This window comes from Lolium perenne, chromosome 5 (assembly GCF_019359855.2).
Source record: "Lolium perenne isolate Kyuss_39 chromosome 5, Kyuss_2.0, whole genome shotgun sequence".
NCBI lineage: Eukaryota > Viridiplantae > Streptophyta > Magnoliopsida > Poales > Poaceae > Lolium > Lolium perenne.
Genome location: NC_067248.2, coordinates 233,387,522 through 233,459,610, shown reverse-complemented (window position 1 = coordinate 233,459,610; position 72,089 = coordinate 233,387,522). Strand labels below are relative to the sequence as shown.

Here is a 72,089-nt window from a genome sequence, read left to right as displayed (position 1 = left end):
GACCAGCAAGTTAGGCTGGAACAGCTGCGCCTTGCAGACGAACATGGGACTGAAGATCATCTTCATCTGAGCGTAGTTGGTGATCGGGGTGCCGACGTACTGACGGTGCTTCGGGTACTGCTGCAATCGACAAGGAACACCTGTTAGTGCGGACGACATTGACATGTATATACTTTCAGATCTATGTAGGAGCTCAACGAGGATTCGTACCAGGATGTACTCGTCCGCCGCCCCTTCATCACCACCGTAGAAGCAGCAACCATCTTCGCTCCAGTCCAGAATGCGATCGGATTTTATCTTCATGATGACGCTCCACTTCGTCCTCCAGTTTCTGATGTGGTTGTACAGCTGAAGAGTGGTGACATGTACACGGACGAATGCAAGAACATCCGCGGCTACCTTCTTCATCTGCTGCTCCTTGAATCCCATGTTGAAGCAGACGCCGCTACGGACGAGCTGAACTAACCGGTTCAGCACAAACTCTGATAGCTCAGGTTTCCAAACCATGGCTAGTTTGCTTGCTATCAGAGATGGCTGAGCATTCACAGTTGGCGCAGACAGATCAGGGGAGCCCAAAGATATGATCACCTACATGACAAATACTAGCGGATCAATGAACTACCACATGGACATCCTTAAGCACTAGAAGATCTATGAACTACCAGTACCACATCAAAGAACAACGAGGTAGGTAAGATCGGCCTTACAGTCAAAGGAGCCACACGCAACACCGAGGTAGGGGAAGTAGGGGACCCTGGCGAAGATGCAGGCAGCACCACCGTCCCCGTGGTAGATGACATAGGCATCCCAAATGGGCCTGCCGAAGATAGTACCCGGGGTTTACTGAAGGCCCAATATCCGAAGAATAAGAAGATTCGGGAGCCCAAGATGTATTAAGGAAAGTTAGAATTGTAATAGGAAGTGTTATTTGTAAATCTGGCGGGATGAGTTAGAAACCGTCCCGGACTCTGTAACTTGTACAAAACGAAATCCTCGGCTCCACCTCCTATATAAAGGGGGAGTCGAGGGACGAAGAGGCAATCGAATCATTGTTACAAACCCTAGTTTTCATAATCGTCGAGTACTTTTCGGTTGAAACCTTCGAGATCTACTTGCCCTCTACTTCCAACTAAACCCTAGCCTACAATCCTTAGGCATTGACAAGTTGATACTTTGTCAATTGGCGCCGTCTGTGGGAACTAGAGGCGTAAGGATCTGATCTCGATGGCACGTTCAAGATCTTCGACATCGTCAACCGCAAGCAACGCAATGGATCGAGGTAAACAGATCGCTGCTGGTCCTGTCGATTTTGTTCCTCACCCACCCTCCCGTTTGGATGCATATGCGTATCTGGCGGAGCCCATGGAGATGACGTTCGGAAGGTTTCACTTTCGCGTCGAGAAGGAGGGATCGTATCGTGTCGAGATTCCGATTTCGTCGGGATCGTCGGCGGTCGACTCCGATTTTTCAAGCTATACATCGTCAACCGAGTCAGGAGAAGAAGAAACTTCGTCGACAAGCTACGTCAGCACCAGAGCAAGAGAGAAACTCACCAAGATCTTCAACGACATGTCGTTTGAGTCATCTGCGGACTCATATATAAGCGATGGCTCAAGCGATGTCGATAGTTACGACTTCATCGACAAATCTATCACAGTGGGCAAGGTCTTCATCAATCTCAACGATGATGTCACCAAACCCAACATAGATCTGAGTACAAATTATCATCAGATTTATGCCATTGAAGATCAAGAGGAAACATCTGAGGCTTTCGACGATCTGGGAAATCCATACGTCGATCCCTCCAATCTGCGACAAGGCCTAGGCAATAAATACGTCGGGCCGCAGCCGCGAGACAGAGTTCAGCTTTCACAAGCAGCGTGGGACAGAGCCACGAGAGCTATGAACGGTTCAGAACCAATGGCCACCACAGCCACACCAGAGGAATTGCAAGCATATCAATATAGGCTCGCACGAGCTGCGAGAGAATTGGAAAAACAGACAGCTGAGTTAAACAGAAGAAAGGAGGCAGCTTCTGCATCTAGCAGGAGGAGGGCAGATCTCAGTCGACAATCTAGAACTTCGGGTGATAGTCACAGGGAGGCGCGGAACAGAGCAAGATCAAGGTTGCAACATATACCCGAAGCAGAAAGAGAGCACCTGGTCCAAAACCTCGACATGTCCTTTATGTCGATAGATACAAGAGGAAACATCATCCCTAAGACACCAGAGGCTGGGTATATGGCGACACATGCTTTTATCCTCGCATCTAAACCACCTCCAGGTGATCCAAGGGAAACACTGTACAATATGGCGGTAGCAGGAGTTGGAGCTATGGGGACAGCGTTTGTATCAACGCCTCCCGAAGGAGCGGCAAGGCAAAATAGTCCACGACCAGCAGCAACAGCGGCAGCACCTGAAGGACCAAGTGGAGCAAGAGACACAGCAGCACAAGCAAGGGTCGACAGAGCGCGGCAAAGCAGAAGGGATCATCGGCAATCTCCGGAGCTTAACGACGAAGATATGTGCGGCTTACCATGCTTCACGAGGAGAGTCCGAAAAACTCGAGTCCCCTCAGGATTCAAGTTACCCGATAATTTCAAGAAGTTCGACGGCCTTCAAGATCCAGAGGATTGGCTAGTTGACTATCTCGAGACAGTGAAGCTCACAGGAGGAACCAGAGCAACAGCTATGCAAAGCATCCAGGTGCATTTGAGTGGAGCCGCACGATCTTGGATAAAGAAACTCACTCCAGGATCCATCGACAGCTGGGAAAGTTTCGAGGATGTGTTCGTTAAGAACTTCAGATCCACGTGCAAAAAACCTGCGTCGTTAGAGGAGTTGAGAGCATGTCGACAAAAGCCAGATGAGCCAATGAGAAAGTACATCCAAAGGTGGAATATCATCAAAAACTCGGCAGAAAATATATCTGACGAGAGAGCAATAGACGCGTTTGTCGCAGGAATTAGGCGTGGAGATTTTGTCGAGGACTTGGGAAGGACCAATCCAAAGACAGTATCCGCGTTAATGGAGATAGCAAACAGATGGGCAGATGGAGAAGACGCTGTCCACAACAAACGGCACAGGTCACCAGAGGAGGACCGTGGTCGAAGCTATCAACCGAGGCGACGATTTCCTCGGCAGTATCCGAACTATGACGCTCCAGGGCAAATTTCGGCAGGCTTTCGGGCAAACACAGGAGGAAGCAACAGAGATGATTATCAGAGAAGCAATGAACAGCGAGGTGATAACAGGGATGATTCACGCAACAGGCAAAATAGCGGGCCTAGGTTCCCAAGGCCTTTCGTGTCCCCTGAAGAGATGATGAATGGACCGTGTCAGATGCACTTTTTCCTCGACAGCAACGGTAAAAGACAGTCAGGGCACCTGCAGAAAGACTGTCGAAATTTTCAGGCAATGTTGCGGTATGCAGAGAACGCTAACGCGCGGGCAACACAGAGAAATCCTCGAGAACCCAGAAGCGAGATTCACTTGCCACCTCCTCCCGCGATTACAGACGACAATCGGCATCAGCTCAGAATAGCGGCAGCACCTCCACCACCACCTTATGTTGATCCTAACTCCAACGGAGCAGTGTCGATGATCCAGAAGGGAAGGCCGTCCAATAGAGCTCAGAAAGTAATCTCACGACAGGTGTTTATGGCAGAAAAAATGCCTCCACCAACAGTTGAGTACCTTAATTGGTCAGGACAAGATATTGGCTTCACCATAGCAGATCATCCGCGACAAGTTCCTCGACTGTGGCAAAACAAGACTCATTCACGCCTACGATTATCGCGGGATTTGATGTCTCTCGAGTGTTCATAGACGGCGGCAGCAGCCTAAACCTTATGTATGCAGATACATTGAGGAAGATGAACATATCCTTAGCAAACTTGAAACCAACAGACACAAGGTTCCACGGCATCACACCGGAGAAACCAAGTTATCCATTGGGGAAGATCAATCTCGACGTTCAGTTTGGGACCCGAGAAAATTATAGAATCGAGAGGCTCGAATTTGAAGTCGTGGATTTTCCGTCGCAGTACCACGCTCTGTTGGGACGACCAGCATATGCTAGATTTATGGCGGTGCCACACTATACATACCTGTTATGGAGGTTGCCTGGACCAAAGGGACCAATCACAGTCAAAGGAAGCTTTGCCTTAGCCGATAAGTGTGACAAGGATTTTCACCGGCTGTCAGAAACTTTTGGGATGCAAGCTGAGTATCTGGCGTCAAAAAGCATGACTGATTACGACGTATTGCCAGACGTTGGAAGGCCAAACAAAGAATCAACTTTCAATACCGAGAAAAATTCAAAGGAGGTGCAGATTCACCCAACAGACCCGAAAAAGACGACATCTATCGCAAACGACATGGATATCGCATAGGAAAGCGCACTCGTCGAGTTCCTCCGTGAGAACTGGAAAATCTTCGCATGGTGTCCAGCTGACATGCCAGGAGTACCCAGGGAACTTGCCGAGCACCATCTAAACTTGGATCCAATAGCGAGACCAATCAAACAACCTTTGCGGCGTTTTTCAGAACCAAACCGCAAAGCTATGCTGTCAGAAATCAATCGACTACGAGAAGCTGGTTTTATCAAAGAGATATTCACAGAAGCCACATGGGTAGCAAATCCTGTGTTGGTGCCGAAGAAAAACACTAAGGTCCTTCGCATGTGCGTCGACTTTACGTGTCTCAATAAACATTGTCCAAAGGATCACTTTCCCCTCCCGAGGATCGATCAAATTATCGACTCCACGGCTGGATGTGAACGTCTTTCCTTCCTGGACGCATATTCTGGTTATAACCAGATCAGATTGAAAGAAGAAGATGAAGTAAAGACCGCGTTTATTACACCTTACGGCGTGTTTTGCTACAGAACAATGCCCTTCGGTCTAAAAAATGCGGGAGCAACATATCAGAGGATGATGCAGAAGTGTTTGGCGACACAGATTGGGAAAAACGTGCAAGTATACATCGACGATGTCGTCATAACGTCAAAAAAGGGGACAACACTGATCGAGGATCTCAAGGAAACTTTTGACAACCTCGACAAATTCTGCCTGAAGTTGAACCCGACGAAGTGTTCTTTTGGCGTCCCCGCAGGAGAACTTCTGGGGTTTCTAGTCTCAGCAAGAGGGATTGAAGCAAATCCCGATAAAATACAAGCTATCGTAACAATGAGGAAGCCAACAAAGTTGAAAGAAATACAACAGCTAACGGGGCGAGTCGCAGCTTTGAGCAGATTCGTCGCCAGGCTGGGAGAAAAAGCGTTACCATTCTACGCTCTGATAAAGCAAGGAGATAAATTCCAGTGGAACGAAGAAGCTGACAGAGCTTTCGAGGATTTGAAGCGCACAATCTCGACACCACCAATTTTGGTGGCGCCGAAGGAAAAGGAACCTCTCCTGCTGTATATCGCAGCCACGCCCCAAGTGGTGAGCACGGTGCTAGTTGTCGAAAGGGAGGAAGAAGGAAAACTCCACGGCGTGCAGAGGCCAGTATACTTCGTTAGCGAACTTTTATCGCCCTCAAAACAAAGGTACCCTCAGTACCAAAAGCTAGCATATGGAGTGTTCATAACAGCACGAAAATTGCGCCACTATTTTTCGGCACACCCGATCATAGTGGTCAATGAAGCTCCCTTGTCAAATATATTGAACAATCCAGAAGCTACGGGTCGTGTCTCCCTTTGGGGAATAGAACTTTCCCCTCGGGACATCACGTATGAAAAAAGAAAAGCAATCAAGTCGCAAGTGCTGCCGGACTTCATTGCAGAGTGGATGGAGTTGCAAAACACAGGACCTCCAGATTTTCGAGAACTTGGACCATGAACTTTGATGGGTCCAAAAGACTAGAAGGAGCTGGCGCAGGAGTAGTACTCATATCACCTGAAGGCGACAAGTTGAAGTACATCCTTCGGATGACGTTCCCTAACGCATCTAACAATGAAGCAGAATACGAAGCTCTCATACACGGGATGAAGATGGCGAAAGCTTGCGGTGCAACTCGGTTAAAGATATTTGGCGACTCACAATTGGTAGCTCAGCAAGTCATGAACCAATGTGACGCAGTCAATGATAGCATGATGGCATACAAGGAGGTGTACAACGAGCTCGAAAAATTGTTTGATGGATGCGAAGTAAATCATATTAGCAGATTGAGCAACGACGAAGCCGACGTTCTTGCAAACATCGGGTCGCAATGCCTTGCAGTTCCGCCGGGTGTATTTTGGGAAGAGATAACAGAGAGGTCTACAAAATCAACAAAATCAAAAAAGAAGGAGAAGAAACCCTCGGGGGCTACCAAGGAAGAGCAAGAGGAAGAAGAAGATCAGGATCTGGTCATGGTGATACAGATACCATGGATGCAGATGTACATCTCATACATCCTCAGGAAAGAAATACCCGACGATCCAGTTGAGGCAAGGCGAGTAATTCGACGCTCCAAAGCTTTCACGGTGGTCAAAGGAGAATTGTACAAGCGAAGTATTTCAGGCGTCTTGCAAAGGTGTGTCACACCCGAAGAAGGAAGAATAATTCTGAAGGATGTACACGAAGGAATATGTGGCCACCACGCAAGTAGTCGAGCTATTGCAGCCAAGGTATTTTGGGCAGGATTCTACTGGTTGACAGCAATCGAGGACGCCAAGGAAATAGTAAGAACTTGTGACGCGTGTCAAAGGTTTGCCGCAAAACCTCACTCTCCAGCAGCAGAACTAACACCAATACCATTGTCGTGGCCTTTTGCCCAATGGGGACTCGATATGGTGGGCAAGTTACACAAATCCTGGCCAGGAGGAAAGGAGTACATGCTAGTAGCTGTCGACAAATTTACAAAGTGGATAGAAGCGAAGCCGATAAATTCACCAGACGGAGCATCTGCAGTAAAATTCATAAAAGGCCTCGTCTTCAGATTTGGAGTTCCCCATAGCATTGTCACAGACAATGGCAGTAACTTCACATCCCACGAGTTTAAACATTATTGCGAAGAAGTGGGTATAAAGTTACACTTTGCGTCAGTTGCGCACCCGCAGACCAATGGCCAAGTCGAGAAAGCTAACGGAATCATCTGCAACGGCATTAAGAAACGCTTATTAGCGCCACTGGAGAAAGCTCGACACACCTGGCCAGAGGAGCTACCCAGTGTATTATGGAGCATACGAACAACACCAAACACAGCAACACAGGAAACTCCGTTCTTCTTGGTTCATGGAGCAGAAGCAGTACTACCAATCGAGATAGAGCATGACTCTCCAAGAGTCGCAGAATATGATGAAGAGTTGTCGAGAAAAGCGCTAGAAGACGACGTCGATGCACTTGATGAAGCTAGAGATGAAGTATTGTCTCGGGTAACCAAATACCAACAGGATTTGAAGAATTATCACAGCCGACGTTTGCGGCCAAGATCCTTTCAAGTGGGAGACCTAGTTCTTCGGCTCACGCAAAAAAGTCATGAAAAACTCGAGTCACCGTGGCTAGGCCCCTACATTGTCACGGAGGTAATCGGAGGAGGAGCATACAGGATAAAGGACAAGAAGACAGGGGTGGAGGAGCAAAACCCCTGGAACGTGGCGCAACTCAGGCGGTTCTACGCCTAGAGTCGAAATATAGTCCTTGTAAAACTTCAATGTACTGAAACGCCCGCGAGTTTTCAGACACACTCTTTTCCTTTTTCGGGGCACCGAGTGGGGCCGGGAAAGGTTTTTAATGAGGCGGGCTCGCGGTGCTGCAATATAATAAAGATAGTGTCAATATAACTTTTCTTTATCGACATGCTCAAAGTCTCTGACCCGACGAATTTCAATATAGTTCATCGAAAAAGAAAAGCCTTGCCTTGGTATTAAAATACCTCGTGAGTCAATAAAAATACAAAATAGTACTCAATAAAGAAGCTCGGGGGCTGATATTCGCCGTAAATACATATTAAATAAATGCCTTGGTTCAAAACCTCGCAATATACAAAAATAGTAAATAGCCACCGAAACACTCGGGGGCTAGACAAATATAGAAATATGGTGATTGTTTCACAATATAATCACAGTCATGGGTCACAAAAAAGAGTTATCTACCAAAGGAAAATAATTAGTCATGATTAAGTATGTCATCAAGGGTAATTCTGTTTTCTTCAGGAGCATCGCCAAGAAAATCAGCATAATGACCATCTGCAAAAAAATCGGCATCCATCCGAAGAAGGTCTTCAATCATTTCTTCGGCTATAGGAGAAACCTTAGTGTTGATTCGGTCGACACCAACTCTTCGGCGCTTTACCTTTTCATGAACTTTCGCAACAACTTGGGTCAGGTCAAGATTTGAGTGGCAGATCTGAAGCATGATAAGAGCAAATCTGGCGCCAGCTATCAATTGAGCTCTGACAAAATCATGGATACTGCGGGCATCCTTGAATTTCTCCATTAACTCAGGAAGAGTTTTTGGTTGGACGTTCCGAGAAAACATGGAGTTATAAACCATAGAAAGGGTCTTGGTACAGAAGTCAAGGAAATCGCGAGTTTGAGAGGCACGATCCTGAAATCTGACAATCTGGCGGGTCCTCTCCGGGGTAGCCCAAAACAGAGAACCATGATCAAGGGAAAGGTTAACAAGGAGGTTCGTCCTGGTATTTACCCTCTCTTCTTCGGCAACAGCATCAGTAAAGGAACCTATTAAAAACAGCGGAGCAGAAAACTTTAAGAGACATAGCATAAAGACGAAAAATATCGGAGGATGGAACAAGCATACCCGACATATCCGCACTGGCTTCATTCATTAACTCGAGCATGAAATTTTCTCGAGTAGTCGCCTTTTCAGCCTCGGAAGTAGCGATTTCCTTAGCAGCCACGGCCTCGCGAGCTTGCTGAAGTGCAACTTTTTCGGCTTCAGATGACTTACGAGATTTCTCCATCATCACAAGTGTTTGCTTCTTTGCATACTGAAGTTGCTGTCGAAGTTCATCCAATTCTCGCGACAAGGAATCTTCGACAGGTGTAGCATCAGCAAGAGTTCTCCTTGAGCGAGAAGAAGAAGGCGAAACATTGGAAGGAGCGGAAGATGGAGTATAGTTATAAAATATCAACTGAAATTTAAACAAGACAACATCAAACAACAAGCAAAGATAGAGTTTTCATTAATCTTTCGGGATAATTACAAAGGCATTACATTGGAGCTAAGGAAGTACGTGTCGCCAAATGATTACTTTGGCGACAAGAGCAAAAGAAACATAGAAAGAAAAACAAAGAGGCATGCAACTAGACCTCCGGCCTTGATGAGCTAGGAGTCGACGCTGGTTTGATCCCGAGATAGGCCAAGATCTTCTTCGTGTTGGGCTTGGCTCCCTTAATCAGCGACCTCCATCTTGATTGCTCTATCTGCTCGGTGTCGCCAACTTTCGTCCAATCAACAGTCTGTTGACTGTCAGCAACCAAAGCGACAGTGCTTTCGACGGCAATCTTCATGTTTTCTTGACGCATCTTCAGTCCAAGGTCTTCTGGTGAATTGAAAATCTTGGCAAGGGCAAGGAAAGTCGGGGGCTCCTCTTTCTTCGGGAAGAAGTAGGGGAACAGCGCCGACAATCCCGCATTCGCATTTGCCACGCCTTCACGAATTTCGGACCCATGAAGCTCCAGATAAGAAAGTGCGTCAAGGAGAGGGTCATTGACGGGATTCTCCAGATCAAAATCTTGGCCTGTTTGGGCTGCCACAGGAAACAAAACGTTGGTCAAGAAACAAGAAACAGCGGTTCTCATCAAAATAGAAGGGATCAATGGTATTACTGTGAGTGCGTCGACTTTGTGATTTCAGGCGCTTGAGGATCCCCTGTTCACGAGAAGCTTGTGCAGCTTTGTGCTCGTTTAAGGCAGATTCAGCATCCTCAAGTCTTTTTTGCAGTTCCTCGACACTAGCAGCTTTTGCTTTGGCTTCATCAGCCTCGGCTTTAGCTTCACTAGCAACAAGTTCGGCTTTCTTGCGAGCCGCCTCACTTTGCTCAAGTTTTTGAGCAAGTGCGTCGGCACGTTTGTTGGCCTCTGCAAGTTTCTTTGTCGAGATATAAAAAAAAGAAGAAAGATCAAAAATCGCGACAAGCAACAGGAGCAAAAAGTCAAGAAAAAACGGCAAGTATAAAAGTTGTTACCTTCGGCTCTGCTAGCATATTCACGGTACCCAATAAATTGGGATCCGATGCGGAGAAGCTCTTTGATCATGGGCTGTTAAAGAAGAACACAGCAAGAGAAACATCGGCATGAAAAAGAGAGTGAAGGCGTGACAAAGCAAAATAGGGGAGTATAGATATCGACAAACTTACATCATCTAAGAGCAGAGTCGACGAGTTGCCCAATTGAGGGGCAGGTTCAACAATCGTTTCAATCCTTGTCCTTTTTGGTGAAGGAGCAAGGGGGCTTGCTGGCGGAGTTGTGGTGACGACGTTTTGTTGAGGAGGCGAGGATTCTTCTCCTTCAACTAGCGTGTCTGAGGCAAGTACAGTATGTGACGTGCTTGTCCGAGGAGCCACGTCAACAGTTGGTACTTCTTCCTCGTCATCACTGTTGATCAAAAATCGGCAGCATAAAAAGCAAGACAAGATAAACATTTCGAGTACAAGAATAGGGAGAAATAAAGATAACTTACGAGCTGACGAGGGATTCAATATAAGGATCATAAGCTGCCTTCGGATGAGAAGGAACAACTTTTTCAGCCTTAGAAGTGCCAGAATCCTCGGCATCATTCCTTTTCCTTTTGTTCCTTGGGGAAACAGCAGGAGGAAGGGATTGCGTCGACTCGCTGGCTTCAGATTCAACTTCTTTTTCATGGGAAGCCGCAGATTTGTGAGAACCTGCGACTTCACTTTCAGGAATAGAAGAACCTTGGGTGTCTTCGGCAACGATAGCCTGTTCTTCGACTTCTCCATCCTCAGGAAGAGGAGGAAGGGAAGTCATAGTAGGATGGTTCTGCAAGAAAATAGCGACAAAAGAAAAATTAGAGAGATACCAATACAATGAGATGCAGGGAAAGTTCGGAACAAGACAGAAACTCGAGAAGACAAAATACCTCGGGGAGAGGATTGGCGGAGCTGTATGGTTCCACGCGACAAGAGGAGGGAATAGGATCCTTCTTGGCCAGGCGGGAAACTCTTCGAATCAATTTCTCCAAGTCCTTTGCAGAAAGATCACTGGAGATTCTATTGGCGTCGTTTTCACCAGAATACGTCCAAAGGGGATTTTTGCGAGCCTGAAGAGGCTGCACTCTAATCCTAAGGAAGTAGGCAGTGATTTGAACACCAGATAGTTCTTTGCCTCGAGTATTTTGAAGCTGATGAATACGAGACATAAGTGCTTCTGTCGCCTTTTTCTCTTCTTCGGAAGCTTCAGCGTCCCAGGAACGGCGGCGCTGAATTTTGGCACTTCCGTCGAAAGGGATTATGTTGTGTTCCACAGAGTTGGCACTTTCTTCGTGAATGTAGAGCCATCTTTTGCGCCATCCTTGGACAGAATCAGGAAACTTGACGTCGAAATAATCAACGTCAGTTCGGACACAGATAACAACGCCGCCTATGTTATAGGTGGCGTTGTGGGAGCCATTGCGGCGGAGGCAGAAAATGCGTTTCCACAGAGCCCAATTAGGAGGGATTCCAAGGAAGCATTCGCACAGTGTGATAAAAATGGAAATGTGGAGGATGGAATTGGGGGTCAACTGGTGCAGTTGAATCCCGTAAACAAAAAGAAGGCCGCGGAGGAAATCGTGAATTGGGGCCGAAAGGCCGCGGATGAGGTGATCAACGAAACTAACCCGGTACTCCATTGGAGGGTTGGGGTAGCTTTCTTCGCTGGGAAAGCGGATGGCGTCTTCTTTCTTCATCAAGCCAAGCCTCTTCAGCGTGTTGACGTCTTGGTTGGAGATTTTAGATCTCTCCCACTCAAGATCTTCGGCGGCCATCTTGGATTCTGGAGTGCTGTGGCGAGTGAGTCGTGTGCGCGGTGGCATCAACGGCAATGGAAAAGGCAATGTCCGTGAGTGCGGAAGATCAGAGAGAGTTGGGCGCAGGGGAAGTTTTTGCAAAGAGGAACAGATGTGCGGCGCAAGGGAAGGAGTGAACGGAGGTTGAAGAAAGGTTTATATAAGAATCGGGCGAAGCAATGCACCGTTGGATGAAGAAATCGTGTGGTGAAAAAAGATCTTCTAGATAAAAGGGTAAAAAGGTATTTTTACTGAGATAGGCGTTACTGTACGTGCGCCAGAAAAAGCGGAGGACGTGTGTCCCCCACTTACACGACGTGTCAACGTGGTGGAAACAATGGACCCACAAGGCAGAAAAATAACGACTATTAACAGAGATGGAGTAAATTTGATTAAGGGAAGCATGCCGACAAGAAAAATAAAAGAAGATTGGCGACAGGAGAAGTTATTAAATACTTCGGGAGCCTTTGATCAAATACAAGTTTTTGCCCAAATGCTCGGGGGCTACTTCGATAAAAAGTAAAATTTCGAGTATGGCAATATAGAAATTGCGGGAGCCTACAACCAAGCACAAGTCCTTGGCTGTAGCCTCGGGGGCTACTCCCATCGGGAGCGCTGTTCGCGCACCCGAGAGATAAAAAAAGAGAAGAGAGATCATATTGGGAAATAATGACAATATAGCGACAAGGTGGACTAAAATGTTGAGCCTACAACCAAGCACAAGTTCTTGGTTGTAGCCTCGGGGGCTACTCCCATCGGGAACGCTGTTCGCGTGCCCGATGAAATTAACAAAGAAAAGATAGAAAAGCAAGAGAGTATATTTCGAGTTATAATTAACTCTACATATACTCCCATCGGGAGAGCAATATAAGTCATATTTGACTCGATAAAATGTGCCATTCCAACAGCCGGAAAAGCACTCGACAATATATTCTCAGAACGCCAAAATTGCGATCAATTTCTGAATGCCGCAAATTTGCGAAGGTAAGACCCCAGATCCGTTCTGCTGGGCGTGGCATCGCCGAAGACTGCACTCTGCTACTTTTATCCGTATCAACAGATACGAAGAAAAATCCTAACGGACGCGTTAGGTACTCGATAAATTTGACTGGGACTCGACAGAATGGTAAGACCTTAAGCGGCACCTGTCGAAGTTTACACCAGTATCCCGAGATCATGTCCAGGGACGTGGTCTTGAAGTAGGTTTTTGCGGATTGCCACTAGAGCAGTTAACTAGTACCTGATCCGTCAGATGAACTAGCCCCAACTACCATTATCCCTGTACAATATAGAATTTTATGTGAAGAAATATAAAAAAGCTAAAGCTCTCGGATAAAAATAAACAGTGGAGATTTTCCCTGACTCTACGATTCAAGCAAAATCTCGGGGGCTACTGACATAGGCATCCCAAATGGGCCTGCCGAAGATAGTACCCGGGGTTTACTGAAGGCCCAATACCCGAAGAATAAGAAGATTCGGGAGCCCAAGATGTATTAAGGAAAGTTAGAATTGTAATAGGAAGTGTTATTTGTAAATCTGGCGGGATGAGTTAGAAACCGTCCCGGACTCTGTAACTTGTACAAAACGAAATCCTCGGCTCCACCTCCTATATAAAGGGGGAGTCGAGGGACGAAGAGGCAATCGAATCATTGTTACAAACCCTAGTTTTCATAATCGTCGAGTACTTTTCGGCTGAAACCTTCGAGATCTACTTGCCCTCTACTTCCAACTAAACCCTAGCCTACAATCCATAGGCATTGACAAGTTGATACTTTGTCAGTAGAGTCAGATGGAACCCGGAAAACCTCCACAACCTCCACCGGCGACGAAGGAATGTCCTACAATGGATTCGTTCAGACCCCGGTTGTGTACCCATAAGATCTAGATCTAAGGCTAGGGTTTGCAGAACCTTACCACAACAAAAGTCATCGACGCAGACGAAGAAGACGACCATCCTCCGCGGCCAGAAGCCACCGCCACAGCCGCCGTCGCCGCCGCAAGCCTCGCCGACCGTGCGGGTGAGGTAGAGCCGACCATGTCGCTGGATCGGGGATGCTGGATGAGCTCGAAATGGGGGGAAATGGGGGATTTAGATTTGCCGGTGAGAGAGCCGCACCTATATACGGTGGCGAAAATTCAAGCGCGGTGACCGAATTCATGGCGCCGAGATTTCGCCATCTCGCGCGAGCTCCCGCTATTTCTCGCGGTGGCTCTGCGAGGACGTCGCGTTCTCCACTTCTGCGGAAACTGGGGTGACTCGTTAGAAACGGCCGAACCGGGCGTTCTCCAGGGCCTGGCCTGAGGGTTCTTTGAGAACTGGTTCCTGCAAGAACGTGGCGTCGGCCAGGTAACCAAACGGGCCGAAAAAAGCTGGGCTGATACGAGACAAGGAGCATGCAGCCTACCAAAAGCGCCCTAAAGGGATTGAAATCTGGTACCGCGCAACCCCATTAAATTCTAAGTTATCACTAATTCACAAAAGAAAATTAGGATGGGGGATTTTTCTTTAGACTATTCATCTGAAACTTGTCATTTTTATCTAAGCTACACACTTTCAATTTTTGGTATAAAAAAACATGCATGTACATACAGGCATCCTCTACATGAAAAAAGTTTTTTTTTTTAGAAATATGGAAATACCGATTTTTAGGTCTCTCCTTTATCAGATTCCATGGAACCTAGGTGCCACTGCGTATTTCTAAAAAATCCCATGTTGAGGTCCAGCTACACATTTTGGACCCTTTCAACTATTCTAATATGGATCAAATTATCTGATTTTTCATAGGTGGTGTGGTTTTAAAATACTAGAACTCCATCCTGCCCAAAATACCTGTCACACTTTTGATAAAATATAAGCTGAAACATGCCAAGATTCACTGATCCTGCGATAAGTATTTTGAACTTACCCTAAGGGTCGCTAATTTGTATCCTTCATGGCTGCATTGAAGTCTTACACTCAAATTATCATGGTTGTGTCGGGGAGCTTGCGCTATAATTATTTTCATCTTCGAGTTTGTAAAGAACTTCATTCTCTCCATTCAAGCTTAATGCAGTGCCACACACTACGGGTTGTCTTAGAAACATATCTTGTTTGGAAAGGGGAAATGGAAAACTCTAGAACAATCATTTTTATTAGTTTGTTCCATAAATCTTACCGGTAGCTTAGCCAAACGAAGAATTGATAAAGAAGTTTTGTTAGCTCAGATGTCGTATCAAGCCGGTACGATCATAATACTTTCAACAATAAATAAACTAAAAGTTTCAACAATAAATAAACTTGACCAAACGGCTTGAACATACCCAAAGATCCAAAACATCTGCACCTAAAGTCCATATATGCTTTATGCTTAGGCATTCGCACGGTGTTGAAAAAACCAAGTACGATCCTAATGCGTTGCCTTGTGAGCAATCTGCAAATTGAGAAATTATATTGTTATTAAAACAACATGCACAACATACTCATGCCCGGTCGTGAGATTTAAGTTATCACTAATCTGGTTCAACCAACTTCCGAAAATACTCCTTGTGCTAGTTGGTGGTGATAAGTTAAATATGACAAGAGTTCTCCGCCATACATGTCAATCTAAAGAATGTTAGAGAAAGATGTCACATTATTATCTTCTCATCACGAAACAATACTTCTATTCACACTTGGATTATGTTTTACAAGATTACCATTACTAAACCATCTATTGTTCAGAAATCATCAGATTTATTTTTTGATCTTGAGTGCCAACAGACGCAGCTCCCGCGGCTGGCGAGCTCTCTAAGGGCGGCGAGGGCGAGTTCTCCATCGACATCCCCGCGCTGTACACTGGGCAGGGATGCGACGCCCCCTTCTCCGCGATCACGCCTGGCGGCGTCCCTACCCACACCGACATCTGCCTCGGCGCCTGCGACCGCTTCTTCCACATCGTCGCTCACGGCGGGGCTGGCGAGACGGCCTACTTTGCTGTCCCGCGCGAGATGGCGAGCCCTGGTGTGGTGGGCCCCCGTGGCTTTGCTCACATCAACCTGGTGACCGGCGCTGTTGGCGTGATCGACCATATCGAGCGGGCGCCAGGGGTGGCCGCGTGCCTGTCGGTCCGCGTCCTCGCGGACGCCATGACTTGCGCCTCGCCCCTGGACTTGGTTCCTCACCGTGGCATGCTCTCTGCAGGCGTGGACGGCTTCTCAGCAGCCAGGGACCTGTCCCCCGCTCTCCGCGCCGCTGCTTCCCCCGCCCCTGTCGTTGTGCAGGTCGCTGCACCCGCGCCAGTGCGGGCGCCGGCGCAAGCCACCGCCCCCGTCGCCATGCAGGTCGCTGCACCCGCGCCAGTGCAGGCTCCGGCGCCAGCCCCCGCTCCCAGGAAGCGCGGGCGCCCTGCCAAGGCGTCTGGACCCGCTGCTGTGCCGGCCAATGCCGTTGCGGCTCCGCCGCTGCCGTCCGCTGCTGTACCTTTGAAGCGCAGCGCCCGCGTGCGTGACTTGGGCGGGCCCCTCTTCGAGTCCGTGATGGAGCGTGCGGTCCGGCTCAAGGCTATGAAGGCTGGCGATGGCAACGCAGCTACGTCCGCCTCCGTCCCTCCGCCTTTCCGCACCGATGAGATCATTGCCATGGCTCGTGCTTGCCAGCTCCCCGACGAGGACGTCCGCGACCTTCAGTCCGCGTCCGCGGTGCCGGAAGCTGCCCCATGAGAGCTACGCCGACCCCAGTGAGGCGGGCAATTTTTGGCCTCTGTGCGCGTGCGTTGCTGCTCCTCCCGCGCGCGATGCCCGCCTCCATCCTATGCGTCCTCATGCCTGCTCCATCCCCCGTAGTGTGCGTGCCCCAGCTGTTGTATAGTCTAGATACGCACGTTTTGCTGGTTGTTCTTCATCCGAGAGTGGAGCCTGTTCCACTGTCGCTGCTTCTCCATGTACATATAGTTCCAGAAATGGGGCCTGTCCCATGTTCGGACCATGCCTGTTTGCTCTACTCAGGCCTAGTACCAGTTGTTCTTCGGTATGTTGGTTTCTTTTCGCTGGTGCTCCTCTCAGATACATGGATGTAAATCGCTTTAGGCAACTCCTGCTCTCCTCTTGGAACATTCGCGGACTCAACGACCCTGACAAATGCCTGGACGTGAAAATGAACCTGTCGGCTCAGCCCCTGCATGTGATCTGCCTCCAGGAAACAAAGCTACAGTCGATCCCTACACAAAAAGCAGCATCGTTCCTGCCGCCTGGGTTCTCGTCGCTCTCCCTCTTACCGTCCATCGGTGCATCGGGGGGCATCGCCACGGCGTGGGACTCGCGGTTCGTCACCCACCTCTCCGACCGCGCCCTCCAATTCTCGCTCTCTTCGACTTTCGAACTTGTCGAGGACGGTGTCCGCTTCACCGTCACCAACATCTACGCCCCCTGCGACCGAGCTCGCCGCGAGGACTTCCTCTCGGAAATGCGATCGCTCTCCGATCTCGACTCGGATGCCTGGCTCTTGGTAGGAGACTTCAACATAGCCCGGTATGCTTCCGACAGGAACAACGACAACTTTGATGCGGGCGCCGCGGAAAGCCTGAATGACCTTGTCGATGAGCTAGCCCTTCAAGAGCTGCCGCTGCTAGACCGGAGGTTCACCTGGACCAACTCTAGGGCCGACCCCACTCTGGTGAGGCTGGACCGTGCGTTCATCAACCTTGCCTGGGGTGCCCGCCTATTCAACTCGACTCTCCACTCGCTGGTTCGGAACACCTCAGATCATGTGCCACTTCTGCTGACTGCCTCTTCCCGCGCCCCGAAATCTCAGATTTTCAGATATGAGAAGACATGGGCTTTCTCCCCCGAGTACCGGGCCCTTGTGGCCTCCGTCTGGGCCCGACCGCAGAACCGGTCGCTTCCCTGTGCTTCGCGAAGACTGTGCAACACTCTGAAATGGGCCCGCGCTGAGTCTAAAAAATGGGCCAAAAACCGGCGTCGCCCTGCCGAGGTGGTCTCTAACTGCAGAAAGGTGATTGAGCTGCTTGACCTTACCGAAGAACTCCGAAGCCTGCTGCCCCCTGAAAAACTGCTGAGGGATCGCGTCCGTCTGCGCCTCTCCTTGGAATACAAGGCTCTGGATACCTACTGGAAGCAGCGGTTCAAGTTTCGCCTATGCCGTTTTGGTGAAGAGAATACCAAATTCTTCCATGCCTGCGCGTCGGCGCGCCTCAGGAAAAATCAGATCAAAGTCCTTCATGATGGCGACAGGGTCGTGTACAACCATGCGGAAAAAGCTGAACTATTGCATAACTTCTATGTTGGCCTTCTTGGCGCCTCTACCCCCCCGTTGTGGGGCTTCAACCTACGCGCCGCCATGCCGCGAGTTGCAGGATTGCAGGAGCTGGAAAGACCTTTTACCTTACAGGAGGCAAAAGACGCTGTTTGGGCTATGCGCGTGGATAGCAGCCCAGGCCCAGATGGCTTTGGCCCCGCGTTCTTCCGCGCCTTCTGGGATGTTGTCAGTCCGGACCTCATGGCCTTCCTTCAGGATTTCTACGACGGGGTGGCGCCCCTCGACGGGCTCAACCGAGCGTTTATTTCTCTCATTCCGAAAAAAGACGATGTGCTAACTGCAGATGGCTTCCGCCCTATCTCGCTCCAGAACTGTGTTATGAAGATTATCACACGGATCCTTACGACGCGGCTACAACACTACATCGAGCGCCTCATCTCCTTTGAACAGTCCGGATTTGTTAAGGGACGGAACATCGTCGACAACTTCCTCTACGCCGCTGATGTGGTCCAAAGCTGTCATGCCCGAAGATCTCCTGCTGTGGTACTCAAGCTTGACTTTAAAAAAGCATTTGACTCCGTCAACTGGGAGGCGCTGGATGCTATTCTGGATGCACGTGGCCTCGGCCCCCTGTTTCGATCCTGGATCTCTGCAATTCTTAGCACTGGGCGGACCGCTGTGCTGCTGAATGGTGTTCCCGGGCGATGGATTTCTTGCAAAAATGGGCTACGCCAGGGGGACCCCCTATCGCCATACCTGTACCTAGCCGTCGCCGACCTCCTCCCCTGCCTCATCTCCATGGAGGCAGGCGGCGACCGCCTGTTGCACCCTCTTGTTGACGACCTTCCATGTCCTGTGATTCAATATGCTGACGATACTCTGCTGATCTTGAGAGCTGAACACTCCCAAGTCCGTCGCCTCCGCGAGCTCCTCGACCTCTTCTCACAAGCCACGGGTCTGCACATCAACTTCCACAAGAGCACCTTCGTACCCGTTGGTGGTGTCACTGCTGAGCTGGCCTCGGATCTTGCAAACATCCTCGGCTGTCCCGTCTCATCCTTCCCGCAGACATACCTTGGGTTGCCGCTCTCGGACCGCAAATTGCCTGCGGCTGCGCTGGAATTCCTCTCCGTCAAGATCTCCAAGCGCATCCCCGGATGGCGGACGTCCTTGCTCCCAATTGGCGGGCGCCTTACCCTCACTACGGCAGTCCTGTCAGCCCTCCCGTCATTCGCCATGTCTGTTCTGCCGATCCCGAAAGGGACACTCTCAAAAATGGACAGACCTCGACGGGCGATGCTCTGGAAGGCAAAAGATAAATGCTCCGGTGGTGACTGCCAAGTTGCATGGGACTATGTTTGCCGTCTGCGGTCCGAAGGGGGGCTGGGTGTTATCGATCTTGGTCTCCAGAACAAATGTCTCCTGCTGAAAGCGCTGCATGGTTTGTTCACCGGACGAGACTCCCCGTGGACCAGGTGGGTGAAGCGCAGTTACCTTGGTGCCCACCCGCAGGTGGCCACCCCCGCTTGGAAGTGCTTCCAGTCGCTCATCCCGCTATACCGCTCCATTACGAGAGTTGAACCCCGCGATGGGCGCACCACCTCGCTCTGGCACGATGCTTGGACTCCGCTGGGCCCCCTGTCGGCAGCCCTCCCCGCGGCCTTCTCCCACTGCCTCCGCCCCCTCGCCACTGTTGCTGATGCCCTCGAGAATGGTGCAGTTGAGGTTCCACTTGTTCACCGAGTTTCTGCAGCAGCCGCTGGCGAGATGGAGTTCATCCATGCTTGCCTCTCCCGGATCTCCCTCACTCCGTCGCCGGACATTCGCCCATTGACCGACTTCTCCACTGGAAGCGTCTACCGGTCCCTCCACTCCTCAGGTTGTATCGTCCCAGGGCAAGACGTCAACTGGGCCTGCTTTGCGCCTCTAAAGGTGCGGGTATTCTTTTGGATACTGCGCCTCCACAAGACCAGGACACGGGCGCTGCTGCACCGTATCGGATGTGTGGCCTCCTCGGACTGCCCCTTCTGCCCGAATCAACTGGAAGACACCTCGCATTTGTTTGTCGGCTGCCCCCGCCTTCGCCCCCTTTGGAATGTCGTCTGCCCCTCAGGTCGCCCCCATGTGGGCACCGACGTTCCGGCTCTCCTCGATGCCCTCTCCGAAGACTTACCTCCGATGCACCCGGAAGCGCGCAACACGGTCGTCTTAGCTCTCTTGTGGACTGTTTGGAAATCCCGCAACAGAATGGTGTTTGATGCAGATTTTATGTCTACTCCGCGCATTCTAGCCATGTTGGTTGACCATCTCCGCCTGTGGGTCATCCGCGCCCCCCCTAGGATCGACACGAGCGCCCTGCTGTCTTGGTGCCAGGCTATCTCTTAGACTCTGTCTTTCACCTTGCCCTGTATTCCCCCTGTATCCAGCTCCCCCCATCTCTCACTCTCACTCTGTTTGGGCGCGGTATGCCGCCCCAGACCTATTTTGTAGGCTCTATGCCCCCCATGTAACCCACTCCCGCATTAATGAAAAATGAGTTCAGGTGGGCGATCGCCCCCCGTTGTTTCCTCAAAAAAATCTTGAGTGCCACTTTTAGATGTCAAATATAGTGATGGACTTGAAACAACAATAGCAAGTGGATTTATTCTTCTTTTATCATGAAAAGTTCACCGACCTATTCATAATCATGTACAAGAAATCCTAAAAGTAATAAAAGTTGCAAAAATGTTCTTGGACCACCTAGCTGACGAGTACAAGCACTCAAACGAATTGAAGGCGCACCATCATCCTCATCCCTCCCTCATTGGAGTCAGGTAAATCTTGTCGTAGCAGAGCCTGGTGTAATATAAAGGCGAGAAGTCGTCGTGCTAAGGGTCCAAAAGACCAACGCATGAGAGCAACCACCATCACCGATGAACAAAAATGTATCCCGGAAGGAACACCAACCAAATCCGGCCAAATCCGTCGGAGACAAACCTCCACACACCCACCAGCGATGCTAGACGCACCGTCGGGACAAGGGCTAGTCGAGGAGGACTTTATTCCATCTTCATGAAGTCGCCACCGCCATGCCTTCCTGAGTAGAACAAAAAACCTAAAATGATAGAGAAAAACATCAAAAAAACGGAGCCTTCCTGCTGACAAGGACCGAGATACACCCTACCTCCTTGACTCTAAGGCCAGATGAGGTGATGCAGATCGGCGGTGCCGCCGACGGGAGGTAGGAAGCCCTAATCACCTAGGTCTTTTTCGCGAGAGGAGCGAACAACGAACAATTGGAATTTTCTTTGGACGATGGCGAACAACTTGTTTTCTTGGTGACGTTGGGCCGTGTGCAGCAGCAATTCTGGAGGAACGGGACATGGCCCGAATTGGTTGAGACCCATGTATGTTTTTTATAAGGTTTTTTTAGGATAGAGGTCTAAGCAATTTCTTGAGACAAAACATCTGCCCTCTTTATTAATTCATCAAAAAGCAGTGAATACAAACGCCTTCAAACGGATAAACATCATAAATACAGGGGATGACCTAGGTGTAGCTGAGTGGCAGAGTGGGGGCAGTCCCCATTTTTTGATTTTATGTAAAATTAGTTCATAGTCCAATGGCAAAATTTAAAAAATAGTATATTTGTACCACAAGTGCCCCCACTCATTCGAATAGCCCTGCATACCCTACGGGAGACGAAAGCACAAGCATAGCTAGAGCATTAGTTCTTTATCCAAAGCTCTACTTTCATGCACTATCGATAGCCCGGTAAAACCTGCTATGCCGGTGTTGATCTCCTCTAGAATATGATAGCAGCTGCCTAGGTTCTTCTGTGTCGTCGCCTTGACAACGGATAAGGAGTTTCTTGCCAACCGAATTTGTGCTAGGTTCACACCCTCAAAAACATCCATATCTTCCAGGACCTCCGGTTCTGACTTGCCCTTGAAAACCACCATCAAAGCACCCCATGAAGGATCTTGAATCAGCCAGAACCATAATGAAAATTGGGGCGGTCATTTTGTTATTGGTAACCCCTACTTCTGCATTGATCTTCACCACACGCGTCGGGCGGTGAAAGCCATCGTGGATGACTATGAGTCCTTAGTGGCTATTGTCCTCAAGGTCAGACAACATTTTTTTGACAGCAACCACATATTACATTATATAAGCTGTTCCTGAGGTAAAGTGCCGATCTAAGTCCGGGCAGATTATTTTTTGTTTTTGTTTTGAGAATAGGTCCGAGCAAAAAACAATGTTGAGAATAATAGGTCCGATCAAGAGGGATGCTCCGGTGCTCCCCCTAAGTGAAGTTGAGGGGTCATATTTAGTTTTTTTTCTCAGCGTTGGGCCCGGCCAAACCCATATCCAGCCCATGTATACCCGTATGTATAGATACGGTATATGTACATCGCGTTTAAAAAAAAACATGAGGTCACGTGAGCCGTTAAGATCTAATCCACCTAAATCCCGTCGATCGTCGTGCATGTGCCTTCTGTTGCCGCGATCGTCGTGAGGAGATGTTTTACTCCTCCTTCATCGGAAACCCTAGCGTGAGCACGAGCTGGTAGGGGTAGGGTTGATCTTCCTCTCTGGAGGGATCTCCCGCCGGCGCGACGGCCGTATCCACCGTCATGCACGTGCCCTTCTGTTGCCGCGATTGTCATGAGTATTTTTCTCCTCCTCGGAACCCTAGCGCGAGCCCGACGCATCAATCGAGCTGGTGGGGGTAGGGTTCCTCTTCCTCCCGGGTTGGATCTATCGCCGCCGGCGCGCCGGCCGTCTCCGCCGTCGCCGTTTATTGCTCCAACCAGATAAGTCTCGGTGCGGCTAGGGTTAGGTCCGGCTCCTCTTGCCCATGAGCGTGGCCTAGCTTCTTCCTCGTCGGACGCATCGATCGACCCTGGTGGTAGGGGTAGGTTTACTCCTCCGGCGCATCGAGTGGTAGGTACGTACATGATCACTCACCTTGTGTTGGATCATTTTAACTTCTGGTAGAATTTCATGCGGATGTACTGAATTTGTGATTTTTGTTGTACCTAGGAAATGGATGAGACGAGGTCTTGTGTTTGTGAGGTAGAGAAGGTTCCTGTCATTGGAGTTCATGGAGATGAGTCAGATAATTCTAGAACGGGGCTTGGTGATGAATCTTTGTCAGCGAGTAAGAATATTTTTGTTGGTTCAAGGCTAGATAATTCCATGAGCTCAGAGCATGGGAGGGAAGCAAATATTAATGTAAGTGTCTTTGATATATTCAACTTTTTCATGGAAAGCAAATGCAGAACGATAAATGTTTTAACATTGTCATGTTATATTGAATATATAGATGAACATTGACAATGATTATGAGAGAGAGATTAGTGAGGTCGCGTTAGAGGAAAACAACAATGAGGTACATGGACTGTAATTGTTATTTGATATGCAACGAAATGAGATTACCAGGAAATAGTAATGAGGTACATTTACTTGTTATCATTAATTTTTGCAGGAAATATCTGGACTTGAAAATGTGTATGACTATTATGGTGAATCCGACATGGAGAATTGTTTTTATGATGAGTCAGCAGGTGGCAAACATTCTGGGGAGTCAAAGCCATCGAACAACATGGAGGTATGTATTGGTTAATTATTTGTGGAAACCAATTTATTTATGGACACATAAAAAATAGAGTTTGATTGTTATGTTTTTCATGTGACAGTCCCATGTTGATGATGGTGATGATGCGAACCTCAGTCAAGCTTGTCAAGCAGAGGATATGACGGAGCTGTACATGATGATAAAGGAGATGACTTTTCCTTGTGAAGAAGCTGCATTCGTATTCTACAACAGCTATGCCAAAGATAATGGATTCAACATCAGATTGGATAAGGTCAGATATAGCAAAAAAAAGTACGAAACATAGGTGTTATAGGCGTTTCGTGTGTTCGAGGGAAGGTGAGCGTGATCCAAAGTTGATGACCGAAGATGGACATAGCCGGAGGCTCAGACCGCTATCTCGATGCAACTGTGGGACGCAGATGACTGTGAAGCTGAATGAAAAATTGGTATCTTAGGGCATGGTAGATCCATTTTGACCCTTAAACTCTTGTTTCGGCACCTCCCAACCATGGTATTACCATGAAACACACAACCAACCTATAAAAAGCAAGGTATCAAGGGTGGGACACCCCACCATGCACAAGTGGTGTGCCAAATTTTGGCCCCATCCAAGGTGGTTAGATCTATTTTTGGGCCATGATATACCCATTTTGCCCGTGAAAGCCTTGTTTCGGCACGTCCCAACCATGGAATCACCATGCAAAACACAACCAACCATGAAAAAGCAAGTTAGCAAGGGTGGGGAACTCCACCATGCACAAATGTGCCAAATATTGGCCCCATCCAAGATGGTTAGATCTATTTTATGCCATGGTAGACCCATTCTGACCCTGAAACCGTTGTTTTGGCACCTCCCAACCATGAGATCACCGTATAACACACAACCAACCTATAAAACACATGGTATCAAGGGTGGGGCAACCCACCATGCACAAGTGTGCCAATTGTTGGCCCCACCCAAGGTGGTTGTTTTATGCCATGGTAGACCCATTTTGACCCTGAAACCCTTGTTTCGGCACCTCCCAACCATGGGATCACCATGCAACACACAAACAACCTAGAAAAAGCAAGGTACCAAGGGTGTAACAACCCACCATGCACAACTGTGCCAAATATTGGCCCCATCCAAGGTGGTTAGATCTATTTTATGATATGGTAGACCTATTTTGACCCTGAAACCCTTGTTTCGGCACCTCCCAACCATGGGATCACCATGCAACACACTATCAACCTAGAAAACACATGGGTATCAAGGGGGGGGGGGAAACCACCATGCACAAGTGTGCCAAATATTTCCCCATTCAAGGTGGTTAGATCTATTTTATGCCATGGTAGACCCATTTTGACCTTGAAACCCTTGTTTCGGCACCTCCCAACCATGAGATTACCATGCAACACACAACCAACATCTAAAACACATGGTATAAAGGGTGGGGTAACCAACCATTCAAAAGTGTGCCTAATATTGGCCCCATACAAGGTGGTTAGATCTATTTTATGCCACAGCAAACCCATTTTGATCCTGAAACCCTTGTTTCGGCACCTACCAACCATTGGGTCACCATGTAACACACAACCAACCTATAAAACACATGGTATAAAGGGTGGGGCACTCCAACATGCACAAGTGTTCCAAATATTGGCCCCATCCAAGGTGGTTAGATCTATTTTAGGCCATGGTAGACCCATTTTACCCCTGAAACCTTGTTTCGCCACCTCCCAACCATGGGACCACCATGAAACACACAACCAACCTAGAAAAAGAAAGTTATCAAGGGTGGGGCACCCCACCACGCACAAGTGTGCCAAATATTGGCCCCATCCAAGGTGGTTATATCTATTTTATGCCATGGAAGACCCATTTTGATCCTTAAACCCTTGTTTCGCCACCTCCCAACCATGGTATCACCATGCAACACACAACCAACCACGAAAAATCAAAGTTAGAAAGGGTGGGGAACCCCACCATGCACAAGTGTGCCAAATATTGGCCCCAACCAAGGTGGTTAGATCTATTTAATGCCATGGTAGACCCATTTTGACCCTGAAACCCTTGTTTCGGCACCTCCCAACCATGGGATCACCATGCAAAACACAACCAACTATAAAACACATGGTATCAAGGGTGGGGAAACTCACCATTCACAAGTGTGTCAAATATTGGCCCCATACAAGGTAGTTACATCTATTTTATGCCATGGTAGACCCATTTTGACCCTGAAACCCTTGTTTCGGCACCTCCCAACCATGAGATCACCTAGCAACACACAACCAACCAAGAAAAATAAAGTTAGAAAGGGTGGGGAACCCCACCATGCACAAGTGTGCCAAATATTGGCCCCATCCAAGATGGTTACATCTATTTTAGGGCATGGTAGACCCATTTTGACCCTAAAATCCTGGTTTCGGGTGTTCCCAACCATGGGATCACCATGCACCACACAACAAACCCACAAAAACCAAGGTAGAAAGGGTGGGGCACCCCACCATGCACAATTATGCCAAATATTGGCCCCATCCAAGGTGGTTAGATCTATAATAGGCCATGGTAGACCCATTTTTGACCCTAAAACCCTGGTTTCGGCAACACCCCGACATGGAGCATCCACTAGTAATTCAAAAAAATCCAAAATGAAAAAATTCTTCACATTCCATCTTTTTTGGTGTTACAGACCATGTGTGCAAAATTTGAGGTGATTTAGAGGAGGTCAAAAAATCACTTGTTCAAATATGGGGTTAAAGTGATTTTTTCGACCATCTCTAATTAATCCTAATATTTTTTAATATTCTCCCATGCATGTAATATAAAGAATTATTCGAAAAAATTAAAAAAATAAAGTTTATAATTTTATATCAATCACTGTACTTTCAAGTATTTTGATAAAGGACAATTCAAAAAAAAATGAAAACATACAAGGTTGGGTTGAGCTGCCAACCTTCAATGCATTTTTGTACATTTTATGAATATGAACGTTTTACAAATTCGATTTTTAAAATTCATATATGAAATATCAGATACAAATAACAGATGAAATTGCTACTCCGTTTTATTCTCATGACATTGGTGCTTGCTATTCTCATCACATAGCTGCTTGCTATTCATTTATGTAACTTCTCTACTATGTTTTTTAAACTATTGACAACATTATGACAAAGATCAAACTGGTACAGAATTCATTATTACTAAACTAGCATTTTTTCAAACAAGTAAAATTTTAAACAAGATAATATTTATGGACTACCATTTTTCCAACACAACATGTATGGTTAATAAAAAGGCTGACAATAGTGTTTAGGCATCCATAACTTCACTTATCTTATAACAAAGTGAAGCATCAGCAAAAGCAAACACAATGTGCTACATACCACGTAGCACACTGGTACAGTTCATACATAGCTAGAGTTCTAGATGGTTACCCCACCATCACAGAAGGTGCACACATAAACTTGCAGTTCTTCATAACATACATAATTTAACATCATCATAACTATTGATGATGTACTGGTTCACTAACTTTCTGAGATATTCAGTCAATCCTGACCATAGTACTCCGGTACTTTGGCCAGGGCAGCATGGTTCGCCTTGTCGCGGCGGTTCTTCGGCATAACAGTCTTCACATGGGTTACAAGTCCTTCCCGCAGACCATCCCTAGGAACCTGCTTGAAGGGATGGAACTTGCATTAGTACTTCCAATCATTTTTCATGTAAGAACTCACTCCCTCCTCCTAGATCTTCTCCTCCACCTTCTTCTTGTACGACAACTCATTGTACTTGGTGACTTCAGCATCAGAGGAAGCATCTATTGAAGATGAGTTGTACTGCAAATCAAAATATCACAATCATACATCACAACTATTGTACAACAATGAGGTCAATAATGTTGTCAACCATGCACAATCAATATTCAGAAAATTAGCTTACCGACACGGCGTCCTCAGACTCGATCTCGCGGGAAGAGTGGGAAGAGTACTCCGAGTCATCCAACTCCTGATACTTCCTCTTGCAGACAGAGGAGGTCTCACCAACCTGATAAGAATAAATTTTAAAACAATGTTCATATATACATATTTCACATTGCCTAATTTTAAAAATAAGTGGGAAAACTAATCAAATAATAAACTCAATGATGCATTGTTGTAAATTAATTAAAGAGTACACAATTTGCAATTAATTGTACAATGATTATCAAACGGATAATGCTAGTACAATTACTTTGGGAACTAATAACTCTGCATAATTACAATTTATAGTACTATATACAAGTGATATCATTCCATTTCAATTAATATACTAGTATATGAAGTAAATCATTATGTCAATCTAAATTGCAATCATGACAACATTACACATATAGTAAAAATTATTAGTGCAATCTTACTGCAATCATTACAATCATAGAACATTGTCAAATATTAGGTACACATGCTATTATTCAGAGTGCAGTGATGTACAATTATAGTAACTACATATACTAATTGATGAAACTGAAGATAACCTATGAGTGCAAAGTATTTTTTAGAAAAGAAATGGAGTGAACAAATTTTATGTCACTGCCATAATTATCTGGGAAAAAATCTTAAGCAGCCTCTTGAAGCAATGCATGGAACATACTACTTCAGCAGCCTTGCAATGATGCTACTACTAACAAACAGATTATGCAAATAAACAGAACATGAACTCTTTGGATAAGAGAATGAAGGCCAATCTCAACAAATTGTGCAAATTGTGCAAAGATTACTTCAGTAGCCTTACAATGATTACCAACAAATAAATGTTAGGCAAATAAATGTAGAACATGAACTCTTTGGATAAGAGAATGAAGGCTACTTTCCACAGTAATGAAACAACTGATCAACCACAACTTTTTTTGTAATATATTTGATAATTCAAGAACCACTGCTCAAGTTATTGAGCTTTATTTAATAACAAAACTATTTTGATTACTAACATATGAAGTTGTCTTAATATTTGTTGATTACTCCAACATAACAACACTTGCATTTATTAAAACATTGCAGTGCAGAAACTGAATGAAAACATTGCAACACTTGATTCTTCACATTGGTTAGCTTCACACTACTGCAGGGTTAATTCGTAGAACATATACATTCCTATGTCATACATTATCAGTCTTACTTAATTTAGCATTTCACATGCAACTAAAAATCCCCATAGCTACGAATGCATACGGATGCCAAACCAGATAAAAAAACCCCATCCCAACAGACATAAACCCTAGCCCAATCTGCTAGATCCATCTGGTCCAGTTCAATCAAACCCTAATCAGAAAACCTATGATTCGTCTCTTGTTTGGTTTGATCTAACCCTAATCACCACCAGAGAAGGGCAAAGAAGATGAGGAGTTGAGCGGATAACATATACCAGAATGTATTCCGCCTTCGGCTGCACATTTAGATCCGGCAAGGTCGCGCCGCCGACTCCCTGGTCCTCCTGATCCGCCGCCTTCAGCACCAAGCCGCTGCCCGACGCGCCCACACCATGACGGCTCCCTCCGCACGGCACCACATCTGCCTCCGACACGCCGGTATTCTTGACCAATGCAGCTGCGGCCGCCCGCGGGGTGGAGCTCCTACCCTCCACCGTCCTCCGATTCGAGCAAAATGTGTGGAGAAGAAGAAGATTCGAGAAGAAATGGCTAGAAGACGAAGTGGCCGAGGGAGGAGGGTTTTCTCCGTTCCCGATTTGGGGGAATGGTGGGGCGAGGGAGGCGGAGCAGCCCACGACGTTTTTAATGTCCCTTCCACTTCGGTACACGCACGTGACCAAGTATGTTGATGAGGGTACACGGAATACGTACAACACAATCGCGGGTCATACGGGCATGTACCGGGCCTATACATATCTGTCAGAAACGTGTAATTATGAATCTACCCCTGAATCCAAACAGGTATCGCACAATCTCAGCTGTTGTTGTGTTTTGACGCTTCAAGTGAGGGGAGCACCGGAGCAGAAGCGTCCGATCAAATGAAAACGTGCATTCGGCCGCTTTGTTCGTGTGTGCGACCTGGTGGGTTTTGTTTGGTGGACCAGGAGCTGATTACTCTGGACCGCTCGGCCTTGAGTAGATGGACTTGCTTTGTCCAATGACTGCAATCCACACACAAAAAATGTACCGTTGTTCTCAAAAAAAATAAAGTACGGATGCAACTGCAGTTGCATCGCCTCGCTGAACTACTGAAATCTGCAATTGCTCCAAGCAAATCCTGCACACAATCACATCTCTAGCAATGGTCGCATCATGCTGGAGTATTATCAATTCATACAATGATTCATGCTCACTACGCGCCTCCAATTTCCACCACGATCTTGCCGGTGGCGTGCCCGTCGGCGCTCTTCGCCCACGCCTCCTGCGCTCTGCTCAGCGGGTACCTCGAGTCCACCGCCGTCCTGAGCTTCCCCTGCCTCGCCAGCTCCACCAGCCACTCCATCTCCTCCCTCCTGGGCGTCAGCATCAGCGGCGCCAGCCTCTTCTTGGCGAACGTCACCTTCTGCAGGAGCGACGTGAGCGCGGCGCGGACCCCCCGGCGTGACGTCCGCGGCCGTGCCGCCCTCGTCGGACAGCACCGCCTTGAGCGCCGGCCAGGCCACCCCCGCCGCGCAGTTCGCCACCGCGTCGTACCTCCTGCCGGACGGGCTCCGCAGCGCCGCGCCCTCGGGCGTCTTGTAGTCCAGCACCTCGTCGGCGCCCAGGCCCTGCACGAAGGCGACGTTGCGCGCGCCGCAGGTGGCCGTGACGTGCATCCCGGCGAGCTTGGCCAGCTGCACCGCGTACTGGCCCACGCCGCCCGACGCCGCGGTCACCAGCACGTTCTTCGGCCCGGTGGCGTTGGACGTGCCGTCGAAGCTGACCCCCGTGGCCTTGAGCAACTGGAGCGCGCTGCTGGCGGCGGCCGGAAGGCAGGCGCCATCGACGGCGGACACCTCCGGTGGTCTCGCCACCGTGAGCGCCGCAGAGGTCACCGCGTACTCGGCGAGTCCGCCGCCGCTCTGCAGCCACCGATCGTGTCACAATCAGAGCACTGGGTTTTGACTGTTGGGTACGGACGGAATGGCAGCATTGGACGGTGCGTCGTCCTTACCGGGAAGCTGATCGAGATGACCTTGTCTCCTGGTTTGAAGCCGCTGATTCCGCTGCCCAGTTCCACGACTTCGCCGGCTAAACCGCCAACTGCATGTTTCCCAAATGGCAAAGAGTACTTGCATGATCAGCACTCAGCATAATAGAGGGATGTCGGAAAATTTAAAACAGAGGCCGAACTGGCGTAGATTTTTACTCTCTCTGTTTCAAAAAATAAGACGAACTTATTTTTCATACTTTTTGTTTGATCAAGAATTACTTCAATTATATAAAGATTATTTGTATGAAATGTGTTTTTTAATACGAATCCAACGATGCTATAATCGATATTTTGTTGTCCAATTTTTATTGTCAAAGCTCGTCTTGAAATACGAGTGCGTCTTATTATTTGCATCGGAGGTTGTATTTGTTAACACTCATAATTTGTATTTTAAAGTTTAAAAATATTTAAAACAAAATTCTGAGGATAGCCAATGTGGTATATTATAATGATGTAAATTTTTCAGAATTCTCGTACGTCTAAATTCTGCAACAGTTGATTGAATCAGTACCGATTTTAAGCTTCTTTTCAGAATTAGCTGTAGATTTCAGTCAGTTCAAGAAATTGAGCAGAAAGAAGAGTGTTAGAGTATACGTACGGTTTAGGTAGTTTAGGATAGAGATAGATCTCGTGTCTTGTCTTGCTCTCCTAGATGATCCATGTATGCCTATATATACTCACTCATGAGGCTCAATAATACATCCAACATATTCCGCCAATCTCTCTCCCTCTTTATCTTTCTACATGGTATCAGAGCGGCGTCGATCCTAACCTAGCCGCCGTCCAAGCTTCCGCGCCGCGCCGCCCCCAGGGAGGTCGATCTCCATGATCTATTCCGGGGGCCGCGCAACCCGTATGAGGGTTCGTCCGCTGATCCGTTTATCCGCTGCCCTCGAGTTTTTTTTTCCAATCTGTAGATTGGTTTTCTTTTGCTCCGCCGGTAGCTCGACCAGCGGTTTCTTTTTGGTTTTACCGATCATAGATCGGATTGAGTCGCCCATTGTCGTCATCCACCTGCGCCTCTACTCCAACCTCGGCGTCGACTGCACCGGCCATCTTCATCAACCGCGCGACGCGGCCTCACATGTCACACATGGGACGCCTACGTGCAACGCAGCAGGCTGTCTCGTCCACGCGGTCTCCATTGCTGGTCCGTCTTCGCCGTCATCGCCCGAGACATCACCGACAACGTCGCCAACGACTCCGATCTGCGGCGCGTAGTCCACGCCATGGCACGTGTAGCGTCGCTGTCGGTCTGATCAACCGATCCCGCACATGTCTACGCCAAGCACGTCCCCGAGCACACGCCTACCACCGATCGAGCATCAGGTTGCCGCTGCGTCGCCCCTTCGGGCCGCAGCGTCGCCGCCTTTGGTCCACGCCGCTAGCCAACGACGAGCCTTCCGAGGCATGTACGTCGCTGGTGGCGTCCCGCCGCTGCACCGACTCGCGCTCTACAGCTACGCTGCCCCCTCGGGCCGTGGCGTCGCTGACCTTCGCCGTCCCCCGCGCACCGACATCCGAGGCCACTACAGCGCCGCCCCTTCGGCGCGGGTCGCCTCCGTCCGCGCATGGTCTTCGTCACGCCGCAGGGTTCTTCCTCGCCTATTTCGAGTACCGCCACCGCGCCTCCACAGGTAACCTACATGGCCACTGCTGGCCGTTGTGGGTCCCGCCGACCACCTCCACGCCCATCTAGGCGTCAAGCATGACTACTCCAGGCCGCTGCTGTGACCACCGCCTTCTACGTCTCCGTCCACCACGACCTCGTCGCCAGCGTCATCGTCTCATCCCTGAATACTTCGTCTACTCCGACAACCGCGGACTGCATCGGTAGCTCTCCCTCTTCGCCGCTCTGCGTCTCGCAACCAATCTGGAGGCCTCCTCTGTTGGTCCCCCTGACACTGGCGCATGGTCCATGATGGTCCCTGCTTCGCACACTCAGTATTGGCAACACCGATGCGTGCCTTCGTCCCAGACGCGTCCCCGATCCTGGCAAGCTCGGGCCAGCGCCTCGTCTTCATCGGCTTCGACAACGTCTTCATCGGCATCGACTCTTCCACGAATGCCTCGACCGCGTCGCTGACTTTGTCTTTGCGTACTCGGTTCTGGCAAAACCGGAGTATGCGTTCGTGCCCGACGTGCGCCTAGTTCTGACAAAACTAAGGCAGCACCTCGTCCTCGATGGCTCCGACTGCATCGACTTCGGCATCGACACCCTCTCCACGATTGCCTCGACGCGTCTCCATCACTCTCCTCGTGCACTACGCGCTTGTCGAGGGTTGTAACAACCCAAAAATTTCAAAACAAACAAAATGAATTTCCCTAGTTCCAAATTTTGGAACCAACAAAAACTTTTGTTAAAATAAGATTTGATACAAATAGATCTTGTTCAAATCTTGTGTTTTGCCATGATGAGTGTTATTATGCTTATGTGCTAAACCCTAAAACCCCAAAGTGATCAAGTGAAGATCACCAACCCAATAAAACAAAGGAGAAAGAAATCAAATAAGAAAAAAACCTTAAACCCTAACCTTCTCCAAAAATCCTTTGGATCCTTTTTGAGAAACCAAAATAAAATAAAAGACCTATGGGAACATATAAACCCCAATAGGAAATTCTTGAACCCTACCTTTATTAATTTTGCTAAATGGTGGTGAACCTTTGTGAACCCCACTAAACCCTAGACCTCACCCCTCTTTTCACCACTACTAGATAAAATGAAATAAAAAGAAATTAAATAAGAAAAAGGCATATGTGCCTATGGCTATTTTTATAAAACTTTACCCTAAGCTTTGCTACTTGCTTAGAGGTTTAGACAACCTTCTTACACCTTACCTAGTACCTACCAAACCAATTCCAAGTGGTTTCCAAAGAAAATAAAAAGAAACTAAAAATGCCATAGAGGCATATGTGAGAAAAATGCAAATTTGTGAATTTGAGAAGTTTGACCCTAGGACTTGTTGTGAATGGATGGATCCCTTCCATATACCATTTCAACACCCAACAACATCAATTGGGCCAAGAACACTCAAATCAAAATTCAAATGCCACATATGCATAGAGGCATATGAGAACCATAGCCCTTTTCACCAAATCTTGACCTATGCCTTTCTACCTTGACCAAATGGTGTGAAACCTTCTCCAAACCTAATATAACCCTAATCTGACCCTAACCCTTGTCCAAGTAAAGCAAGGTGAACCCTTTTCAAAAATAATAAAACTTAACACATCACCTCTTATGTGTTATGGCCATTTTTGCAAATCTTTGACCAAGACCTTTTGAAATGGATTCAATGGTTTGGAAATGTTTCTAAACTCATAAGAATCACTTTAGAGTCAACAAAAGTCAAATCAAATGGAGAGAAATCAATTGGGGAGAAAATCCCATTTTTCACTCACACACACATAGAGCCAAATTTGCAAATCTTCAACCAAGGCCACCATGGCTTGATCTCTTGCTTGTAGAATACTTATATATGATAAACAAACACAATTGCATCAAAGAAACAAGAATCAAATCAAAGGAATTCTCAAATCCAATTCACATATGATAATGGTCATATGTCACTTCTATTTTATCTTCACCACTTTGCACCCTTTTATCTTCTGATTTCTCAACCAAACTTAGTCAACTATGACCATGTCATCCAAGACCATGTCAAGGTCAACAACTTCCATGTTGACCATCCCTGCAGAGGTTGACTAGGTTGACCAGAATAGAGGAGACAAGTGAAGACATTGAAATAAAGAGAAGATCATCCCACTTTTGCCATTTTGCAATTCTTCACCAAATTGAACCCCACCACCACCTTTCCACTTCTATGATTATATGGTTGAGACCCACCAAAGGAATTTTCAAATTTCGAAAACTTTTCTCTTTCGGGCATTACCACAAACACCTTGTAGGCAGTGTAGAAATTGTTGCCCATACCTCCATTTTACCTTGGACCAAGTCCAACTCGGCCACCTCTCGCACTTCGAGACCCTCCCTACCCCTGCAGCACTGCAGCCACCACTTGCCTGCCCTTGCCTTGCTCACCATGACCAAAAACCGAACCATGCCGGCCTCTTGTCACCTCACCATGCCATCCCCTCTCCTCTCCCATCCAGGCCACTCCACCATGTCCTTTGATTTCCCCTGACCCTGCTGACGCTGACCCTGCACGCCCTTGACCAAATTGGTGACCACACTGCCCAGCAGCTGCGCGCCCAGACCGCGCCCAGGGACGTCCACGCGCGCCAGGACGTGCACGCTGGCCACCCTGGACACGACCGGACGCCGCCCTGCCCCATCGCCTCACGTCTCCTCTCGCTCTCCCCATGCACACGTCAATTCACCACGGTCACCTCAATCTCCCAGACACGCTCACTGGCCCTCGCACGCCCTGTGGACGACGCCATCGTCGCCGACCGTCCGCCCCCGTACCGCCAGGACATGACGTAGCCAGCATGCCCTCGTGCTCCGTTTTCAGCACGCTGACGCTCGTCGTGACCGCCTCGACGTCGCCAACACTGCAGCACCCTCGCCCGTGACGCTAGACGCCTGTAGCCTCGCCTCCATGCTCGACCTGCCCCGCTCCACCACGGCCACCGCGCGCCGCTATAAAAAGAGACTTTCCCCCTCGAATTCTTCACACCGCCAGTCTCCACTCCCTCTTCTCAAGCTCCTCGCTCACTCCCCTTGCTCGATTAGCCGCCGACGCCGTCCAATTGCCACGTCGGAGCCGCGGAGGTGCTGAGCGGCTCGCCGTCGATTGCGTCCTCCTCAAGCTCTCCCTCGACCACCGTTCGACTCACCGTCCTCAACAACGTCGAAAGCCGCCGACGCCCAGCCTCGCCGGAGCTCAGGTGAGCCGCCCACCTCCGATTTGCGCCGCCAGTAACCCTGCCCCTCGCCGGAGCTCTTCGACGATGAGGACAAACCTCAGCCGCCCGATCTCTTCTAATCCCACGGCCTCCATTCGCATACCGCTTCGGCGTTTTTAAAACACCCTGACAGTGGACCCCACTGTCAGCGGCCCGCTCGCCTCGCCAAAGACAGCTGGGCCGGCCCATTTAGTTCCCGCCCTCGTTTGAATTTAAATCGGTGTATTTCTTTTTCAGTAAATTTTTGCAATCTGATGCTAGATTCAAAATTTAATAGTTCCAAATCTACTGAGCCAATTTCAACAAATTTTATATATTTAGAAAGCTCATGAAAGGCCCCATCCAACCTCACTGGATTCAAATCCAAATATGTTGTAGAATTGGAATAGCAAAAATAACAAATCAGTAACTTTTCAAACTTCAAATAAATCTTAAAAATCAACCATAAACTATTTTGAGGTGGTTCCACCTCTCAAAAATCACATTTGATGTTGTCTAATTTATTATGTAATAAAATACTATAGTTGTTTCATATGATCATGGGCTAGATTCAAATAATGGCTATCTGGCCATTTCTAGCTCATTTAAACTACTTCCAAAATAGTATTTAAATTGTATGAGAGTTTCCTTCTCATTTAAATCTTGTCTCAACTAATTCAACTTGAGGTAGATACACTGGTTTGTTAAATCTCATATTAAATTAGTTGATGATATTAAATCTTTACTATGTTAGTATTAAATTGTATGAGGTATGGAACCTCATTTAAATCTTTTTCTTGAATGATAAGTGTGAAGAGGTTGACTTTGGTCAACCTAGGTCACATATTATGCATAAGAAAAATTAAATCTTAATAAGGCAATGAGAAGAAGTTATTTCTCTAAGTAACTAAAAGTAACACCTTAATTTGTATGAGAGGAAATTATTTTCCTAAATAAGAAAACAACACATTTACCCACTTAATAGTAATGAGTGATACTAGTTTACTTGTGTAAATTATATGAGGTGTTTCACTTCATTTAAATCTTATCCCAAGTACTTTCATATGAAGTTTGAACCCCTGGTCAAATACTCTCACATGAAATACTTGGAGATTTTAAATCATAATAGGCCTTATTAAATGGTATGAGGTATCTCTACCTCATTTAAATCATTTTCTCAAATGATGATGATGAATGGTTGATTTAGGTCAACATAAATTCATGTGTGATGGTTTGAGAAATTAAATCTTAAAGAAGATTCAATGAGAGGAAATTATTCCTCAAGAACTATATGGAAACTATCTTTTACATATACAATAAGAGGAAATTTTTTTCCTCAAAGCAATACCACCAATGCACCAAATTGTATTAATTGTGTGCATAAAATAGTTTGTGTGAATATATGTGATGTTTGGAATAGCCAATGAATTGTTTGGTGATTGTATCCTCGTATTCGTATTTTAGACGCTAGTACCGGGGACTATCAAGAGGAGGAGGTTTTCTACCAAGAAGAAGGAGAAGAAGACCACTTTGATCAGTACACCACTCAAGGCAAGCTATATTATTGCAAGCTAGTATTCTTGCATGCTATTACCACTGCAAGCTAACCCCTTGCAAACTGATCTTCTTGCAAGATAATGTTCTTGCAAAGTGCAAAGCTCCACAAGAGCAAGGCACCATTACTTTTTACTTTATGCTTATGATCCTATTTCCCAGTTTTACTTTACAAGCTTTTGTTTTTGATTATTTATAACTTGCTTTTATAGTTAACTTTGGTCTAGAGATAGAATACTACAAGAGTATCAAACTTAGCCTAGAAGGCTATAAGCTAGTTAGCACCCCTCATGCCTAGTCGCTAGTGCTCAATATCAAAAGTGGCTACTCTGGATGGGAACATGTGATTTTTGAAATGACTTTGAAAACCTTGGAATGATGAGTCATTCTATTGAAAGATTTTGAAGGTGAATATGACTGGTGAATGACTTGGTGAATTTTACAAAAACTGATGGTTGGGTTTGGATGCGATACCATTCCAATTTTGCAAGTACCCCCACAATACCTGATATGGGTAGGGCTTAACTAGAAGTTTATGTATCTTAGTATGGGTTCCCTCTGAACAAGCGTCATCGGGGTTATGCTGGAGGCTGCCTCTACAAAAGTGAAGTGATATGAAATGACGTGAAATGAGGTGAATGTCCGGCCCAAGCCCTGTGCAGTTCCCAGGCTGACAGTTTGTCTTCACTGGGAGGCCAAGCTCATGGGGAGAGATGCCTATACTAAGATATGTAAGTGAAAGGTTATGGTTGGTAGTCCGCACACGGAGTGTGGTAAATCAGGGCCAGTTAACCCTGACGGATTATTGCAAATGTTGTGGCACAAGTGTACGACCTCTGCAGAGTGTAGATCTATTCGAATAGCCGCGTCCACGGTTATGGACGGTTGGAAAGGCCATACTGTTCCGTCATCAGACCATTCTTTCTTTCAAAATGTGACATGTGAAGGGTGACTTGAATTTGAAAAGGTGAATGGTGACTTGTGATTTGAATTGAAAGGTGACTTTGATTTTGAATCACAACTGAGTTGTGGGAATGACACTAATGTTCCCACTTGAGTTAGTTGAGCAGATGAAGGTTTTTGATTATTAAAATGTTTATGAAATAAAACTAGCTTTATGCAAATGAAACTAGAGCTTAGCATCCCCTTCTATAGTTGATAGTGTTTACCTTAGTATTAGTTTGCGAGTACTTTAAAGTACTCATGGCTTTGTCCCTGGCTATTCAAATGGCCAGACTATGAAGAGGAGTACCAGAACCCTAAGAAGGACAGCAGGACGTCTACGACAACTAGGATCACTCCCGACGCGTCAACGCTGCCTGTGGAACAGATGGACCGTGACCACTACTACTACGCTACTTCGCTTCCGCTATGTGTTTTGTATTTGATCAATAGATCATCAGCTATTGTAATGAGACTGGATCATGTGATCCCTTATTGTAAGACAAGTACGATGTTGTAATAAATGATGTGTTGTGATATTAATCTATTATGTCTCGCAAAAACAATATTCCTGGGATTGCGATGAATGGCATAATAGGCATCTGGACTTAAAAATCCGGGTGTTGACAAGTTGGTATCAGAGCCATTGTTTGACCTTAGGAGACCCTAGTTAGAATGGACGTCTTCAAAACTTAGTTTCAAAAACCAAAGAAGTGAATAATTGTGAAAAACTTATTCTCACACTTATCCTTGAAATCTTTTTCAAAATGAGAAATTCATACTCTACTTTCTTTATAGCACTATCTAAAATTTTGCACACTTGAATACTTCTCTAAATTTACTCCTCCTCTTTGCTCACAGATGAAGTACCAATGGGAGTCCTATAAGCTTGGATCCGGAGACGACAAAAGTTTCGAAAAGGAATTGAAGCAACTGGTGGACTATCTGGGACATCCGTATCCCGAGTTCTTCGGAATACCCCTCAAGGCTCAGTTAGGAGAACCACCTCAGTGGGACGTCTCTACTGATCTACGAAGGAAGCTTGATGCCCCAGTATGGGAAACCATATGGTTTTCTGTAACGGGAAACACTTGGCAGGAAGGGCTAGACAAAGCTATGCAAGAAGCAATTTCCCGTCTGTGTGGACAAAATGAGGACAAGATCAAGAACACTCGCTTCATCTACTACCCAAGACATGACCCCTTGGGCAGACCGATGACCATGCCCCCACCACAACCCAAGATGAACCCCTATGAAGCACCTCAGGACTTCAGGCAGTACAAAACCCGCAGGGATTTGGACAACGCCCTCGCCTCTCGCCAAGCACCTCACCCGTAAAGAAGAAGAATCCACCCTGAAGAGTAGTATCACCCCAGCACTTAAGTAGGTGTGAGTTGTATCAGGATCCCCTTGTATCGTAGAGCGATGAATGGTTCTTCAAACCAACGTTGTGTTAGATTTGTAATATGTGATGCTTGGTATGAATGAAAAAGTGTTGTTGGTTTTTACCCCCACAACACTACTCAAATTTTTAATTTTGTGAACTTTAAAAAAAAATTTAACAAAACAAACCATAGAAATTTCCCTCTTATCTTATCATCTACCTCAATGTTCAGATGGCCCCACCAACCCGCAACACCACCCCAGATGCCATGATGCAACTATTGCAGACAATGATGGCAGACCGAGAAGTCGAGAGAGCTGAACGCCAAGCCAACATCGCCGCACTGCAACAGATAGCTCAGAACAACCAAGGCCATGGAAACCACGATCACCCGGGGTCAAAGCTGAAGAACTTTCAGCACACCAACCCTCCGATGTTCAACAAAACTGAAGAGCCCCTTGATGCTGATGACTGGCTCCAAACCATGGAGAACAACCTCGAAGTTGCGCAAGTTGAAGCCGCAGAAAAAGTACTGTTTGCCACGCACTACTTAGCAGGACCAGCCAGAGCTTGGTGGACCAGCACCCGTGCCATGAATGCAGGACAGATGATGACCTGGGAAGACTTCAAGCTGAAATTTAGCAAGTACCATGTGCCCCAAGGACTGATCAAGAAGATGAGAGACGAGTTCCGTGAACTCAAGCAAGGAAGAATGTCCGTGGTGGAATACCGCGACAGGTTTCTTACTCTGTCAAGGTACGCCCCGGATGAGACCGACACCAATGAGAAGAGAAAGGAAAGATTTCTGAACGGACTGCACGACGAGATGCAGACTGTGTTAGTGAACATTCCGTTCGCTGACTTAGAAGCCCTTGTAGACTCAGCCATACAAATGGAAGGAAAGCTACATCAAGCCAATGAGAACCGCAAGCGCAGAATGATGAACCAGAATGGACCCCACCATACCCAGAAGTACCGCCATAACTCCTCTGGAGGATTCACCCCAAGATACAACAAGCCCCCTGCCCAGAATTATCGCCCCAACTACACCAACAACAATGGAGGACCCCCGAAGCCCGGAGGGAACAGCACCAACAACAACAACAACAACCGCCCCAACAACAGCAACCACAATGAAAACAACAACAACCCCAATACTGCCCCAAGGACTGGAAGCAATGCTACCCCCGTCAACCCCAAAGACAAGTCCACCGTCAACTGCTACGAATGTGGAGTTGTGGGTCACTTCTCCAATGAGTGCCCCAAAAAGCTTGCCAGGATTGCCGCCAATACCGCAGCACCTGCTCAGCAACAGCGCCGCTTTGCAGGAAGAAGGAATCAGAACAACAACAACGGCCGTCTCTACCACATGACTGCCACCGAAGCTCAGGAAGCACCCCAGACCATGCCAAGTATGTCCTCCTATTAATAAAATGCTCAATCTCTCTTAGGAACCTAACTTTTCTTAAAATCTCGGGACGAGATTTGTTTAAGGGGGAAGGGTTTGTAACAACCCAAAAATTTCAAAACAAACAAAATGAATTTCCCTAGTTCCAAATTTTGGAACCAACAAAAACTTTTGTTAAAATAAGATTTGATACAAATAGATCTTGTTCAAATCTTGTGTTTTGCCATGATGAGTGTTATTATGCTTATGTGCTAAACCCTAAAACCCCAAAGTGATCAAGTGAAGATCACCAACCCAATAAAACAAAGGAGAAAGAAATCAAATAAGAAAAAAACCTTAAACCCTAACCTTCTCCAAAAATCCTTTGGATCCTTTTTGAGAAACCAAAATAAAATAAAAGACCTATGGGAACATATAAACCCCAATAGGAAATTCTTGAACCCTACCTTTATTAATTTTGCTAAATGGTGGTGAACCTTTGTGAACCCCACTAAACCCTAGACCTCACCCCTCTTTTCACCACTACTAGATAAAATGAAATAAAAAGAAATTAAATAAGAAAAAGGCATATGTGCCTATGGCTATTTTTATAAAACTTTACCCTAAGCTTTGCTACTTGCTTAGAGGTTTAGACAACCTTCTTACACCTTACCTAGTACCTACCAAACCAATTCCAAGTGGTTTCCAAAGAAAATAAAAAGAAACTAAAAATGCCATAGAGGCATATGTGAGAAAAATGCAAATTTGTGAATTTGAGAAGTTTGACCCTAGGACTTGTTGTGAATGGATGGATCCCTTCCATATACCATTTCAACACCCAACAACATCAATTGGGCCAAGAACACTCAAATCAAAATTCAAATGCCACATATGCATAGAGGCATATGAGAACCATAGCCCTTTTCACCAAATCTTGACCTATGCCTTTCTACCTTGACCAAATGGTGTGAAACCTTCTCCAAACCTAATATAACCCTAATCTGACCCTAACCCTTGTCCAAGTAAAGCAAGGTGAACCCTTTTCAAAAATAATAAAACTTAACACATCACCTCTTATGTGTTATGGCCATTTTTGCAAATCTTTGACCAAGACCTTTTGAAATGGATTCAATGGTTTGGAAATGTTTCTAAACTCATAAGAATCACTTTAGAGTCAACAAAAGTCAAATCAAATGGAGAGAAATCAATTGGGGAGAAAATCCCATTTTTCACTCACACACACATAGAGCCAAATTTGCAAATCTTCAACCAAGGCCACCATGGCTTGATCTCTTGCTTGTAGAATACTTATATATGATAAACAAACACAATTGCATCAAAGAAACAAGAATCAAATCAAAGGAATTCTCAAATCCAATTCACATATGATAATGGTCATATGTCACTTCTATTTTATCTTCACCACTTTGCACCCTTTTATCTTCTGATTTCTCAACCAAACTTAGTCAACTATGACCATGTCATCCAAGACCATGTCAAGGTCAACAACTTCCATGTTGACCATCCCTGCAGAGGTTGACTAGGTTGACCAGAATAGAGGAGACAAGTGAAGACATTGAAATAAAGAGAAGATCATCCCACTTTTGCCATTTTGCAATTCTTCACCAAATTGAACCCCACCACCACCTTTCCACTTCTATGATTATATGGTTGAGACCCACCAAAGGAATTTTCAAATTTCGAAAACTTTTCTCTTTCGGGCATTACCACAAACACCTTGTAGGCAGTGTAGAAATTGTTGCCCATACCTCCATTTTACCTTGGACCAAGTCCAACTCTGGCCACCTCTGCACTTCTGGAGACCCTCCCTACCCTGCAGCACCAGAGCCACCACTTGCCTGCCCTTGCCTTGCTCACCATGACCAAAAACCGAACCATGCCGGCCTCTTGTCACCTCACCATGCCATCCCCTCTCCTCTCCCATCCAGGCCACTCCACCATGTCCTTTGATTTCCCCTGACCCTGCTGACGCTGACCCTGCACGCCCTTGACCAAATTGGTGACCACACTGCCCAGCAGCTGCGCGCCCAGACCGCGCCCAGGGACGTCCACGCGCGCCAGGACGTGCACGCTGGCCACCCTGGACACGACCGGACGCCGCCCTGCCCCATCGCCTCACGTCTCCTCTCGCTCTCCCCATGCACACGTCAATTCACCACGGTCACCTCAATCTCCCAGACACGCTCACTGGCCCTCGCACGCCCTGTGGACGACGCCATCGTCGCCGACCGTCCGCCCCCGTACCGCCAGGACATGACGTAGCCAGCATGCCCTCGTGCTCCGTTTTCAGCACGCTGACGCTCGTCGTGACCGCCTCGACGTCGCCAACACTGCAGCACCCTCGCCCGTGACGCTAGACGCCTGTAGCCTCGCCTCCATGCTCGACCTGCCCCGCTCCACCACGGCCACCGCGCGCCGCTATAAAAAGAGACTTTCCCCCTCGAATTCTTCACACCGCCAGTCTCCACTCCCTCTTCTCAAGCTCCTCGCTCACTCCCCTTGCTCGATTAGCCGCCGACGCCGTCCAATTGCCACGTCGGAGCCGCGGAGGTGCTGAGCGGCTCGCCGTCGATTGCGTCCTCCTCAAGCTCTCCCTCGACCACCGTTCGACTCACCGTCCTCAACAACGTCGAAAGCCGCCGACGCCCAGCCTCGCCGGAGCTCAGGTGAGCCGCCCACCTCCGATTTGCGCCGCCAGTAACCCTGCCCCTCGCCGGAGCTCTTCGACGATGAGGACAAACCTCAGCCGCCCGATCTCTTCTAATCCCACGGCCTCCATTCGCATACCGCTTCGGCGTTTTTAAAACGCCCTGACAGTGGACCCCACTGTCAGGCGGCCCGCTCGCCTCGCCAGCACAGCTGGGCCGGCCCATTTAGTTCCCGCCCTCGTTTGAATTTAAATCGGTGTATTTCTTTTTCAGTAAATTTTTGCAATCTGATGCTAGATTCAAAATTTAATAGTTCCAAATCTACTGAGCCAATTTCAACAAATTTTATATATTTAGAAAGCTCATGAAAGGCCCCATCCAACCTCACTGGATTCAAATCCAAATATGTTGTAGAATTGGAATAGCAAAAATAACAAATCAGTAACTTTTCAAACTTCAAATAAATCTTAAAAATCAACCATAAACTATTTTGAGGTGGTTCCACCTCTCAAAAATCACATTTGATGTTGTCTAATTTATTATGTAATAAAATACTATAGTTGTTTCATATGATCATGGGCTAGATTCAAATAATGGCTATCTGGCCATTTCTAGCTCATTTAAACTACTTCCAAAATAGTATTTAAATTGTATGAGAGTTTCCTTCTCATTTAAATCTTGTCTCAACTAATTCAACTTGAGGTAGATACACTGGTTTGTTAAATCTCATATTAAATTAGTTGATGATATTAAATCTTTACTATGTTAGTATTAAATTGTATGAGGTATGGAACCTCATTTAAATCTTTTTCTTGAATGATAAGTGTGAAGAGGTTGACTTTGGTCAACCTAGGTCACATATTATGCATAAGAAAAATTAAATCTTAATAAGGCAATGAGAAGAAGTTATTTCTCTAAGTAACTAAAAGTAACACCTTAATTTGTATGAGAGGAAATTATTTTCCTAAATAAGAAAACAACACATTTACCCACTTAATAGTAATGAGTGATACTAGTTTACTTGTGTAAATTATATGAGGTGTTTCACTTCATTTAAATCTTATCCCAAGTACTTTCATATGAAGTTTGAACCCCTGGTCAAATACTCTCACATGAAATACTTGGAGATTTTAAATCATAATAGGCCTTATTAAATGGTATGAGGTATCTCTACCTCATTTAAATCATTTTCTCAAATGATGATGATGAATGGTTGATTTAGGTCAACATAAATTCATGTGTGATGGTTTGAGAAATTAAATCTTAAAGAAGATTCAATGAGAGGAAATTATTCCTCAAGAACTATATGGAAACTATCTTTTACATATACAATAAGAGGAAATTTTTTTCCTCAAAGCAATACCACCAATGCACCAAATTGTATTAATTGTGTGCATAAAATAGTTTGTGTGAATATATGTGATGTTTGGAATAGCCAATGAATTGTTTGGTGATTGTATCCTCGTATTCGTATTTTAGACGCTAGTACCGGGGACTATCAAGAGGAGGAGGTTTTCTACCAAGAAGAAGGAGAAGAAGACCACTTTGATCAGTACACCACTCAAGGCAAGCTATATTATTGCAAGCTAGTATTCTTGCATGCTATTACCACTGCAAGCTAACCCCTTGCAAACTGATCTTCTTGCAAGATAATGTTCTTGCAAAGTGCAAAGCTCCACAAGAGCAAGGCACCATTACTTTTTACTTTATGCTTATGATCCTATTTCCCAGTTTTACTTTACAAGCTTTTGTTTTTGATTATTTATAACTTGCTTTTATAGTTAACTTTGGTCTAGAGATAGAATACTACAAGAGTATCAAACTTAGCCTAGAAGGCTATAAGCTAGTTAGCACCCCTCATGCCTAGTCGCTAGTGCTCAATATCAAAAGTGGCTACTCTGGATGGGAACATGTGATTTTTGAAATGACTTTGAAAACCTTGGAATGATGAGTCATTCTATTGAAAGATTTTGAAGGTGAATATGACTGGTGAATGACTTGGTGAATTTTACAAAAACTGATGGTTGGGTTTGGATGCGATACCATTCCAATTTTGCAAGTACCCCCACAATACCTGATATGGGTAGGGCTTAACTAGAAGTTTATGTATCTTAGTATGGGTTCCCTCTGAACAAGCGTCATCGGGGTTATGCTGGAGGCTGCCTCTACAAAAGTGAAGTGATATGAAATGACGTGAAATGAGGTGAATGTCCGGCCCAAGCCTGTGCGGTTCAGTGACGGTTTGTCTTCACCGGGAGGCCAAGCTCATGGGGAGAGATGCCTATACTAAGATATGTAAGTGAAAGGTTATGGTTGGTAGTCCGCACACGGAGTGTGGTAAATCAGGGCCAGTTAACCCTGACGGATTATTGCAAATGTTGTGGCACAAGTGTACGACCTCTGCAGAGTGTAGATCTATTCGAATAGCCGCGTCCACGGTTATGGATGGTTGGAAAGGCCATACTGTTCCGTCATCAGACCATTCTTTCTTTCAAAATGTGACATGTGAAGGGTGACTTGAATTTGAAAAGGTGAATGGTGACTTGTGATTTGAATTGAAAGGTGACTTTGATTTTGAATCACAACTGAGTTGTGGGAATGACACTAATGTTCCCACTTGAGTTAGTTGAGCAGATGAAGGTTTTTGATTATTAAAATGTTTATGAAATAAAACTAGCTTTATGCAAATGAAACTAGAGCTTAGCATCCCCTTCTATAGTTGATAGTGTTTACCTTAGTATTAGTTTGCGAGTACTTTAAAGTACTCATGGCTTTGTCCCTGGCTATTCAAATGGCCAGACTATGAAGAGGAGTACCAGAACCCGGAAGAAGGACAGCAGGACGTCTACGACAACTAGGATCACTCCTGACGTCAACAGTTGCCTGTGGAACAGATGGACCGTGACCACTACTACTACGCTACTTCGCTTCCGCTATGTGTTTTGTATTTGATCAATAGATCATCAGCTATTGTAATGAGACTGGATCATGTGATCCCTTATTGTAAGACAAGTACGATGTTGTAATAAATGATGTGTTGTGATATTAATCTATTATGTCTCGCAAAAACAATATTCCTGGGATTGCGATGAATGGCATAATAGGCATCTGGACTTAAAAATCCGGGTGTTGACAAGGGTACTCCTCGGCAATGCCCTCCGATTGGGGCTTAGGGTTGATGGATTCCTGCAAGCTGACATGAGACATTGGTTCACAGACAAGCGGGGAGAGCGATTTACCCATGTTCGGGGCCCTCGATGAGGTAAAACCCTTACGTCCTGCCTGTCTGTTCTTGATTATGGAGATAATGGGTTACAATGGGGTGCCGAATAGTTCGGCTGAGATCTCGTCGAGAGGCTAAGCGCTGCGGTGACCTAGCTCTAGACTTTTTGTGGTTAAGGCTGCTAAGATTGATTGTGTGTCCCTCGACAGCCCCTCTCCTGGCTTTTATATAAGGGGCCAGGTCTCAAGAGTTCTAACCGAGTACGACTAGGTTTACAGTAGTTTTAAATCTAATCTTTCCTTGTTCGGCTGCTTCCTCGCCTTGCCCGCCAAGGAATCTTCGGGTACGTCGTCCTGGTGGTCCGTCTTGCCTCCAAGTGTCTTCATGGGCCTCCAACTAGACAATACAGGATAGGGCAATGTCGGTTACCCGAAGGGTAATGCCCACGTCAGTAGCCCCCGAGTGTCTAGCCGAACATAGTTCGGGTAGAGACTGAAGCATGTCTCCTTCTGACCTTCTTCTCCTTGATTGTTCTTGTTCATCTTGAATTAGCATCATCTTCTTCTGTCGGGTGCGCGTCAGCGCTCCCGATGGGAGTAGCCCCTGAGTCTAGGTACGGATGCTTGTAATCCGTGCGTAGACTCAAGTTGTACCACTCGAACGTTCTGCTCTGCCGAAGTTTTTCTACAAGTCTTCACAGGTCATCCGATATATTTTCCGCATGCAAGGGATGATGAATAACGTGCCCAAATTTTGTTGGTTAACTACCGATGGCAAAACGACGTTACCCTACACAGAATCAAGTCCCCGGGCATGATCCTGGAGTGCAAAAAAGTTCTGTCGGGTGCGCGTCCAGCGCTCCCGATGGGAGTAGCCCCCGAGTCTGGGCACGGGTGCTTGCAACCGGGTGCAGACTCGAGCTGAGCAAACACCTTTTCCTTCATCTTTTTTTTCCTTCGAGTCCTCATTCTGTCGGGTGCGCGTCCAGCGCTCCCGATGGGAGTAGCCCCCGAGTCTGGACGCAAGACCATCCGATGTTTTTTCATTTTTTCTTCGGCTGCTTGCAACAATCTCTATGACGTCACTGTTGACGTGCGGCTGCTGTGGTTTGATTGACAAGACTTGACCTGACGGGCCCACCCTAGCTCTGCGCGGGCAGTTTTTAGGACTTGACCAGTGCACGCGCGGCGACCGAGGCGTCCCCTCGATTTTGGCGCAACGTGGGAATAATGGGCCGCCGGTTCCATTCTTTCTTCAAGCGCCACGTGTACAGCCAGATCCGCTCCACCTCCCACGATGCCTGTGGTGTTATGGCCACGATCTCGCACAGATTCTTACGGCATAAATAGAGGGCCTCCTCGTTTTTACCTTTCACACCTCTTACTGCTCATCTTCTCGCTCAAGCCCTCCCACTTCCTCTGTTTCTTCGTCAGAAGTTCCACACGCCATGGGCAAGAAGAAGAGCGCAAGCACCTCGGACGCGGCCAAAGTCAGCCACGATTGGAGTGCCTCCGCCATTTCCAATCGTGACGTCAACAAGCTGCGCGCCCTCGGCTTCACCTCCGCATCTGAGGACGACATTCGTCTTCCAGGTGCGGTTTCTCGCCCAAGGCCCCCAAAGGGCTTCACCGTCATGTTTGTTGCCTTCTTGTTCCGCGGTCTCTCTCTTCCGGCCCACGAGTTCCTTCGCTCCCTTCTTTTCTTCTACGGGATCCAGCTCTGGCAGCTGACCCCAAACTCCATTCTCCATCTCTCCATCTTCATTACCGTTTGCGAGGCCTTCCTTGGCATTGACCCTCACTGGGGTCTTTGGAGGAAGATCTTCTACGTGAAGCATCACAATGACAGCAATGGCCCCCCCGTTGTCGGTGGTGTTGGCTTTGTCGTCAGGAAGGAGGTCGACTATTTCGACTATCCAATGAAGGAATCCGTCCAGGGCTGGTGCAACAAGTGGTTCTACCTGCGAGATCCCATAGTGCCTGGGCGGCGCTCGAATATCCCTCCCTTAGATGACGTCCTGGTAGCTCACAAGAAGAAGTCCTGGCGAAACGCCCTTTCTCCCGAATAGAGGGTGACAGCCGACAGACTGTTTGAGCAGGTCGTCGTCTTGAAGAATACGGGAGGCTTGACGATGTGCGGCACTGAATTAGTTTCAGTGTTCTTGCAACGTCGAGTGCAATCGCTAATGTCTCGACCCCACCAGTTATGGATTTATACTGGCAAGGGCGACAAGTCAAGGATCAGCTCTGCCGACCTATCGGCAGATGAGCTTCGGGACGAGGTTCGCCGCTTGACGTGCCTCAGTATGAAGGATAACATTGTCTTGACATCGGCTCGTCCTCCTTACGATTTTGACCATCTCCCGACTGAGGTAATCTTTGCTGCTCCTTGCTTGCTTTCATCTCTTCTTTCTTCGTTGTGTTTTACAAACTTTCCCCCTTTTTCGATAGGCCTCCTCCGTCGTTCAATGCTATCCTCCTTCGCCGGAAAGCGGTGTGGAACCAGAGGACGATGACGATGATTCTGAGGGGACCGAGGACGTCCAGCAGGTCTTCGAGGACAGCGATGTCCAAGAGAACGACACTGCCAAGGAGGCCGCTTTCACCAGGAGCAAGCGTCGCTTGCAGATAGACGGGGATTTTATCACAACGGCTGAATCAAGTCCCAGCGAACAAGATAATGATGCCGTTGGAGCTTCTCCGCCTTCTCCTATTGACAAGGGGCCTTCAGGCTTCTTCGCAGCCGAAGATGACCTGGAACTGTGAGCACTTTTACTCCTTCGTAATTTGACCTTTGTTACTTTGTATGCTAATCATTTTTTTCTCAAGTAGCTCTGATGATGATCATATTCCTCTCGCAAAGAGGGCTAAATTATCTGTTGAGAGAGCGGCATCAGCTAAAGAACCGAATCCTTCTCCTGCCAAGTCGACGCCTCCTACGAGGACGGTCGTGGAAAAAATTCCAGTGTCGAAGGTTATTCCTCCTAGCAACGCTCCTACTTCGTCGGGTGCTCGCGACCACGTAAGTATTTACTCTACCTTGTTTTGCTGAATTTTCTTCATGTTAACTAAGTCTTCTTGATTTTCCTTGCTGCAGCCGATTTAAGCCACAGTTGATGCTGTGATAGATTTCGCTGAGCAGTTGACTCGACTGGAGGCTGAAAACGCCCAGCTTTGGAAGACTGTCAAGTCTTCGGCTGATCAAGTGCTGGAGGCCAACAGGCTTGCCACCGACGCCAAGAAGGAAAATGCCTTGCTGAAGGAGGAGCTGTCGAAGCTGAAGCAGCAGATGAAGGATGAACAGGACGCCAGGCGTGCGGCAGCGGTCGCAGTCGATAAAAAGGAAGGCGTCCTCCGCGAATCCATCAAGGATTTATTGGGTAAAATTCACGACACATAGTCTCTTTTTTGGTATTTCTTCACCGGCTACTGATCTGTCTTTCTTTCAGAGGCCACCAACATAACCGTCACTCGACGCCATCAGCTTCGGGAGGACTCCACATCCGATGCCCTGTCGCTTGCTGCTGAATCTAATGTCCAAGTCCTTGGGCTTCTGCAAAAGACTAGAGGAGCATTGTCGAGGCTGTACTCGATGATCTTCTCGAAGATGAAGCAGGACAAGACTTTTGGCGAGATGGCGGATGCTTTTCTTGTCGATTCTTCCGAGCCTGTGGAGGTATTGAAACGCCGTTCTCGATTGTTTGGGGCGGTTCTTACTTTCCAGCTGCTAATGGGTCATGGGATGGGGTCTGACTTGGAGAAGTTATCTAAGGCATTGCCTGTGGATGACGACAACCACTTAGTCGACCTTGAACCCTTCAAAAGATCAGCAGTGACTTGTGCCAATCAACTCCTAAAGTTGGTAGACGAAGCACAGGCCAAGCCTACTCCTGAAGCTGCTCCTGACTCGTCGTCAGCGCCTCCTTGAACTTGTTGTTTCATTAATTGTAAATAAGACCAATCGTAATTTGACTTAGTCTTATTTCGGCTCTGTTGCCAATTCGAACAATCTTTTGGATGTAACATATATGCCACACGCTCCCGCTGGGAGTTTTATGTTAATGTTGTTCTGAATCGAAGATTGTACTGCAGATTCCTTCATCTTCTTCTCGTGCCGAGCTTTTCTCAAATCCTTCGACTAACGATGAATCTGACCTTGTTCGCCGCTTACGTGACCAAGTGTCTCGTTTAAATAAAGACATTACTTCTCTTCGGGCCATGGCAGCGTTGGTGAAGAAAAAGGGCGAAATATCAACTGCTATTGAGCAATATGCTCTCGATGGTCTTCATGTCGCCACCGAAAGTTTGGGTTGTAAGTGTTTCCCCATCTTCTGATTCCTGGCATAGCTCGGATGTTCTTTTTAACTGATATTCGTTCCTTTCCAGTTGTATCTTCAGATAAATCCGAGGAGAACAGGAAGATCCATGAGAAGGTCGAGGCGATGACTGATGTTACTCACCTGAAGCATGATCTGTGGCTGCATCGTCCGAAGGCTGTTATCATGGCAAAGTTTGAGCATCGGGTGGAGAAGGCGCATTACAACTTCGATAAGTTCCACGCCCATCTCACGATGGTTTGGAAGACTTTGTTTCCTCTGGATCAGGCACCCGAAACCTTGTCTGCCCTGTTTGCCCGATTCAAGTCGCCCGAAAGGATTCGGCAGTTGGTGCGGAAAGAGCTTCTGGCTGGTGCTGAACTTGCCTTTGCTTCGGTATTGGCATGTCATCCATCCTTAGACTTGAGAGCCGTAGCAAACACCGAGAGGAGTTTAGGCCAATATTTTGATATTGCTAGAGGCCCTGCATATACCATTATCTCTCGGATGGAATCATGCCTTGAGAGGGAATCGAGGGATCAAGGGAACCAGGGAGCCCAGTCATGAATGTAATAACCTTGTACCTGCATAAGATTGTTTTGTACAAATTTTCTACGTGCGTTACACACTATGTTGGTTTGATTGGTAATTTATTGTCGAGGGCGGCTGAGTGATCAGTTCAACCTGCTCTCTCGACGACTTCGTTGAATTTTGCAATGTTATTGCGAAGTCGATATGTAAGTTTTGTAAGAGCGAGACCCATCGACTTAGTCGAGGGAATTAGACGCTTGGCTTCGTCACGCGGTGCACCAGTTTGAGCCTTATTTCGTGATAATGTAACCATCGACTGCAGCACTCGCGTATTTTCTCGAGGCTTGGATTGGTTGTTTTTGTGTGTCATTAATCTTAGCTCCCATTGAGAGTATTTAATCAATGACACTGTGTAAGCGTATTCTTTAGGCCAACGCTCCCGATGGGAGTAAGAGCCAATGGTAGGGGCCCCGAACGATTTGTTCGGGTGATAGTGCCTGGATGAAGAAAAAAGGTAGGAAACCTGATTAGAAATTTATTCATAATGCAAAAGCAACCTTAAAGGCTGTCGAATAATAAAAACAATTGTATCCTATGTATAGAACCGTCGCAACTGTGCGACGTTCCATGGATTCTCGACGTCTTTTCCTGAAGCCGGGTTTTTGAGCCGATATGCTCCTCCTGGTATCACTTCAGTGACGATGTATGGTCCTTCCCATGGTGATTGAAGTTTCAAGGGTCTTTCTTGCTTCAGCCGAAGTACCATATCCCCAACATTAAAGCTTCGACTGCGTATTCCTCGGCTATGGTAAATTTTCAACGCCTGTTGGTATACCGTCGTTCTTGCCAAGGCAATATCTCGTGCCTCGTCGAGGAGGTCCACAGCATCCTGCAGCGCAATGTTGGAAGAAGATTCTGTGTACGCTGTCACCCGAGGAGCTTCAAACCGAACATTGGCTGGTAGAACTGCTTCGGCTCCATGCACCAAGAAGAACGGGGTGTACTGAGTCGACCTGTTAGGCATAGTGCGCAAACTCCATAGCACAGATGGTAGCTCCTCAACCAAGGCTCCAGCTGCGCCTGTAAGGCGTTTCTTGAGGCCATCCCCTATTAGACCATTGATCCTCTCCACCTGCCCGTTGGTCTGTGGGTGGGCCACTGATGCAAACTTCAATTTGATCCCTCCGTCATCACAAAACTTTCGGAACTCTTTGGAGTCGAAGTTAGATCCGTTGTCTGTGACGATGCTGTGGGGCATGCCAAACCGACAAGTAATTCCTCTGAAAAACTGAACTGCTGTTTTGGCCTTCTGGTTTCGAACGGGCACTGCCTCGATCCACTTGGTGAACTTGTCGACTACGACCAGTAAGTACGTGTGCCCTCCAGGCGACGACCTCGGCAGTGGCCCAACTTGATCGAGCCCCCACTGGGCAAAGGTCCAGGCTAGAGGTATTGTCATTAGATCTGTTGCAGGGGCGTGCGGCTTTGGAGAGAAGCGCTGACAGGGGTCACACTTCATGAATAGATCTCGAGCATCCGATGCTACCATTGGCCAGTAAAATCCTGCCCTGAAGGCCTTTGCTACAAGGGCCCTGCTTCCTGCGTGGTGTCCGCAAGTTCCCTCATGTATCTCGCGCAACAGTGCTTTTCCATCATCAAATGGCGATACACCTTTGGAAGATACCCGAGATGCTATGCTTGTAAAGCTCGCCATTAACCACAGTGAAGGCTTTTGGCCGTCTGACGATCCGCCTTGCTTCCACAAAATCCTCCGGCAGCTCCTGCTTCGTTAGGTATGCTAGGAATGGTTTGGTCCATAGCGGCTCAAGGAGGAGGACTTGCTCCGCTGATGAAGGTGAAGGTTCTTCGACAGTTTGTTGCTGGCCTGCCGCTGATTCATCAGTCTACAGTTTTGAGGGTGCCGAAGCTTTCTCTTTTATCGATCGCTGAGCAATGACTTCGTAGAACACCCCGTCTGGGATGGGGGAGCACATGGGCCCGATATTCGCTAGAGTGTCGGCTTCCTCATTGCTGGCTCTGCCGATATGTTTGAGCTCGCATCCTTCAAACTTGGCTTGCATATTTTGATACAACTGTCGATAGGCGATCATGTTGTCACTGACCGCGTCACATAAGTTCATCGACTGCTGCACCACCAAGTTCGAGTCTCCGTAGATTTCTAGGCGAGTTGCCCCGCATGCCTTCGCCATCCTCATTCCGTGCAGCAGCGCTTCATACTCTGCTTCATTGTTCGTCGGCAGGGAGAAATTCATACGTAGTATATATTTCATCTTATCTCCCTGTGGTGATATCAATATCACTCCTGCTTCTGTGCCCGTGCTCCGTTTTGACCCATCGAAATACATTGTCGACGATCCCGACATGTCGGGTGCTGCTGGTGTCTGCGACTGGATTCAATCTGCCACGAAATCTGGAAGGACCTGGGACTTTATCGCCATTCAATTAACGTAAGTTATGTCGTGTGGCACTATCTCGATGGCCCATTGGGACACTAGACCCGTGGCTTCTGGGTTAGTCATTATGTTCTTCAATGGTGCTTCACTTACGACGACAATCGGGTGCTCTGTGAAATAATGACGCAGCTTGCGAGCCGACTTCCATACTGCATACGCCAGCTTCTGATGATGAGGGTATCTTTGCTTCGCGGGTGTGAGTACTTCACTGAGGTAGTAAACAGGCCTCTGAACACCGTGGACATTTCCTGCCTCTTCTCGCTCGACAACCAAAACGCTGCTGAAGACTTGTGCTGTTGCAGCTATGTACATAAGCAGCGTTTCCTTCTCGCGCGGGGTTACGAGGACTGGGGACGTTGACAAGATTTTCTTCAGGTTGTCGAAGGACTCCTGCGCCTCTTTTGTCCACTCGAACTTTTCTGACTTTTTCATCAGGTTATAGAACGGCAAAGCTTTTTCTCCTAGCTTGGCGATGAATCTACTGAGCGCTACTAGACGTCCTGCCAACTGCTGCACTTGGTGCAGATTCTTTGGCGGCTCCATGTCGAGAATAGCTTTGATCTTCAAAGGGTTGGCTTCAATCCCCCTGGCTGAAATGAAGTACCCGAGTACTTGTCCCCCCAGCACTCCGAAGAAGCATTTTTTGGGATTCAGCTTGATTTTATACTTGTCTAGGTTGTCGAAAGTTTCCCGTAAGTCATCGATGAGAGTGGTGGTGTGCTTTGTCTTCACCACGATGTCGTCGATGTAAACTTCGATGTTCCTCCCAATCTGCTCTCCAAGGCAAGCCTGCATGCAACGTTGATAAGTTGCTCCTGCGTTTTTCAACCCGAAAGTCATGACGTTGTAACAGAAAACGCCGTGTGGGGTGATGAACGCGGTTATCTCCTGGTCTTCTTTCTTTAGCTTGATCTGATTATACCCGGAGTATGCATCGAGGAAGGAGAGGCGATCGCATCCAGCTGTGGAGTCGACTATCTGATCAATACGAGGCAGCGGGAAGTGGTCTTTCAGACAGTGTTTATTAAGGCTGGTGTAGTCGATACACATGCGTAGAGCGGTGGTGTCCTTCTTGGGTACCATGATAGGGTTGGCCACCCACTCGGCTTCCTTGAGCTCCCGAATGAATCCTGCTTTACGGAGTCGACTGAATTCTTCGCCAATTGCTCTCCTCTTTGGTTCGGAAAATCGGTGCATTTACTGCTGCACTGGTTTGGCTGTCGGGTCAACATTAAGGGCGTGCTCAGCGAGTTCCCTGGGGATACCTGGCATGTCGGATGGTTCCCATGCAAATATCTCCCAGCGCTCACGGAGGAACTCGATGAGCGCGCCTTCCTATGCTCCAGTAAGGTCAGCCGACGTATTGACCGTTTTCTTCGGGTAAGTGGGGTGCACCTGCAGCTTCTTGGCTTCCTTTGCAGCGTCAAACTCGTCGGATCTTACGTTTCGATTGTCGGCTGGTGGTTGCGTGTGATCTGTAACGGTGTCAATTGCGTTGAGTTTTTCCTTGGCTCCGAACTTCGAGGCGATCTTCTGGAACTCCCAGTCGCAGTTGTCCGATCGAGCAAAGCTTCCATGGACAGTTATTGGGGTCCCGTTGTTGCCTGGAATCTTCAGTTTTAAGTGTGCGTAGTGAGGTACGGCCATGAATTTGGCAAACGCGGGCCTGCCGAGGATGGCGTGATACTGAGACTCCCAGTCAACTAATTCGAACTCGATCTTCTCTTTCCTGAAATTGCTGGGCGTGCCGAAGACCACATCCAATGATGTTTTACCAAGAGAATAAGCGGGATGAGTCGGTATAATGCCTTGGAATCCTGTGTCGGATTCTCTTAGCATATCGACTGTTAAACCCATTGCTCTCATGGTGCTGGCGAACAATAGGTTCAGGCCACTTCCTCCATCCATGAATACTTTGCTCATATTGTATCCTCCAATATGTGCTTCAAGAACGAGAGCTGCGTGGCCAGGCCTCGGAACAGCTTTCGGATGATCTGCCCTGCTGAAGGAAATACTCTGATCTGACCAGTCGATGAAGTAAGGTGTATCAACCATGGCAACTTCCGCATATTTTACTTCCCGGGAGAACTTTTTGATCTCTATCTTTGAAATGCTACTCTTATGGATCATGTTGACTTGCCCGCATGGTTCCGGAAACACCTCAGTCGGTACACGCTCGCCTCCTGCTGGTACGTATGGTTCCGGTATGTATGGATCTGGTGCATAATTGTGGGATCCTGCCCTTCTCTCCATTGCATGAACTCTTGACATGGCCTCGGCTCTGAGGTCATCGCAGAACTGCCGAATTTCTAGAAAATGTCGACAGTTCCTTAACAGGTGACTGGATTTCTCTCGACCATCCTTTGGATCGATGTAAGAGTGGAGGTAACATGGTGCCTCGAGCTGCTCTGTAGCCGATAGATACGGCGAACGGGTGCGACCCTTGATTGATAACGTGTCGTGGTATCCTTGCTCGAACTGCCGAAGGTGAGCTGTTGTTCGTCCTTCCTCCTCGCGGTGCGAGTCCCTTCGTCTTTTCCTTCGCCCTGCCGTGACGTCGAAACTTCCTTGGTTGCTCTCTTGTATGCTCCTGGGTGGAATTTTTACGGTTGCCATTAGAGGAACGCTTTCCGGAACCGCGGCCTTCAGGCCGGATGCGTTGGTCCTAGGGAGGCGAAGGAAACCTCCGGAGTCGATGATGAAGTGGACACCACCGAAGGTGGCATCCATGTTGCTAGTCGATCCTGCAGGGATCAGGTGAGGCGCTTCGTGGTGCGGCACGAACTCGAAGGACCCGCAGCGGATTGAATCTCTTGGTTCTGCTGGCGTCGGTGATTCGAGTAGGAACTCCGCGGACGTGACTGGTGCTGCCGATGACTTGCCTGGTGCCGACAGGCTTCCCACAGACGGCGCCAATTGTCGAGGGTACTCCTCGACAATGCCCTCCGATTGGGGCTTAGGGTTGATGGAATCCTGCAAGCTAACATGAGACATCGGTTCACAGACAAGCGGGGAGAGCGATTTACCCAGGTTCGGGGCCCTCGATGAGGTAAAACCCTTACGTCCTGCCTGTCTGTTCTTGATTATGGAGATAATGGGTTACAATGGTGTGCCGAATAGTTCGGCTGAGATCTCGTCGAGAGGCTAAGCGCTGCGGCGACCTAGCTCTAGACTTTTGGTGGTTAAGGCTGCTAAGATTAATTGTGTGTCCCTCGGCAGCCCCTCTCCTGGCCTTTATATAAGGGGCCAGGTCTCAAGAGGTCTAACCAAGTACGACTAGGTTTACAGTAGTTTTAAATCTAATCTTTCCTTGTTCGGCTGCTTCCTCGCCTTGCCCGCCAAGGAATCTTCTGGTACGTCGTCCTGGTGGTCCGTCTTGCCTCCAAGTGTCTTCATGGGCCTCCAACTGGACAGTACAGGATAGGGCAATGTCGGTTACCCGAAGGGTAATGCCCACTTCAGCGCTTGCGGCTTCATGTGAGGCTACCTCGACACCGGCACCCGACAACGACATCGACCACGGCACCCCCCTCGCGCGGCTACCCCGACCAAAGTTGCAGCACCCACACGCTCTCGGCTACCTCGACATCGGCACAAAGGGCTATCACCTCGCATGAGCACATCGGCTTCTTCTATAGTCCAAGCATCCGCGACGCGACACCGTCCATGACGCTCCTGCTACGACTGCGGGGGAGAGTCAGCCTTCTGGGGTCCACTTCGATTTATCTCCAGTCTGACCATCCACGTCGTTCATGTTGTTCACGACGCTCCCGCTACGACTGCGGGGGAGTGTTAGAGTATACGTACGGTTTAGGTAGTCTAGGATAGAGATATATCTCGTGTCTTGTCTTGCACTCCAAGATGATCCCTGTACGCCTATATATACTCGCCCATGAGGCTCAATAATACATCCAACATATTCCACCAATCTTTCTCCCTCTCTACCCTTCTACAAAGAGCATGTATGTCATTTGTGAGAGGGCCCTGGCACCTAGATCGTGATCACTGATACGTCTCCGACGTATCAATAATTTCTTATGTTCCATGTCACATTATTGATGATATCTACATGTTTTATGCACACTTTATGTCATATTTATGCATTTTCTGGAACTACCCTATTAACAAGATGCCGAGGAGCCAGTTGCTGTTTTCTGCTGTTTTTGGTTTCAGAAATCCTAGTAAGGAAACATTCTCGGAATTTGACGAAATCAACGCCCAGGGTCCTATTTTGCCACGAAGTTTCCAGAAGACCGGAGAGTCAACAAAGTGGGGCCACGAGGTGGCCAGGAGGTAGGGTGGCGCGGCCCCACCCTTGGCCGCGCCGACCTGTCTCCTGGGCCCCTCGTGACGCCCCCTGACCTACCCTTCCGCCTACAAATAGCCTTCGTTGCGAAACCCCCAGTACCGAGAGCCACGATACGGAAAACCTTCCAGAGACGCCGCCGCCGCCAATCCCATCTCGGGGGATTCAGGAGATCGCCTCCGGCACCCTGCCGGAGAGGGGAATCATCTCCCGGAGGACTCTACACCGCCATGGTCGCCTCCAGAGTGATGTGTGAGTAGTCTACCCCTGGACTATGGGTCCATAGCAGTAGCTAGATGGTTGTCTTCTCCTCATTGTGCTTAATTGTCGGGTCTTGTGAGCTGCCTAACATGATCAAGATCATCTATCTGTAATTCTATATGTTGTGTTTGTTGGGATCCGATGAATAGAGAATACTATGTTATGTTGATTATCAATTTATATCTATGTGTTGTTTATGATCTTGCATGCTCTCCGTTATTAGTAGAGGCTCTGGCCAAGTTTTTGCTAGTAACTCCAAGAGGGAGTATTTATGCTCAATAGTGGGTTCATGTCTCCGTGAATCTGGGGGAGTGACAGAAACCTCTAAGGTTATGGATGTGCTGTTGCCACTAGGGATAAAACATTGATGCTATGTCCGAGGATGTAGTTATTGATTACATTACGCGCAATACTTAATGCAATTATCTGTTGTTAGCAACTTAATACTGGAAGGGGTTCGGATGATAACCTGAAGGTGGACTTTTTAGGCATAGATGTATGCTGGATAGAGGTCTATGTACTTTGTCGTAATGCCCAATTAAATCTCACTATACTCATCATAATATGTATGTGCATGGTCATGCCCTCTTTATTTGTCAATTGCCCAACTGTAATCTGTTCACCCAACATGCTATTTATCTTATGGGAGAGACACCTCTAGTGAACTGTGGACCCCGGTCCAATTCTCTATACTGAAATACAATCTACTGCAATACTTGTTCTACTGTTCTCTGCAAACAATCATCATCCACACTATACATCTAATCCTTTGTTACAGCAAGCCGGTGAGATTGACAACCTCGCTGTTTCGTTGGGGAAAAGTATCTTGGTTGTGTTGTGTAGGTTCCACGTTGGCGCCGAAATCCCTGGTGTTGCGCCGCACTACATCTCGCCGCCATCAACCTTCAACGTGCTTCTTGACTCCTACTGGTTCGATAAATCTTGGTTTCTAACTGAGGGAAACTTACTGCTGTACGCATCACACCTTCCACTTGGGGTTTCCAACGGACGCGTGTCGAACGAAAAAACAATACGTCAATCACGCGCATCAATCACCAGCGGGATGATATCTCCACTATCAACCGACCGGCCGGCGTCATACGGTTTGTGTTTGGCCATTGTTGCGGCAGCATTTATCACAAAACTGAAACTGAATTCGATAGCCATGTGCCAGCCTGAAGCTAGAGTACCTGGCGTGAAGGGGAACTTTCCGGGGAGGAACGGCTAGAGCATGCCCTTCTAGATCTTCCAGTCGATGGGGTTGATGCTGGCCGCCTCCATCTTTAGCAGCACCTCGCCCTTCTTCGGTGACGGGACCGGCACCTCCACATGCTGAATGAAATAAATCAGTAATGTTCAGTACTTCAGTTCAGTTCAGTTCATCTCTGCGTCGAGATTGATGAACCAAGGGCGCGTACCTTGAGGCCTTCCGCTCCTCCGCCATACTTGTCGTACTGCACGGCCTTCATAGTCCTTGGAGTCGGCATGGCAGCGGACTGTTGCGTGCTCGTGCGGAAGAGAGGAAAACAGGGGAAGAGAGAGTGAAGAAAGAGAGATAGGTGGGTGGTGTGCAATGCGCTGATGCTGATAGATATCGGTGGCACTCGTGGACGGAACTTGGCCGTCCTCGCGGGTGCCTGAACCATCAGCTAACTGTCCAACGATGTCGCCCAGTCCTCGTCTCAGCTTTTCTCTACCTTTTCATTTCTTTTGCTTGTGTTAGGCTGTAGTTCTTGTGGTAATTCTCCCAAATGTTGTACCGATTTTAGAAAAAATGCTCCTAATTTCGGCGCAAGTCTATTACAGTTTTCAGGCATAAGTATGATACAATTTTTTTTGAGAAACACAGTACAAACGCAGATGCTCACATATACGCGCATACACTGACCCCTATGAACGCACACACGCACACCCTACCCCTATGAGCACCTCCGCTGATGAGGACATCCCTACTACACCACTACCTCCGTCATTGATAAATGAAGATGAACCTGCTGTGAAGCTCAAGTCCAATGAAGTTAGGATTGGACCAATTACAAGGGCTCGTGCGAAGCTACTTAAACAACAGGTGAACTTGTTTTTAAGCGATACTTTGATTGATGAGAATTTTATACTGCCTAAGTCCTGTTACTTATGTATCATCAGGTATCAAGAGGAGACGAGCATCGCACGAGGAGTAGAGGAGCAGCTGGACGTGAAGACAGACGTCACGATGGACGTAAAGCTGGACATGGAGTTGGACATGAGGATATCTCATGGACGCGCGAGGGAGGAGCGGGAGGCATGCGCGAGAAGAGAAGAAGTCGTCCAGGCCGGCCCAGCGCCCGGTCAGACCGGCCGCCAGACCGGCGCGCCCGGTCCCTGGCCCGGTTCAACCGGGCGGCACGCCGGATCCACCGCGGCGCCAACCGGGCGTCGTACCGGGGCCAACCGGAAGGGCATCTGCGACACTTCCGGTTGCCGCCCGGTCCCTGGTCCGGTCTAGACCGGCCAGCCCGGCCCAGTACCCGGTCAACCGGATTCCAGACCGGCCTAGTCCGAGTCTGTCTCGACCAGATCTATTCTGGGTCGGTTATTCTTGTATCTTTTCGACCAGAAGTCGTCCCGGACGCCTATATAAGTGCCCAGGACGCCCCCCTAGCTGCTTTAGACCACGTTTAAGATAAACCCTAGTTCTTAGCTGTTTGCTCTGCAAAACTATTGAATTCCCTACACCATATTGCTTGATATTGTGTAGATCCTGATAAAGTCTTGTGTGATATGCTGTTCCATTGGGAATTAGACGGTTGCAACTTACCGCTTCGTGGCTAGCGGCTACGTGCGCAAGTGTGTGGAGTTGCAAATATTTTGCAGGGTTGAGAGCTGTTGCATTGGCGACAGGGACCAATCGAGAGATCTCGTTGCGTCATACAAGTTATCATCCACTACATCGTCGTGTTTCTCCGCTGCCATAACCCCGTGATCATCATCACCACCGTTGCTTGCTGAGAAGATCGGGCAACCCCATATCATCTTGGTATCAGATTTCCAGTTTTCCTCGGTAAGCCATCCACAATCCACCCCATAGTTGAGTTGTGAGTGTTTTTCTATCCAGAAAAAGCCAAAAATATTAGGGTTAGGGTTTGCCATAGCCTTAGATTGCACTAATTTCAAGTTTTAGTTGCTTTTCGTAGTTGTTTTTGCGTATCCTTTTCTTGCATCTAGTATTGTTATTGTTTGAGTCACTACTATCATCTAGTTGTCGTTATTTTTACTCCGAGTCCACATAGCGTACAGTGTGCTTTTCCCAACCATAGCCACAGCCTATCGATATACGTGACTAGGAACTTCCCAGAAGAGACTAGTTTTACCGCTTGACAGGCTGCTCATTAGGGTTTTGGTGCTTTGCATATCTTGTTAGCCGTGTTATCAAAGAATGTGTCCTAAAAATAAAAAAAAACAGAAAATTGAAAAGAGGCAAAAAGAGCTACATAGATGCGTTACAAAAGAAAATACAAAAAAAGTAAAAGTGAAGTGCTAGAAGAATCAAGTGAAGGCCTAAGTTTACTTTACTGCACCCGTAGTTGAGCAATCTTGTGCCTATTTCGTTGAGCTTTGCTAGCGTCTCTCTAGTGCATTGCAACCTTTCCTCCATATAGTTGCATTGCCCCATCATATCGCCTTGTGTGAGTATCATTGGTTATCTACGGTCAGCGCTAGAACTTGTTATTGGTGCAAATAGGTAGCCTACCTACAGCCCCACATATACCCTGCTTTGTCGTGTGATTTGTTCTTATACCCTTGATATTCTCTTCGCTACATCTGTGCACTAGTTGTTTCTACAAGTGGTAAGCAACACTAATTTATTTTGGAACGGTAAGATCTCCTTTTCTTATCAGTTTTGAGTGAGTTGTGAGAGTACCACCATATATATTTTGATTTAGTGCACTAACCTACTAATCATGTCTGCTAGTGATCATAAAATTGTTAATCGGGAAAACAAGAGTGCTGCAGACCTCATCACATGGAATGAGTTTGAGGCTCTTCGTAATGAGGTGCGACGTGAATTCCGCGCTCAGGACGATGTGCTTAATGGGAAGGTTGAAGAGATCAACCAAAAGTTGGATGCTACTAATGCGACCGTCACCACAATGGCTGATCAAGTGACGGATATACAACGCAATATTGCCGATATGCGCTTAGCTATTGAGAATTTGATCGCACAACAACAACAAGACGAAGACGAAGATCCTGAGCTTCAAGATGATGCTCACAATGCTCGTGGTGCACCACGTGGTAATCGTCCTCGAGGATGGGCTCCGCTTGACCGCCATGGCCGTGGACATGATGAGGAAGATGGTTTGGGTAAGCCTAAGTTTTCCATACCCAAGTTTGAAGGAGGAGCTGATGTTGAAGAATACTACACTGAAGATAGGAAGATCAAGCTTGCTTCTTCTGAATTTGATGACTATGCATTGCGTTGGTGGGATGCTTTTGTTCGTAACCGCGCTGAGGATGGTGAGCAACCTATACGCACATGGCGTGCCATGAAGGAAGCAATGACTTCTCGCTTTGTGCCTACAAATTACTTGCGGAATATATACGATACGTTGACTCTATTGAGACAAGGTGTGAAGACTGTGGATGAATACTACATGGAGATGGAGATGCTTATGCAGCGTGGCCGCGTCCGTGAGTCTCTCGAGTTGACAATGCAGCGTTTCCTCAACGGTTTGAAGTATGATATCAAATGCATTGTTCATCACTACAGCTACACCAATATGAATCAATTGTTACATCATGCAAGAGAAGCTGAATCACAGTTGGCCACTGGTGGAAAAAGTGGCTTTGGTCGCGGTTGGCAACTGCCATTAGTCGCGGTGGCGCAACCGCGACCAAAGTAGCGCGACTAAAGGCCCCCCCCCCTTTAGTCGCGGTTCCTTACGAACCGCGACTAAAGGCCCGTCCACGTGGGCCGCAGGCGAGCGCCAGGGCGGAGGACCTTTAGTCGCGGTTCTTCTGGACAACCGCGACTAAAGGCCTCCGCAGGGTTTAGGGTTTAGCCCCCCCTCCCCCTAAATCTGGTTTCTTTTTAATTTGTACTCCCTCCGTTCCATTCTATAGTGCCTATTGTTTTTTAGCACGGAAATTAGCGCAAGAGTATTTTTTACACAAGACCATATTGCTGAACGATTTGAGATCAACGTAAAATTTGGTAAATCTATATCTTTCTATCTTACCATAACAATTTTTGGGAGCTGAACGATTTGGAAGCTGAATGGCGAGGGGTAATTGAAAAAAAGCTAAGCTAAAACCTTATATTCTGAAACAAATGCCGAAAATCTATAGGCACTATATAAAGGAACGGAGGGAGTATTATTTTATTTCTTTTGGGTTTTAATTTTGAAGGAGTTTCACATATTCTACGGTACTACATACATGCATATGAATGTACAATTTCAAACAAATTTGAAATTAGAACCAAAAAGAATTCAAGAGGAATATACAATATATATTCAATATCGGATGACCATATACAATGTATATTCAATATCGGATGACCATATACAATTTTGAACAAGTTAGTTACAAATTCTGGTGCATATAAAGTTCTACGTCATCGTAATAGTGTTCTCCTCTAGGATCGATGACTTCCCTCGCCAACCATCCAGCTAGTTCCTCTTGAAGTGGTCGGAAGCGAGCTTCTGGACTAAGCGTCTTCCGGAGGTTATTCCTCAGGATGTTGTTCTCACACGTCTGGTCCCGCTCATTGCAGTATCTCCGGATCCTCTCACAAACATAGTATCCACATAGATTGGTCCCCGGTGGCTGAATATCCCCAGTCGTCCGCACTGCCATTTTAAAATGTAGCTCTTTTTTGAATTCACCGACCTTGGTATCTACGAACCGTCTCCAAACCCTACGAGGCAAAGAAAATTAAATAAACAAGAGAGTTATTAATTAGTTACTTGATATTAGGAAATGATGAACGAAATAGGCCGATCGATATAGAGCGCAAATGAATGAAAATAATTACTTTTGCATCATTTTTCTCATGTCGGCCCAAAGCGCCGGATCCATATTCAGAGAGTCGTGGACGAGAACTGAGGAGGTCTGAACTTGAATTACCATAAGAATCCAGTGGAACCTGCGGACACGATACATGCACAGTCATGCATAACTCATCGATTAGCCACATACCATGCATGGAGTAAACAAAAGAGAATGTGCTCAAGACAGAAACACTCACCCAAAATGGTAAGGAAATAGAATATCACTTTTCTGTTGCTGTTTTCTAATAAACCGCCACAGGTCATCCTCCACGCCGGCGGGGTGGTGTTCTAACACATGTGAATTAACGATGTGTGGGTCAATGAACCCAACATCATGGATGTTCCTTATTCGCATTTCCCGCTTCTTCATTCTGCATAATAGCGTACACAACAAGATAGTTAGGACAATATATATATATATATATATATAGTGCAGGCAATGAACGAGATGGGGTAGAAATTAATAAATCACTTACAGAACGTAGCAACTGATGATAGATTTGTCGAGGTCGCGCAGATTGAACAGCTGGAACAATTCACTCAGAGGAATTTGTACCCAGTAATGTTTGAAGTGATGCTCATATCTAACTTCCGCATAGATATAGTCTTTGGCATTTTTATGTTTTATGTAACCCTTGTACCAATTTAGCAGACCTTTCATTTGTCGAGGTAGATCCTCTTCCTGCGCAGGCTCGATGAGAGGGCCATTCTTCACATATGTAAATACTACGTCCTTCATTGGCGCCTCATCAAGGCCTAACAGTGCACGAAGAGTGATACCTAACTCGGCCGCTTGTTCTCTGGCACTCGTTACAGTCAATCCATGTGCTGCCGCAGCTGCTATGATATCGGGGGCATCCGGACCGGCGGCTTGCACTATGAGCGGGGCGATCGATTGTTTACTTTGTTCCCCGAGCTGGGCAACTTCTTTCCCCCTTTCTAATTTTGTCTCGGCCTCGTCCTCCAAGGCTTTCTTCTCCGCCAACTCTTGGTTCCTGTTCTTGAACGCGAGTGCTTGCCTACGAAGTTCACGTAAATAGTCGTCAGGCAGATTCTTCGCGGCTTGGGACGGTGTGTTCAAAAATGACTTAGCCCACTGCTTTTGCTTGTCAGAATATACTGGCTTGGGCTCGCCCTCTCTTTTCTTCTTGCACTCCTCCTTCCATTTCTCATGCTGAGCAGCCACGGCCGCTGCATTTTCCTCGACACTAAGTTCCCAAGGCCTCGGGATGAGAGGCTTCAGTGATGGCTCTGGTATCTTTGTTTTCTTAGGTACATAAGGGTCCGGGTTAATAACCCAGGACTGCTTCTGCTTCTTCGCCGGAGGTGGATTGGGGGGCGGTACCGGTGTCTGATCACCCGCCGGACGAGGACTGGGGGGCGGCGTCGGCTGACGTGAATGAGGTGTATTAGGTGAAGCACCACCACCACCACCGCCACCGCCACCGTCACCGCCACCGCCACCGCCACCGTCACCGCCACCGCCACCACCACCACCGTACGGGGGTGGACTTGTTGGCGCCTCGCCTGGAAACTTGATAAATTTCTTCTGCCATAGAATGAACTGGCGCTTGACATCTCCAAGTCTTTTCACCCCTTCAGGTGTAGCAATGTCAATGTCTAGGTCCTCAAACCCTTGGACTATCTCCTCCACCGTCACACGAGCATAGCCATCTTGAATGGGGTTGTTGTGGTGGAGTGCTCCAGGTGGTAAAGCACTGCCGATGGCTACCTTCATGGACATGTTCCCGATAGGATAATACAGATGACATGCTTTCATCTCCTTTATATCGTCCACGGGGTAGCGAGGAGGCTCCGGTGCAGTAATTTCGACCACCAGAGGCTCCGGTGCAGTAATTTCGATCGTCGGTGCACCAGCCGGTGAGGCCTCCGTGGAAGCCACGCTGCTTCTTCTCCGCTGCTGGCTTCCGAGATCCATTGGATGATCTTCAGCATGCTGCGCCCGAGCTGCATCTCTTTCGGCGACTAGTACACTCACGGTTTTCTTCATCACATCCATTTCCGTTACCAACTTCGCCACAACATCTGCATCCCGATCCATCTTTCTCTTACGGCTTCTGTAACCGTACGGGTCATCGTTCTGGGGGAACCCTACTTTCCACGGAATGGGCCCCATGCCTCGTATACGTCCTCCGTGTTCAGGATTCCCGAGGGCTTTTGTCAGGGCGTCGTTCTCTCTGTTGAACCTGATCCTCCCCTCTTGAGCCTCCCTCATTGCCTCAATAAGCTTTTGGGTGGGTGTAATTATTTTGCCCTGATAAACACACTCCCCTGTCTCCGGGTTCAGCGATCCCCCATGCCCGTACCACCAGTTTTTGGCCCTTGGGTCCCATCCCTCCGTACCTGGATGGATTCCTCGCGCCCTCAGCTCGTTCTCCATCTTCTCCCACTTAGGCTGCCAAAAGCGATACCCTCCTGGCCCCATGATATGATTGTACTCCTTCTTGGCCGCATTCTCCTTATTTTTTTTCGATATTTCAAGGAACTGCTCCGATTTCTTTTGCTTCACAAATTCTGGCCAATCATGTTCCAGTTTCTCATATTGTCCTTTGAAATCCGGAGTTATGCCCGGCTTGACAAAGTCATGGGCTAGATTTTGCTTGTATTTCCGGAATGCGTTGGCCATCCTAGAAAGAGCGAACTGTTTGACTAGCTTGCACCTCTCCTTGTTTTCCTGAATCTTGTTACCCGCCTCATCGTATCTGCGGTATTCCGGAGGTAGAACGAAATGTTCCATAAGCTTCTTGAAGCAATCTTTTTTTGTTCTCTTATCGACAAAAGTGAAACCAAGACGTGCCTTCTTTGGCTCATTCCACTCCTGGACGGTGATCGAGACGTTGTCTCTAAGAACGGCTCCGCATTGGCTGACAAACTTGGTGGCGTTCTTGCTGGGCTCCAGCGGCCTGCCGGTTTGTTCATCGACAACATCGATGGTGCATGTTTCGTTTGGTTTCATCGTCTTGGTTGCGCCACGCTTTGACGACGTACTCGATTTTTTCGACGATCCGGCCGAGGGCTAAAATAAGAAAGAGAGTCGCGCGCGTTAGTACACACACATTTATTCAAATCAGTTAGTTTGTATCACCAGACGCTCAATATATATATATATATACCTCGGCGCCGGAGGTGGTTGCTACTTCCAATTGAAGATCGTCGTTTATCGACGTTTCTTCGGCATCATCTGCTTGCTGACGGCGCCCTTCATCTTCACCCTCAAGGTTCAGATAAGAAGAGATATCATCTTCTTCTTCTCCGGTCGGCACGTATAGAATATCGCCTTTTATGATGCCGAACATATGGCCTTCAGCTTCCGGATCATAGTTGTCCAGAATCGGGTCAGCTCTATCGTCCGCCATATGTCAGTCCTGAAAACATGTAGTCAAAACAAATTAATTGTGTATATGCCAGCATTATCATATCTCTTCTACATATAAAGAGAGAGGGCGACGAGGGAGGCGAGAGGGGGGACGCAGTGATCGCGTGACCGAGAGAACAGTGGTGGTGGCGAAAGGGGGGACGCAGTGACCGCGTGACCGAGAGACCGGTGGCGGTGGCGAAAGGGGGACGCAGTGACCGCGTGACCGAGAGACCGGTGTGGCGGTGACCGAGAGGGCGGTGGCGGTGCCGAGGACACATAACCCTCGCCGCCCCCTCTCGATCCCAAATAAAATGTTAAGTTAAAATTTTGATCATTAAGTCTAATTTTTCTTAAGTTAAAATTTTGATCATTAAGTCTAATTTTTCTTAAGTTAAATTTTGTTACATATTACATATTTGTTACATATTACACGCGAGGCCGGCGCGTGCGCGGTGAGAGAGAGAGGGCCGGCCGGCGGCGCGCGGGAAGGGGAGAGGAGGAGGGCGGCAAGGAGCACGGACGGTGAGAGAGAGACCGGCACGGTGGCGGTGGCGAAAGGGGGGCGGCGGTGGCGGTGGCGCCGCCCCGTCGCTGCGAACAAAAAAAAAGCCCGCACATATACGGAGGGGGCAGCGAGGGGGGCGGCGCATCGCCGCCCCCCTCGCTGCCCCCTCTCCGTATACGCGCGGGGTGCATGTCAAGTTTATATTTTTTAACTTTTAACTTTTTTGTCAAGTTTTACTTTTTTGTCAAAGTTTTACTTTTTTTCTTAATTATCAAGTTTTATATACGTTTTTGTTAATTATCAAATTTTACTTTTTTTTGTTAATTATCAAATTTTACCGTTTTCTAAAACTAATTAACTAGTTAAAATTAAAAAAAAAAACTAAAAAACTAAAAAAAAGGCGGCGGCGCCCCATTCTGCACGATCTCTCTGTCACGAGAGAGAGGGCCGGCGCGTGCGCGCGCTGCAACACAGCGCGCGCCGGCGTGGCGAGCGAGCTAGCGGCGGCGCGCCGTGGCGAGAGGGATCGAAGAGTGGGCCGGGGCGGCACGATCGGCGCGGCGTGGCACAGCCCGGCCGGGCGGCGGCGGTTTTCTTTCGGAGAGCGACGCGCTGCGGAAAGATCGAAGAGGGAGGCGGCGGCCGACGGCGCGGCGACGATCTGGCGCGGCGACGTACGGCGGTGTCGGCGGTGTCGGCGGTCGGCGGTCGGCGGTCGGCGAGGGCGCGTCGGCAGCTCGACGGCGTCGGTGGGCGTCGTCTTCGTCGGTTCGTCTGGGCGTTACGTTCGGCGGAGGAAGAAGATGAGCGGGCCGTTCGCGCCGCGAGCTTTTATAGGGAGGACCCTTTAGTCGCGGTTGGGGACGCGAATCACGACTAAAGGGTACTTTTAGTCGCGGTTGGCCGCACCAACCGCGACTAAAGGGTATTTTCGCCGGTTTTTCGTTCGCTGAAGGACCCTTTAGTCGCGGTTGGCGAGGCCAACCGCGACTAAAGGTCTTTTTTCGAATTACTTTTCTTTTTCAATTCAAAAAATAAAACTAATTCATTTCAGAATCATAAAATACAAATAATATATCAAAAAATTCAGAAAAATAAAACTAATTCAATTCAAATTCTTAAAAATACAAATAATATATCAAAAAAATCAGAAAAATAAAACTAATTCAATTCAAATTCTTAAAAATACAAATAATATATCAAAAAAATCAGAAAAATAAAACTAATTCAATTCAAATTCTTAAAAATACAAATAATATAGTAAAAAAATCAGAAAAATAAAACTAATTCAATTCAAAATTTTAAAAATACAAATTATATATCAAAAAAATCAGAAAAATAAAACTAATTCATTTCAATATGTTAAAAATACAAATAATATATCAAAAAATTAAGAAAAATAAAACTAATTCAATTCAATATGTTAAAAATACATATAATATATCAAAAAATTCATAAAAATAAAAATAATTCAATTCAAAAGTTCGTTGGCCCCCTCTTCCCGCCTCTTTCCGCCGACCCCCTCTTCCCTCCTCATCTTCCCGCCATTTCTTCCCTGTCTTCCCGCCTCTTTCTTCCCGCCACCAATTGTTTCCCGCCAATTTCTTCCGGCCTCTTTCTTCCCGCCAATTTTTTCCCGCCAATTTCTTCCCGCCACTTTCTCCCCGCCTCTTTCTTCCCGCCTCCTGTCTTCCCGCTCCCATTTTTCCCGCCATTTGTCACTACATATAGGTAGCCCGGCTTGGCCAGCATCACATCTCTACAATCTCTCATCACTCTCTCATGGCTTCCACCGCACCCACTCTAACCTACCAGCAGTGGAGGAGCTTTGCGCCTCGAACTACCCTTGCCCTCCGGCTACCGCGTCCTCGCCGGCCGGAGCCTAAGCGCCGGCGGCGTGCCGGTCCCTCCCGTCCCTCGAGTCTTTGCGCGCGCCGGCGGCCATCACGAACCACTACTACCTCGACCTCACGCCGGAGCAGCGGATGAATCCCCGCCGGCATCCCGATAACCAGCATACTTGGGACGCCTTCTTCATCAATCGGCGTGAGAGGGCGCTCGCTGTATGAGGAGGACGGTCTGCCTCCCGGAAACTTCCACGAGGCCGGCCGTCGGCTATGGTGGTACGGCCGGACTCTGCAGCGTCATGGACTACATCACGGCCGGCGATATCCCCGCCCGCGCTACCCTCGATTCGAGCCACGAGCGCCGCCCCGACGAGCCGACGACAAAGAGCGACGACGACGCCGGCAACTTAGAAGGCGATGACTACCAGTACAACGGCGGCGGCTATGAAGACTACGAGTATGCATATTATACGCCTAGGCAGGAGTATGACTAAATCACTCCAAATTTCATGTATGCAGGAGTATGACTTAGTCACTCCAAATTTCCTATATGCAGGAGTATGACTTAGTCACTCCAAATTTCATGTATGCAGGAGTATGACTTAGTCACTCCAAATTTCATGTATCATCAGTGCTATCTCGAGTCAATTGAATCATTCGAAAATGGACACCAAACACATCACGGGTAATATAATTCACATGATTCATTCAACAAAGTTTGGTACAATAAATTATTACACATCATTTCTTCCCTTGTGTCCCTGCTTGCTTACGATTGTGCCGTATCCATGGAGCATCCTCATCATTTAACTTAATGCTTGGGTCGGTGTTCACTTTGAAGGGCGGAATTTCAGCAAACATATTATAATCTTCTGACATGTCTGTCTTGTCCTCCACTCCCACGATGTTTCTTTTCCCTGAAAGAACAATGTGGCGCTTTGGATCATCGCATGATGTACTGATCGTTTTCTTATCTTTCCGTTTCCTCGGTTTGCTACTCATGTCCTTCACATAGAAAACCTGAGCGACATCTTTCGCTAGGACGAATGGTTCGTCAAGGTAACCAAGATTGTTGAAATCCACCATTGTCATTCCGTATTGCTGGTCCACCTTTACCCCACCTCCTGTTAGCTTGAACCATTTGCACTGAACAAAGGGACCCTAAAGGAGGGTCCATAGTCAAGTTCCCATATCTCCTCTATGTAACCATAATATGTGACCTTTTGCCCATTCTCGGTTCTTGCATCAAAGCGGACACCACTGATGTGGTTGGTGCTCTTTTGATCTTGGGCTATCGTGTAAAATGGAGTCCCTTTTATCGCGTCCCCTTGGAAAGTCGTTAGAGTCGAAGATGGTGTCTTGGCCAACATGTACACTGATCTACAACCTTATTGTCACTCATTAAATGTTTTCTCAACCAACCGCCGAAAGTCTCCATGTGGGCCTTCCTAATCCAGGATTCGGGCTTCCCAGGGTTTTCAGAGCGTAAAATATTCTTGTGTTTCTCTAAGTAGTTTGCGAC

The 72,089-nt window shown here is 47.5% G+C and overlaps 1 pseudogene; it reads right to left on the bottom strand.

The window, feature by feature from the left end:
- Positions 1-29,917: 29,917 nt before the first annotated feature.
- Positions 29,918-60,357, bottom strand: LOC127302270 (chloroplast envelope quinone oxidoreductase homolog; annotated as a pseudogene).
- Positions 60,358-72,089: the final 11,732 nt, after the last annotated feature.